The 60948-nt window shown below is 41.7% G+C and overlaps 3 protein-coding genes across 3 annotated transcripts; 2 read left to right on the top strand and 1 right to left on the bottom strand.

Moving 5' to 3' along the window:
- The first annotated feature begins 4334 nt into the window (after positions 1-4334).
- LOC106600515 (uncharacterized) lies at positions 4335-30191 on the top strand. Its single transcript, XM_014191935.1, has 3 exons — positions 4335-6888; positions 9192-10021; positions 29682-30191. The coding sequence occupies exons 1-2, from the start codon at positions 5236-5238 to the stop codon at positions 9870-9872; spliced, it is 2334 nt and encodes a 777-aa protein (XP_014047410.1). The 5' UTR covers positions 4335-5235; the 3' UTR covers positions 9873-10021; positions 29682-30191.
- LOC123741653 (piggyBac transposable element-derived protein 4-like) lies at positions 19708-20693 on the top strand. The gene is made up of 2 exons (XM_045714849.1): positions 19708-19834; positions 19980-20693. The coding sequence occupies exon 2, from the start codon at positions 20003-20005 to the stop codon at positions 20681-20683; it is 681 nt and encodes a 226-aa protein (XP_045570805.1). The 5' UTR covers positions 19708-19834; positions 19980-20002; the 3' UTR covers positions 20684-20693.
- Positions 30192-42380: 12189 nt separating the features above from the next.
- On the bottom strand, positions 42381-50245 carry LOC106600516 (protein-lysine 6-oxidase). Its single transcript, XM_014191937.2, has 7 exons — positions 48983-50245; positions 48772-48880; positions 48304-48435; positions 45451-45607; positions 45183-45278; positions 44856-44971; positions 42381-43020 (listed from the first exon to the last, which is right to left on the bottom strand). Exons 1-7 carry the CDS (start codon positions 49962-49964, stop codon positions 43014-43016), a joined length of 1599 nt encoding a protein of 532 aa, XP_014047412.1. The 5' UTR covers positions 49965-50245; the 3' UTR covers positions 42381-43013.
- Positions 50246-60948: the final 10703 nt, after the last annotated feature.

Raw genomic sequence — 60948 nt, 5'->3', positions numbered from 1 at the left:
GATGTTGTCTTTTTCCAGTTCCGTACAACTCACAGAGAGAGAGAGAAAAGCTATTGTTGAGAGAATTGTGTGCATACTGTAGCTGAAAGCAATTGGGGTTTAGCTCAGCCCCACAGACTGCAGTTCACCATAGATGTTGGCAATAGATTGTAATGCCCTGGCCATAGAGAGGGGTTTTTGTTATTTATTTTGGTTAGGCCAGGGTGTTCTATGTTCATTTTTCTATGTTTTTGTATTTCTTTGTTTTGGGCCGTGTGGCTCCCAAACAGGCACAGCTGTAGTTCGTTGTTGCTGATTGGGAGTCACACATAAGGAGCCTGTTTTTCCTTTGGGTTTTGTGGGGGATTGTTTCTGTTTAGTGTCTTGCACCTGACAGTACTGTTTGGCTGTCGGTTTTCTTGTTTTGTGTGTATAGTGTTCATTCGTAAATTAAAATTCAAAGATGAACACTAACTCCGCTGCACCTTGGTCTACTTCCACAGACAGCCGTTACAGAATCCCCCACCAAAAACGGACCAAGCAGCGGAGGAAGGAGAAGCACCAGGAGAGGGGAGATATGGACTCATGGACTTTGGAGGAGATGGAGAGGTGCGTTCAGGATTCCTGGAGATGGGAGGAATTGCTCGACGGAGGTGGACCGTGGGCTCAGGCTGGGGAGTATCGCCCCCCGCAGTGGGAGATCGAGGCGGCGATAGCTGAGAGGCGCTGGTACGAAGCGAGGGAGCGCAACAGGCACGAGAGGCAGCCCCCAAAACCTTTTGGGGGGGGCACACGGGGAGTGTGGCGGAGCCAGGAAGGAATTCTGGGCCAACTCCCCGTGCTTACAGGAGGCAGCGCAGTACCGATCAGGCACCGTGTTATGCGGTAAAGCGCACGGTGTCCCCAGTACGCGTTGATAGCCCGGAGCGCTACATGCCAGCCCCCCGCAAGTGCCATGCGAGAGCAGGCATCGAGCCAGGACAGATTGTGCCAGCTCAGCGTGTCTGGTCTCCAGTGCGCCGTTTCGGTCCAGGCTATCCTGCGCCGACTCTGCGCACTGTGTCTCCAGGGCACTGGGAGGGCTCAGTTCGCCCAATGCCTGTGCTCCGCCCGTGCCGGGCAAAAGTGGGCATTCAGCCTGGAGTTTGGGTGGCAAGCCTACGCACCAGAACTCCAGTGCTCCCCCACAGCCCGGTTTATCCTGTGCCTCCTCCTCGGACCAGGCCTCCAGTGGGTTGCTCCAGCCTGGTTTATCCTGTGCCTCCTCCCAGGACCAGGCCTCCTGTGGGTCTCTCCAGCCTGGTCTATCCTGTGCCTCCTCCCAGGACCAGGCCTCCTGTGGGTCTCCCCAGCCTGGTGAGTCCAGTGCCTGCGCCCAGAGCCAGGCCTCCTTCATGTCTCCCCAGCCTGGTGAGTCCTGGGCCAGAGCCGCCCGCCAGTCTGGAGCCGCCAGAGCTGCCCGCCAGTCCGGAGCCGCCAGAGCCGCCCGCCTGTCCGGAGCCGCCAGAGCCGCCCACCTGTCCGGAGCCTCCAGAGCCGCCCGCCTGTCCGGAGCCGGCAGAGCCGCCCGCCAGCCTGGTGAGTTCTGTGCCTGCGCCCAGGGCCAGGCCTCCTTCATGTCTCCCCAGCCTGGTGAGTCCTGTGCCTGCGCCCAGGGCCAGGTCTCCTTCATGTCTCCCCAGCCTGGTGAATCCTAGGCCAGAGCCGCCAGAGCCGCCCGCCAGCCCGGAGCCACCGGAGCCGCCAGAGCCGCCCGCCAGCCTGGTGAGTCCTGTGCCTGCGCCCAGGGCCAGGCCTCCTTCATGTCTCCCCAGCCTGGTGAATCCTGGGCCAGAACCGCCGGAGCCGCCGGAGCCGGGCGCAGTCAGTCCTCCGGCGTGGCCAGGGGCGCCATCTAAGTGGGCGACGCCGAGAGTGGAGAGGAGGCCATGTCCCACACCTGAGCTGCCGCCGTAAGGAGGCCCACCCGGACCCTCCCCTTCAGAGTCAGGTTTTGCGGCCGGAGTCCACACCTTTGGGGGGGGGGTACTGTAACGCCCTGGCCATAGAGAGGGGTTTTTGTTCTTTATTTTGGTTAGGCCAGGGTGTTACATTGGGTGGGTGTTCTATGTTCATTTTTCTATGCTTTTGTATTTCTTTGTTTTGGGCCGTGTGTGGCTCCCAATCAGGCACAGCTGTAGTTCGTTGTTGCTGATTGGGAGTCACACATAAGGAGCCTGTTTTTCCTTTGGGTTTTGTGGGGGATTGTTTCTGTTTAGTGTCTTGCACCTGACAGTACTGTTTGGCTGTCGGTTTTCTTGTTTTGTGTGTATAGTGTTCGTTCGTAAATTAAAATTCAAAGATGAACACTAACTCCGCTGCACCTTGGTCTACTTCCACAGACAGCCGTTAAATAGATGTAAGGCCTATGGTATGTAAGTGAAGTTAAGGTAGGGCTGTGGCGGTCATAACATTTTGTCAGCCGGTGAATGTCAAGCAAATAACTGCAAGGAAGTAGGCTACAAGTGAAGACAGACACAATGGGGACGCAACTGCGTATGTCCCTTTTATCAAAATCCGAGGCGCATATTGAAGATGTTAGAGGAACTGTCCATATTTAGCCTACTTTGTCAGCCAACAAGATGCGTAGGCCTAACGAACAGCAAAAGCACTAGAATACGTCAATCTACTATCCCCCATAGTACAAAAGTTGACCTATTCTATTGGAATGCAGGCTTCCTGTCTCTCTCCCTCACTTGGCTTCAAATTATGAACTATTAGGCCATTTCTTCACATTATAAGCGCAGCAATGCGCACACGGCTATAGGCTATAAACACGAATGTTCTAATATGCAATTAGCAGCACTGTTGTCACAAACTTCGTCGTCTGATGATAAGGGGAAATCACTGTCAGACCAATACGCAGCGGGTTGCGTGTTCCACATAATTTTATTAAGTTTGATGCACACGGAAAAACAATAAACTAGAACGACAGGAGACAGTTTCACAGGCTATAACTATACGTAGCAGTGCGAAATAAAACAACCCACAAAAACCAGGTGACAAACACACTCCTAATATATGACTCCCAATCAGGAACAACGATAACCAGCTGTCCCTGATCGGGAGCCACACAGACCAACATAGAAACAGAAATACCAGAAAAACACATACAACACAGTACTTCTGCCACGTCCTGACCAAAAATACTAAACAACTACTCCCTCTGCTGGTCAGGACATAACAACTGTTCTCAAAAGTGACCGCAAATGCGATTATTGTTGTAATGCTTTATTATAAAGGTGCATTTTTATGGTGAAAATTATATTCCCCAAACTTGAAACTCACGCACCGCCTATGTATGCCAGTTTGGCTCTACACCCATTGTAAAGCAGATTAATGTGCTTAATTTTAAGAAGTTATTTGGCCACTTTAGTTGCAATACAAACCTTATCAAAACATATAGGCCTATGGGCTAGGCTACATGAGATGTGCGACTGATTTGAAAAAGTCACAAAAAAGGCATGTGCTGTTTCTTGCCTGACTGCAACCTCTGGGCAAGTGATAGGCTAATATGGTCACCCATCTGAATATTCTTCATTTAATGTTGTCTTTACATATTCTAAAATGAATGGACCATTATCAGTCACCTGTCTCAGAACAGGGGCATAAAAAAATACATGTCTTCTACGCACTTAAATAGCGAATGGAGGACGCTTTTTCAGTGGTTCATTTTAATGCCAGCCAGGTAGGCTATACTCCTGTTGTAAAGCAAAGCAATGCTATAGAAAACTGATGAGATCCTCCTCTTTTTAATAGAGGCCATCAAAACTCTGTTTTCTCATGCAATTGTTTTACGCAACATGAGCTCATGGGCTCTCATGAAGTGTTTGATTTGATTTTCGAAAACATTTGCATTTATATCAGAGTGATTAGAGGGACAATTGAGTGCTAAGTACCAGGCTGTTAGCAAGTTTGGTAGGCTACTAATAACCATCAGCAGCATCAGAGCTTGGAAAAGCCTAGTTACTTAACGGTCACATGGAATTTGAATGCAGTCATAACTCGTGAACGCCGGTATGGCGGTAATATGGTCACCGTAACAGCCCTAAGTCAAGGTAAATATACTGTCTACACCATATGTTTCGAAAAGAGTTTAATTTAGTTTAACTGTGAAGATGTACAACCTTATTGCTTTATTGTAAACTCAGACCAGAGAGAGAAAGCGAGAGAGAAAGTGAGAGAAAGAGAAAAACAGAGAGAGAAAGAAAGAAATAAAGAGAGAGAGAAGAAGAAAAAGGAGCGAGAGGTAGAGTCTGAGAGTTGAAACCCTCCCTCTACAGGGCAGTGCTTCAGTCTCTCTAGTCAGAGGCGTCCGTCGGTTCTGTTCAGCCATGCAGTCTGTGGCTTCTGAAACCCCTCTTCTCTCATCAGTCTCTTCCTCCTCTCTCACTGGCTGAGGATTCCCTGACTGGCTCTATCCAAGCTGCGTTTAATTGAAGGGTGCCAGGTTGTAACCACCTAGCAAGCAGGGCTAATTAGCTCAGAAAGCTGTACTGGAGCAGGAGACTCACACAGCTACACCGCTGTCTGACGGACTGACTGGAAAATAGAAACACAGAACTAGATCTCCGGTGGAGGAGAGAGAGAGGGTGAGAGAGGGAGATGAGACATTTACAGGCGACTGTGTGTGAGAGAATGAGAGAGAAGAGAGAGAGTTAGAAACAGCAGCAAGACTCAGAGTGTGAGAGGTGGAGAAATAGGAGGAGGGGAGAGGTGGGGAGGGGAAGGGAGGAAACGGGAAATGCAAAGCCAAGTGAGGGAGAGCGACGGGAAGCCTGCAGCAGCAAATAAGACTGAGGAACGAAACAGGAGAGGTAAAGAGAGAGAAGGAGAGAGAGAGAAGGGATAGGGGGAGGGAGGGAAGTGGAAAAGAGGGGCCACGAGCAGGAGAGAGGGCTGCAGGGTGAAGGAGTGAGAGAAAAGTTAAGAAAGTGAGAGAGGGGGTCAGGGGAAAGAAAGAAAAGAACATAGAGAAAAAACAAGTATAGGAGAGAAAGGGAAACAAGAGGCAGGAAGAAAGGGGGGAGGGAAGTCTTAGGTAAGAAAAAAAGAGCAGCACTGAAAAAAAGTTTTGTTTTGCGGTGGAGTCAGTCATAGATGAGGAAAACAGCTTGAGTGAATGGCTAGTTTGGAGTTGGAGAGCAGCGTGGAGGAGGGGAGGAGAAGGAAACCAGTTGTTGTTTAAGGCGTTTTCCACAGCAGCCTCTACTCTAGATGGACTGTTTTCATTCTGACATGTACTCAGACAGCACACGGACGGGACACTATAGATTCATTCATCAAAACACAGACGACTACTGCTACTGCCTTCACTGTGTCCAATACGGACCCACGCTGTACCAGGGAGGACCAGGGGGGTACAGACCACCACCCACACACCCAGACCACCCAGAGTTGGACCTCAGAGGAGACATCAGCATTCCTCCTTTCCCTGTGGAGCCAGAGGATATAAAACCTGGACTAGAGAAGTGTGAGAGAGGAGGTGAAGGAAGAGGAGATGGTGGAGGGGGAGAAGGTGGAGAAGGAGAAGGTGAAGGAAGTGGTGCTAAAGCTGGAGCTGGATGGGGTGTAAGTGGTCACAGTGCCCCACAGAGGAGGCCAGTGTTCACCGGGCCGGGTCAGTACGGTCAACCTCAGCCAGGCCAGTTTAGCCCCAGCCACCCCTGGAACTACAACCCTGCCCAGTGGAGCTGCCCAGCGGAGCCTGGCCTGGGTCTGAGATTCTACTCCCCTGTGAAAGAACAGTGTGGCTATGTGGGACAGGGTGGAGGTGGCGCTGCTGGGACAGGGACCGGGACACACCCCTTCAACAGCAACAGAAACGCGTCAGCCTCATCACTCCCTCTGGACCCGGCACACACACAGTTCAGGGGTCAGCGGTCCAAACACAGGCAGTCTAGCTACAGCTACGATCCTGAGAAACAGATCTGGGATCAGTCAAAATACAGGCCAGAAAGACAGGCTAGCTATAGTACACAGGAGAAACACAGACAGGCTAGTCTCGGTTCAGAAAAGCAGGTCTGGGGTCAGTCGAACCACAGGCTAGAAAGACAGAATAGCTTCAGTTCAGAAGACAAGCTGACACACCGACAGACTAGCTACGGTCCAGAACAACAGGTCTGGGGTCAGTTGAAACACAGACAGACTAGCTACAGCTACAGTCCAGAGGAACAGGTCTGGGGATGTGCTGGAGATGAACACGATCATTTGGACAGGTGTGTACCGCTTGAACAAGGAGATTTACACCCTCACATGCCAAATGGACATAGTGGTGGTGGTGGTCCCAGCCCCAGGCATGTGTACTCTCAGGGCGTGGGAGATAGAACTAACTACCAGGAGAGAACTGCTAGATTAAAGGCTGGGGGAGCTGTAGGTGGGGCAGGAGTGGACAGCTGTAATGGACGACATGTCCCTGCTGGCTCTGGGTCTGTTCAGAAGACTTTCTTTTCCACTGAAGTCCCCCAGAAACAGTTGGTCAGCCAGCCCAGGCAGAGGAGTCATTGTGGGCCTGGCCTTGGCCATAGAACCCCAAGTCATGGAGCTACTGGCCCAGTGCATGGAGCCACTATAGGCAGGGAAGAGAGATTCAACCAAAGGGCAAAACAGCCAGCAAGCCAGGGGGTTTACCAGAACCAGGGAGGAGACCCAGACTCAGACCCCCAGAGACAGAGGGGGAAGCAGAAGGAAGGTCAGGGTTCAGTCCGGGAAAACCAGGGTTTGGTCTGGGAGAACCAGTGTCATGTCCGGGAAAACAAGGGTTCTGTCCGGCAGAAGGAGGGCTCGGTTCGGGAGCAGATCAGACAGGTGGTGTCAGACCTGGAGGGGGTCCTGGGTGGTCTCAAACAGGTCCACGTGGAGATGAAGGAGGTAAATCAAATCAAATCAAATTTATTTATATAGCCCTTCTTACATCAGCTGATATCTCAAAGTGCTGTACAGAAACCCAGCCTAAAACCCCAAACAGCAAGCAATGCAGGTGTAGAAGCACGGTAAGAACCCTTTACTGTAGATAGCCTGGTTAATCCAGAAAAAATGAAATTGAAAGCATCCCAGTGTTGTCTATTATTTCATACCTTAGCTTGTCCATTGAGCTTTTGTCAATACTGTATGTTTACCTAGCAGTTAGTCTGGTCCCAGATCTGTGTGGGGCCATACTTGGGAACTTTTGCTTAGACCATGGTTTAATAAACCATTGGTATAAAATGGCTTGCTGCTAGCTTTTCTCATAGGCCAACCTGGCCAAATTAGCCCCGACGCTAAGGACGGCCAGCTGATTAGATAATTATATCCGTTAACAAATTCCATCTCAGCCAATTAAAACTACTCCAGGAATCTGAGGTGAGGCCTAGCATCCTCCTGGCTTCACAATTTCTGAAACTGATGCAGTAAAAGACATAAAATCTGATTGTGCTTTCCTGTCAATTCTGTTACCCATGCTATTGTTTGACTGGCTTAGCCTTTATAGACATTCAGATCAACAATAGAGCTATCATCATTGTCATGGATGTGTTATTAGCTGGGTTAACATATATCAACATCATTTTTCTCCAATGTTGATATAGGCAAGCCTAGCCCACTATAGGCGAACGCTGCACGCATTCACACCAGATAGCACCCTCTTTGCTATAACCTATTGCATTTGGGACTTTGGTGTAGCCTACACTTCAAATATTTATAGGCCTATGCTTATTGTGGTTGTATTGTGAATCAAAGAACAGGCAACACGTAATAAATTAATGATATGAATTGAGCTTCTTGGAGTCACTCAGACCAAAACACAGGCTATAGTATAGGCCTAATACAGAAATATGAATCACTACAATGAATATAGGTGAAGTTCCATAAACGTATACACTTAATTGTACAAGGTTTTATATGCATTTTGATAATCGGTTACTTCGTCACATTTGCACTATTTTACTTGAGGACAAGCAGTGGAAGGTTTCTCCTTAAAAATAAGCTTGCCCCAAATAGGATTCGAACTCACAGCCACCATATGTCGACACCGTGGAGTAGATCACTACAATGATCACACCACCACTTTAGCAGTATTGGGTAAATTACTGCTATTTGACAACACCACAAGAGTCATTGCCTTTGACTTTTATAATGTCTGAATATAAAGTTACATGTTATATAATCCTCCTACTTTTTTCAGTCAAAGTACATGGATGTTTGTTAAAGGCATGAGAAAAAACTTTGGTCATATACAGTATCAGTCAAAGGTTTGGAGGGGTTTGCACCGGTTTGTGTCAGGAGCTGTAACGCTGCTGGGTTTTTCATGCTCAACAGTTTCCCGTGTGTATCAAGAATGGTCTACCAACCAAAGGATATCAACTCATTATTAGGAAGGTGTTACTAATGTTTGGTATATTCAGTGTATGTGAAATGAATGTGATCACTTGTGAAGTGTTCCAAAAACATGTTGTTTTCACATGATTCCACATGTGAAATCATGTGATTCATCGGTGAGTGAGGACCCAGCAATCATTTTGATGGATATGTTTTTAATGTGTTTATTATGAATTGTAATGAATGAATGGTATGAGTAAAATAGACATAGCATGACAACAATAGTGAGAGGAGTTGACTGAAATGTACTCAGAGATCAGAGGACGAGGCTATGTAAACCTTAAGTCCATGTATACAGCATCTGAGATAAAGCAGACACAGATCAATAGATATCCTCTCTTTCTGTTTATGTAATGGTACATGACATTTAAATTACATTTGCATTCAGCTTTGTAGAAAAAAATACATTACAGGCTGATATGGAACAAGATAGCATTGTTTGTGTTTCACATCATTTCTTGTAGTTGCATTGATTGAAAGCTATTCACATGAACCTTTTGGCTAAAACCTGCTGCTGGAATTGGCAGAGACACAAGCAGCACTTTAAAGAGCCTGTCTTGAGACAGGTTCTGAATTATGCTTTGCTTTTATGGTGTCCATATGCAATAGGGCTGTAATATACTGTACCTTGTACAAATATTTTGAAAGTCTTTCGTTGTAAAACAAAATCTACATCTCATAACTCTTAGCTCTTAAGCAGCAATCAACTGACATGTCATATCATAATGTAGTATAATGTAGTGTTAATTAATGTAGTATAATGTATTAATATACAGTATTTTAGTAATGTAGTATATTGACTATGTATTGTCATTTAGGTGGTCCAACAGATTGATCTGCTGACAGCTAACATTGACCTGGAAGAGGAAGAGGGATCATGTAACAGTTCCCCTCATGGTGGTGACGCCCTCCCCAACCCCAGAGACTGCAGAGGAGTCCTGATGTATAATAAGAAGACTAGTACTGGAGAGCAGATGTATTCCCACAAGATTAGGACTGTTGACCTGAAGACTAATGGAGACCAGGGATTACTGTACAGAGACCCTGACCATACTGTCACCATACAAACTACCTCTACGTCCCATGTCCTCACCGCATCAGTCATCAAAACCAACCGGGTTGGGGTCACAGCCCTGAGCCCGAGCCCTTCCAAAGACTCCAAACAGGAAAGACTTAACAAAGACCCTCCTATACCTGGCCCTTCCAGAGACATAAACCATGTGACCCAGACCCCTGGGCTAGAACAGATCCTCTCCCTACCCCTACCCTTATGGACTCACATCCCTATCCCCACAGCCATGGTTGGATACAGTGTCCCGTCTTGTAGGAGTCAGAAACCACCACTGTACCCCCACCCCAACGGACGGGTGGAGAGGCTTAATAAGGGTCTGGCTCCACCACCCTACCCGGTCCAGTCAGCCCTGCCGGTCCTGCCCCACTGGCCCAGCCACCCGACCCTACCCACCCTAACCACCCTGCCCTGTCTCCCAGTGCCCTGAAGACACCCTCATACCTGGAGAAAAGCAGACCAAGCTCAAGCATAGTGTGAGGGGACAGCATCACTGCCGTGGGGGCCGGGAACATATAGGACAAGGACAGACCTACACTGAGAGGCAGTCTGAGAGGGACTGACCAGGGACAGCTCGTGGTAAGTGTGTTTGTGTGTGTGTCTGCTTATGTTGTCACTTGGGTTCTGGTGATGGGGGAAAAACTCTATACAGTTATATATTGGGATATTATTTTTTATTTATTTGTATTTTTTTTACCCCTTTTTCTCCCCAATTTTGTGGTATCCCATTGATAGATACAGTCTTGTCCCATAGCTGCAACTCTAGTACGGACTCGGGAGAGGCGAAGGTCGAGAGCCGTGCGTCCTCCAAAACACAATCCAGCAAAGCCAAACTGCTTCTTGACACAATGCCCGCTTAACCCGGAAGCCAGCCGCACCAATGTGTTGGAGGAAACACTGTACACTTGGCGACCGAGTCAGCGTGCATTGTGCCCAGCCCGCCACAGGAGTCGCTAGAGCGCGATGGGACAAGAACATCCCTGCCGGCCAAACCCTCCCCTAATCCGGACGACGCTGGGCCAATTGTGCGCCGCCCCATTGGTCTCCCGGTCGCGGCCGGCTGCGACAGAGCCTGGACTCAAACCAGGTTCTCTAGCGGCACAGCTAGCACTGTGATGCAGTGCCTTAAACCTCTGCGCCATTTGGGAGGCCTCTGGGATATTGTTTTTGATGATAGATCGTATTGTTTTGACTATATCGCAATATAATTTTTGTGCTAGATTGCTGTACCTGCACTAAAACTCTAGTATTTTTTCTTCATAGCTTGTTCTCCATGTTCTTTTTAATAAAGGAGCCAATTAGTTTTCAGCACTTTTATTTCCATGAATGATCAAAACTCGTTTTATCATGGCTCTCTGTTCTCCCTCTGCAGCAGACGTAGGTGAGCAATAAAATCACAGTATTGAATTGAAATACATATAGAATCGTGAGAATTGCAATAGATGTATCTACAAAAATGTATCTACAATATCTACAATAGATGTATCTACATCTACAAAAATGTAAATGTATTATAATCCACATAACACATAACTGGCTCAAATTAAGATCCTTCATCGATCCGATATATGTACGTGATGCATGTACGTCATGATGGTAGTATAACAATTTGATTATACAAAATAATATTTGAGCAGCTATATTTGTGAAAATGCAAGATGATTGCTTGTATGTGTGTGTGTGTGTATGTGTGTGTGCCTCTGTGTTTGTGTATCTGTGTGTCTGCTAATGTTGATGTCACATGAGTTCCCACTTCTCATTATATCTTAGTCATCATGACTTCAGAGAAGTGGAGAGTAGGCTGGAGTTGAATCATTTCTTGTAACGAGACACTGCCATCTGAGATTGATATTGGAAACAAATGTCACTAAGTATTTATAGGATAACAGTCATGACTCAATATATATCTGAGCATTGCGGGACTACAAAATAACTCCCTGACACATTTATCTTACTATCATTCACAGAGATAATATTTATAAAGATTGTGTTACACATGAAAGATCTAATTGACCACCATCAAACATCACAAATTAAGAATTCCAGAACACGTGCATTGTCTAAATGACTGCAGAGATTTACACCACCATTTACAAATATTTGAGTAGATAAGGCCCAAAAAATACAATATTGTTAGATTTGGTAAAGAAGCGTGAAAATTGGCACACTTTTATCATTTTTAACACTTAACAACACCTGATATAATGCCATTCATCAAAGCCCTGGGTGGGCCAATTGTGAAAATGCATGTAGGGTACTAGGGGGTAACTAGCCCCCTCTAAGAACAATGTCTAATTGCTGACACAAAAAGCGACATTTGGAAAAAAAATTGGTATATGGATGAAAGTCATGCTTAGTCAAATAAACTATAAAGGGAAATAAATGGCTACAGTTTAGACTTTTTTTTGTTATTTCATGAAAAGTAGATTTCTTTTTTTAAGTACCGGGGTAACTGCCCCCCTCCCCCCGGGGGTGCCAGTTTCCCCGGTAGAAGATTATGGCATTTAATCCATTTCATTCTTTAGTAAGTAATACTTAAAAGCTAAGTGCAGTTATCTTATTTTAACTATTTAAATAAAATATGGGGGGGAAGTGGTGTTGCACATGTCACCATTAATATCCGCACTATGAGGAGATTTGATTTAAAGTCCCTCTTTTTAACTCACCTGCACATTAATTTTCTTTGTTCTTTGTTGTTAATTTTTGATACAATCCATGTACAAATGCACTAAATATTATTTGAATAATGCAAGATTTTAAATCCCAGCAGTCTTTAAAATGATATTCAGGAGCAAAAGGTTTTCAATAGTTGGAATATAATATTGGAATGGAATAGAACCAAAACCATTAAATAACATTGGAATATTACATTTCATACAATAATTTAACTAATTAACTCAGTGTAACATTGACGTGGCAACTCTCTTATGCTCTGCTATTGCACAATTCTAAATTGTACATAGGTCCCAAATAAAGCTATCCCTAGTAAAATTGGAGCACACCTCATGAGCCCACCAATCCAGTCCCCACCTGCGACTGAAAACAGGGGGAGAGATGCCAATTGAAAAGCTCTTTGCACGTCTGGATAAAAAAATTTACCCGATTTAATCTGGTTACTAATCCTATCCAGTAACTAGAATATGCATATACTTATTATATATGGATAGAAAACACTCTAAAGTTTCTAAAACTGTTTGAATGGTGTCTGTGAGTATAACAGAACTCATTTGGCAGGCAAAACCCTGAGACATTTTCTGACAGGAAGTGGATACCTGATGTGTTGTATTACCTTTAAACCTATCCCATTGAAAAACACAGGGGCTGAGGAATATTTTGGCACTTCCTATTGCTTCCACTAGATGTCACCAGCCTTTACAAAGTGTTTTGAGTCTTCTGGAGGGAGATCTGACCGAACAAGAGCCATGGAACGATGATGTCCCATTAGACACCTGGCGCGCGAGTTCATGTTGGGTACCCTCGTTCCAATACGTTATAAAAGAGTATGCATTCGTCCACCTTGAATATTATTCATGTTCTGGTTAAAAAAGGCCCTAATGATTTATGCTATACAACGTTTGACATGTTTGAACGAACGTAAATATATTTTTTCCCCTCGTTCATGACGAGAAGTCCGGCTGGCTTAGATCATGTGCTAACAAGACGGAGATTTTTGGACATAAATGATGAGCTTTTTTGAACAAAACTACATTCGTTATGGACCTGTGATACCTGGAAGTGACATCTGATGAAGAGAATCAAAGGTAATGGATTATTTACATAGTATTTTAGATCTCCCCAACATGACGTCTAGTCTGTATCGCAACGCGTATTTTTCTGGGCGCAGTGCTCAGATTATTGCAAAGTGTGATTTTCCCAGTAAGGTTATTTTTAAATCTGGCAAGTTGATTGCGTTCAAGAGATGTAAATCTATAATTCTTTAAATGACAATATAATATTTTACCAATGTTTTCTAATTTTAATTATTTAATTTGTGACGCTGACTTGACTGCCGGTTATTGGAGGGAAACGATTTCCTCAACATCAATGCCATAGTAAAACGCTGTTTTTGGATATAAATATGAACTTGATAGAACTAAAAATGCATGCATTGTCTAACATAATGTCCTAGGAGTGTCATCTGATGGAGATTGTAAAAGGTTAGTGCATCATTTTAGCTGGTTTTATGGTTTTGGTGACCCTGTCTTTGAATTGACAAAACATTACACACAACTCTTGTAAATGTACTGTCCTAACTTACTCTAAATTTATGCTTTCGCCGTAAAACCTTTTTGAAATCGTAAAACGTGGTTAGATTAAGGAGATGTTTATCTTTCAAAGGGTGTAAAATAGTTGTATGTTTGAAAAATTTGAATTTTGACATTTATTTGGATTCAAATTTGCCGTTCTTGAAATGCACCTGCTGTTGATGGAGTGCACCACGGGTGGCACGCTAGCGTCCCACCTAGCCCATAGAGGTTAAAAACGTAGCTGGCTATCTACCTACATGACATAAAATGCTGTGTAAAATAGCTAAACGGTTATAAATTAACATTAACTGTGAAGCTATCAGTCACTAGTGGAAACATTTACAACTGCAATTTAGTTATGTTGTCTTTTGAATGTACTTTACTTCAGACGATCTGATAGTAAGGTTGCTAGCTAGCACTCCTAGCAGCTTATGCTAACTAGCTAGCTGGCTAGCATTTTCTGGTAGTGAAGTTGCTAGCTAGCAAGTTAGCATAAACTAGCACTAACTGGCCTAGTCATTTTCTAAAAGAGGTAGAAACACATTTGTAACGTTCATAACACACTGGTCACAACGTGGCCCTTTGGGGGTGTATATTGTGGCTCCCCCCTCTCTCACTCTCCCCACCACAAGTTGTATGACTTTAAGACAGGTCATAAATACCTGGTAGAAACTGCCATGCAGTATTGAGGGAGAGAGTCTACCACAGGGCTGCCCAACACTCTTCCTGGATATCTACCGTCCTGTGGGTTTTCAGTTAACCTCACTAGGGTAGGGGGCACTATTTTCACCTCCGAATGAAAAGCGTGCCCAAAGTAAACTGCCTGTTTCTCAGGCCCAGAAGCTAGGATATGTATATAATTGGTAGATTTGGATAGAAAACACTCTAACATTTCCAAAACTGTTACAATAATGTCTGTGAGTATAACAGAACTGATATGGCAGGTGAAAACCTGAGAAGAATCCATCCAGGAAGTGAGATTTTTCTATGTTTGTAGTTTTCCATTGACTGCCTATACAGATTCCATTGACTTAGGACTCAAATTGCACTTCCTATGGCTTACACTAGATGTCAACAGTCTTTAGAAATTGTTTCAGGCTTGTATTCTGAAAAATTAGGGAGTAAGACCACTCTGAATGAATGGACACTGCAGTGTCCCAGAGGTTTTTTATGCACGCGACCGAGAGCGCACCTTCCTTCTTTTCCTTTTATATTGACGAAGCTTTTGTCTGGTTGAAATATTATTGATTATTATCACTAAAAACAACCTGAGGATTGATTCTAAACATCGTTTGACATGTTTCTACGAACTTTACTGATACTTTTCGGATTTTTCGTCTGCCTGTTGTGACTGCCTTTGAGCTTATGGATTACTGAACAAAACGCGCGAACAAAACTGAGATTTTTGGATATAAAGAGTGACTTTATCGAACAAAACAAACATTTATTGAGTTAATGGGAGTCTTGTGAGTGCAACCATATGAAGATCATCAAAGGTAAGTGATTAATTTTATCGCTATATCTGACTTGTGTAACACCTCTACCTGGCTGGTAACTGTTTGTAATGATTTGTCTGCTGGGCGCTGTTCTCAGATAATCGCATTTTATGCTTTCGCTGTAAAGCCTTTTTGAAATCTGACACCGTGGTTGGATTAACAAGAAGTTAATCTTTAAACCGATGTATAACACTTGTATGTTTTATGAATTGTTATGATGAGTATTTTTGTTTTTGAATTTGGCGCTCTGCAATTTCACTGGATGTTGGCCAGGTGGGACGCTACCGTCCCACACCCCCTAGAGAGGTTAAACCCTAATTTAACACACCTGATTCCACAAATGTTCTGCTCAACAAGACCTTAACTAGCTGAATCAGATATGCTAAATTAGGGTTGGACTGAACCTACAGGACAGTAGATCTCCAGGAAGAGGGTTGGGCAGCCCTGGCATACCAGAACAAAGGCCTTCTCTTAGTTCAAAACTCCTAATCCCCAAAATGGGAGAATGAAACAATATTTCTACTATTGAGAATGTGGGAATGGTCCGTGGACACTTAAGGGACAGTTATGATGAGTGTGTTTCATTTGGTGATCTCACGAAGGACAGGAAACACACATAACTGTATCTTTTAAAGTGTACATGACCCAGCTGTCAGGTTTACATCTAAATATTGTAAAACATATGTGATTAAACATGAAACTATTTGTGAAAAGATGTAATGTTAACCTTTATATGGATTTTCATATAAAGATGAACTAGTCAGTGGCCACACCCCGTGAGCCCAGAAATCACATTACACCCTTCTTCCACAGAGTATAAAACACCATCCTACAAAATATGCATTAAGTCAGAGAACGCCGGGACAGAGTTCCCACGTTGGAACGGCTACAATTTTAAAGACCATCGGAGACCATACAGCTGTAGTTTTGGCTACACGTATGGAAATGGTTCAACTCTGAGACTATCAATCACAACAGAATAAGAGCAAATCTTAGACCTATAATTACTGGTCTGCAGCTAGAAATTACGTAAGTCTAGAACGAGAATACCGACAACCGCCGAAGCATCTATACTATAAGAACATTTACGAATGGTACTCTGAAGTATCCATTCTAACCACTTACAACTACGAAAGATATTGTGTCTTCTGGGAAAGTTAACCAGAGACTCTGATGAACTCTACAGGACAATTGACTGTTTTCTACGGAGAGACAACAACGACATATATACATTGAAATTATTGTCGAATAAGCGGCCGTTCATGTGCAAAGGATTAGCATTTCAATGATTATAATTATCCACTTGGTGTAGTGAATCTGTTTTGTCTCGCTCTCTCAGTCCCCACCCTTTTCCTTCGTCTATCAAGCCGTCATATCGGCTTCGTCCGCTGGGACTTTTTCTTTGTATCATGTAGTAACCAAAATATCTACTGTTTGTAAGTTATGTAATTCTGTGTGATTATTTAGTTAGCTAGTAAATAAATAATTAAGCCAATATGTATATTGCTGATTCATTATGGAAACTAGGGTTTGTGCAGATATCCAAAGGTTTGCGACATTCAGTAATGAGACCTGATGAGGTAATAATAATAATTCATTAATAAGCGACTGTTTTGATAAGATATGAAAATATCTGAAGAGTCAATTCGGGAAATAGAGACTCTATAAAAAAAAAGATCTGTGGTGCCCGACTTCCTAGTTAATTAAAGTTTACATGATTAGTTTAATCACGTAATAATAATTACATATAGAGGATTGATTTGATAAAATAACAGTCTTCACATTTAACCCTTGTGTTGTCGTAAGGGTAAAAAATGACCTGCCACTATGTTTAACAGTAGAGAAAACCACCTAAATTATATTTTTTCTACTTGAAATTTGAGGACTTTTCCTAGAGTGACCCCAACATTAGAAAAAGTGAAACATCACCTTTGTTCATATTTCCATGAAAGCTGTACACGACCAGGGTACAAAGATTGTCTTAGGGTAATTTTTTTATCATCATTTGATCATCAAAATCATTTACACACACACACACACACACACACACACACACACACACACACACACACACACACACACACACACACACACACACACACACACACACACACACACAATGAGAAATGTAGATTGTGTGCTACTGATTGAACAAAACTAAAACTTTCTTGTGCATGTGCAGCATCTCCCCTCCATGACCCCACACATAACTCAAGTTCACATACAAAATAAAAACAATTTCAGACAAAATAAAAACAATTTCAGACTAAATAAACATTTCTTGAAAGCATTGTTTACTAATGGGGAATACAGTCAGAGGCTATAAAGGTGCTGCAGATGACACTCCTCCAGTTCTCGCTTTGCTAAAGCCATGAGTGCACGTTTCAGTGCCCAACAGGTCGTAGATCAGATTTTTTCAGATGTCCAGGAGGAACAAGAGAACAATGATTTGGAAGAGGAGGAGGTATCTGAAGAAGAAGATGGGGAAGAATACAACCCAGAGCACGATGCGTCATCTTCAGATGAAGAAGAAATCCCCCAAGCTGAAAGAGAAACATTTTTGTCAAAGAACAGCAAAATAACATGGACCTTGTTACCATATGACAACCAGGGCAGGATGGCAGCACAGATGCCATAAGGATGACCCCAGGGACCACAAGACATGCAGTTGCCCATGCCCAGGACATTGCCTCAACATTCTACATGTTCATCACACCAGCCATTGAAAAAAATCATCCTGGAGATGACACATTTGGAGGGTTTCCATAAACATGGAGACAACTGGAAAAGGATGGATGAGATTGACCTGCATGCCTACATAGGGCTGCTAATCTTAGCGAGTGTGTGTATAGGTCCCGAGGCGAGGCTACATATAGTCTCTGGGATGCAGAGAGTGGAATGGCAATTTTCTGTGCCACGATGCCGCCGATAGTCTTTCACACTTTCTCAAGAATGCAACGATTTAATAACTGTGAGTCAAGACCTGCAAGACGTGTGAGACAGGGGCGAAAATCTGATATCAACTTTGGAGGGGACAATTACATTACATTTTCTCAAGAGCAATTCCTGAGGGGGACACCAAAAGTAGTGCTGTAACACATTGCCTACGTTTAATATGGTAAATGTATATTGAGGAACCAAAGAAATAAGGTGTTTGCCGTACTCCTAACTACAGGTACCCAAAACTACACAACTAATCACAACAGCAATACCATTGCCTTTAACAAATCTTAGTTCAGTCACCAGTTTAAGTTGAGCGTGGGGGTATCCATGGCATTTTCCAATTATGTTCCTATTTTTTTTTAATTGAGAACCTTTCATAATGTTTCCAAACAAAGACTCAACAAACTTACCTGAGACTCCCTGTCTCTGCCAGTCTGTCCCTGCATATCTGTCCCCAACTCTGCTGTCTGTGTGCCATCTGTTGCCTGCTCTGCCTAATGACATCATTGTGAAACATTTCCATTAGAATTTCATTTCTTTCTTATGAACATTTTATCGACTAGTCTTTGAGATATTAGGCTACTAGGGTTCTTACTTTGCGTTTTGGTGTACTGAAAAATACTCTGATGTCCGTCTTTTTTCTGCCATTTTTCTGCCATTTTTCTACCTGGTTGGCTACACACACACAGTATGTAGGTTATTTACAGTAGGAGATGGGCTTCTATCATCTTATCTTCTATCATTCTATTTGGGCTTCGATCTAAAAGGTAGCTAGCAAATGTGAAACGGATTGCAGTGACAAGCGTTGACAGCTGTATGAGTTCACCATTTACACAACATATGCTGCAACCTTTTGTAATTTTAATCGTTTGTTTCATATTGGCTGGCTTCTAACAATAGCTGAATTTGCAAAGCTAGCCGAGCACCAATTCAGTGGTGTTTGCTATAATCTTTGCTACCCGGGTTAAATAAAGGTGAAATAAAATATATAAATAAAAGTTCCCTTGCGACAATTTAGCTTTTGCAACGAGACCATTAAATATATTTAAAACAATGGTAGAAGAGAGTGTAGTTCTGTTCAGTTTATCGCTAACCTTATCACAGGGACTTTGAAGCACTAACTTACATGCATGCTGATCTTGGAATAAATTGACGATAGCAAAAGATTCCATCTTTGACAACGCCACATACATGGAATAGGTACTAGCTAGCTTAATAGTTAATATTTGCGCGCTAGCTCTGCATATTCAGCTAGTGTGTGTGCGCGATTGACTGGATTAACCTCACGTCAGTTACATGCATTGAGTGCCTTTCAGACAGTAGATACGACCTCTACGTTACCTCACAAGCTAAGGAACTGGCAGTGGATCAAACCATTGTGAGGCAAAGGGTGGGGGGGTCGCAATCTTTTGAAACTTAAAAACGAGCTATTAAGTGTCTATAATCAGCACAATTGCTTTCATTGCGTATTATTAATATTATTTAAATTACATAGTTATGTTTCAGTGATATATTGGGGGGGACAAATCATATTTTTCCCAGGATGGGGGGGTCGTGTCCCCCCCGTCCCCCCCGGGATTTCCGCCCCTGGTGTGAGAGACAAACTGGCAGCCATAAGAGGTCTGGGAGAAGTGGGTGGAGTGTCTGCCATGCCTCTACAACCCTGGGCCTGAAGAAACAGGAACAGCAACTGGTTCCATTCACAGGTACATTTTTATTTTCATATCTGTAGTGTAAGTGATTTTCACTGTTCATTTTATTATGTATTGTATTATGTAATATCATTGATTTATGTGACTGTTTTCTGTGACACTGATACGAATTACTGATAGTAATCTCTTTTGTCAAAAGGTCGCTGTCTTTTCCGGCAGTATATGCCCAGCAAGCCAGCAAAGTATGGCATCAAGATATGGGTGGCCTGTGACGCACAATCCAGCTACGCTTGGAAGATGCAAGTCTACACAGGGATACCGTTCAGTGGAGGCCCGGAGAAGAACCAGGGGATGCGGGTTGTGCTTGATGTGACAGATGGACTGATGGGGCACAATGTCACGTGTGACAATTTCTTCACCTCTTATGAACTCAGCCAGCAGCTCCTGAAGAGGAAGATCACCATGGTTGGCACAGTTAGAAAGAACAAGCCTGAGCTCCCCCCTGCACTCCTTGCAACAAGGGGGAGAGATGCCTTCTCATCAAAGTTTGCCTTCACCCCCACCACCACTCAAGTTTCTTACCTCCCAAAGAGGAACAAGAATGTGGTCCTCCTGAGCACACTGCACAAAATGGCTGAGATCAATGATCGTGAGGGCAGGAAGCCAGCCATCATCCTGGACTACAACCACAACAAAGGAGGAGTGGACAACCTGGACAAGGTGATTGGAATTTACAGCTTCAGGAGGATGACTGCCCGCTGGCCCCTGGTTATCTTCCATAACATCATTGATGTGTCCTCATACAATGCCTTCGTGAATGGAACAAGATCAACCCTACCTGGATGCCTGATAAGCGGAACAAGAGGAGGGTGTTCCTGGAGCAGCTGGGAAAGGCACTTATAACCCCACACATTCAAAGAAGGGAGCGCCTCCCCCGCACAGCAGCCTCTGCAGCGCTTGTGAAAGCTGTTCAGGGGACTGAATCCTGTCCTGATCCACCTGAGGCTGCAGCTGGGGCAGGCTAGAGGAGGAGTTGTCAATTCTGCCCCCAAAGAATGTGCTGTAAAACAAATACTATGTGCCACACATGTGAGAAATACATCTGCAAAGTTCATGCACACACACTTGCATACTGTCCTACATGTGCTAATTAGAGTTGACTGATATATGTTCTTCACGTTTTTGTTTTGCATCTATTACCTTATTTTATTCTATTTAATGTTGTTGTTTATACACCTTGTGGGTAGGGGCAATGGTTAAAAAAATGGGATAAGACTTTTATTTTGTAGTTGAATTCCTCATTGTACAGTATATAACAACATATCACTATGTTGCCAAAAAAGTTCAAGACTGTTATTGTTTCCCTTCAATAAAATGCATTCAAAACTACTTTCTGCACATTTCTGCTACTTTCTTAGGCTAGTGCTATCTCTTGCTAAAAAATTTGTGTTTACACCTATGCAGTACCTTTAGCAATAATAATAATTGTAAACCTCTACTTTAGTAAAGAAAACAATTATGACAGGTGTGTTGTAATAAAAATGAGTGGTGTCCACTGACTAAATGCAGTCTTTCTGCATTGTGAAGAGGGAAAACCCAGATATTCACAAAGTTTGTGATGAATGACAGGTTGTTTCTTCATGCAAAATAGATTTGTGATTTAAAATTCAATTAAGCTGCTTTATTTTAGGGGTTGAGCGAAGGCGGGTCATGTTTTACCCTTCGGACAAGGGGAGTGTACAGAATGTTAAGACTACACTTAATGATAGTCACAGACATGACAAACTCATCCAACATTTTACTAATTTACAAGAAAAGTATCAACATTTTTTCAATCTAAACAAGTGGATTATTTATTTTAAAACATTCCTACTTGTATATTTAAAAAAACAATTATAGATCTTACTTCATTGGAATATATCGACAACTTTTTCAAAATGTAATTTTTTTTTGATAAACTTATCACAAAATAATTTTGTTGAAATATCTCCAAAAGTTGTGATGACACAGAGGACATTTTTTGTTGAGCAAGAGCAGTGGCAGCCAGGGAAAGTGATCTTAATGTGAATTACAGGGGTGGGGGCAGTTACCCCAGGGGGCTTGTTACCCCCTAGTACCCTAACTTTATTGACGTTTTGGGTCAACACTTCCCCTGTGTTGGGTCTACATGGCCCCAAAATAGCTTGAAAGTGTTGTATTGGTTTGGGGAACACATTCCATAAACCAACACCATATGGCATTTTTATTTAATTTTTACTTATGATCGCAACTGATGAAAAACCATCAAAAATTGTAGTAACATTTTTATATTTTCACTCTCACGTGTGCTCCCTCTCCGGCCTCTAGGTTACCAGGCTGCTCGTTATGGCGCACACCTGTCACCATCGTTACGCGAATCAGCGCATAATGACACTCACCTGGACTCCATATACCTGCCCTATATATGTCACTCCCTTTGGTCCCTTCCCCAGGCATCATTGTTTCTGTTCTTGGGTCATGTCTGTGCGTTGTTTGTGTTACGTGTTTGTTTCATTTATTTATAAAAAAACTCACTCCCTGAATATGCTTCCCGACTCTCAGCGCACATTGTTTACATTCACTTTCAAAGTTGTGTATTAAATACAAAGTCACCTTTTACACTTTTACACCCATGAAGCTGGTTTGCCATTTTGTAAAACTGTTATCCTACAGAGTAATAGGTTAAATCTGTAATGACACTATAGCTGGATATATTTATTTGAACATATCCTGGCTTTTTGTAAACGTTTTGTGGTCTTAACATAAAGGGATGTTGTTAAAATAGGTTACCTCTCTCCCTGCTGGACACCAGATTTCATGTCACATTTCTTAAAAGTGACATAGTATATATAATATATGATTGTAAGCAGTATGAAACTTTGTATTTAATACACCACATTAAAAGGGAAAATATCAACATTATACTGAGTTTTCTGATGGTTTTTCATAATTGTTACGATCATGAAGGAAAAAACAAAGGTCATATGCTGTTGGTTGATTGAATGTGTTCCCCAAACCAATACAAACATTTAAAGCTATTGTTGGGGCCATGTAGACCCAAAATGTCAATACAGGTAAATGAATATTCACAAATGGTGCTACAGGCCAACCTGAGGTTTGGCTAAAATGGCACTATATGAGTTTTTTTCAGCACGAAAAATTATTTGTCAGTTTTCATGCTTCTATACCAAATTGAATAATTTTCTAGCTTATCAACTGGACTAAAAAGAAAAGAATGAGAGAGAAAGAGAGAGTGAGAGTTCCCTTTTGTGAAGATACTGTACTTCCCTCTTGTGCAGAATATGTGTAACTGAAATCTATTTTTTTTTTCTGGCCTGTGCCTTGTGTCTGTGAGTTGGGCAAGCACAATCTGGTTTTAATCATAAAGCCTTTGGACAGATGTCAGAGCAGAATGAGGCAAACCAAACGCTAGCTTGTTATATTTGAGATGGTCACATAAACATGAGCAGTTCTAGACATTGTTCAACATGGCGAGAGTCAAAGACTGTGGGGATATAAAGAACAGCTTCCAGGGAGAAAAGGCCTGTGACTTCTGGTTAAAGCTTTGAAAATAGGCTTTGAAATAATAGAGAAGTAGATCGATTTTTTTGTAGAAATTGTTTCTTGTAAATCGCTTATAAGTACACAACATTTACATTTATGTAATTTAGCAGACGCTCTTATCCAGAGCGACTTACAAATTGGTGCATTCACCTTATGATATCCAGTGGAACAACCACTTTACAATAGTACATCTATATCATTTTTTTTTTGTTATTTTCTACGCAATACATATTGCAGTGTTAAACTAACACTTACAGTAAAGAGTGAATTTTAACACCATCTCAGGCTACATATGGTGTTAGTCTACAGTGTAAAAAGTATTCTGATTATACTGTTAATGTTGAGTGTTAACGTAACACTCTGCAATGTAAAAAATTAACACTGCAGTACACTTTCCCGTGTTACTGAAATGTAACACTATGGGGTAAGTAACACACACAATGTTATTTATGTTCAACACTAGTGTTGACCTAAAGTTAACTCCTATTAGTGTTAAACAAAACACTGTTGCAGCAAGTCATTTTGGATGTTGTTTTAACACTGTATGGTGTAAATCCTAAATAGCATATTTCATATGGTGCCTTTTCTTTTTGAGTGAATTGTAAAGTTACCACCCATGACTGTATTTGTTAGTGACAGAGACATGGTTGTTTAATTCATTATTTTTAAAGGCCTGTGGCTTTCACCAAATAAGTATCTAGATGAATGTTATCTTTAAAATGTAACTTTATGACAATTCATTACATACAGTTGAAGTCGGAAGTTTACATACACCTTAGCCAAATACATTTAAACTCAGTTTTTCACAATTCCTGACATTTAATCCTAGTAAAAAATGCTCTGTCTTAGGTTAGTTGGGATCCACACTTTATTTTAAGAATATGAAATGTCAGAATAATAGTAGAGAGAATTATTTATTTCAGCTTTTAATTTCTTTCATCACAAGTTTACATACACTCAATTAGTATTTGGTAGCATTGCCTTTAAATTGTTTAACTTGGGTCAAACGATTTGGGTACCCTTCCACAAGCTTCCCACGCTAAGTTGGGTGAATTTTGGCCCATTCCTCCTGTCAGAGCTGGTGTAACTGAGTCAGGTTTGTAGTCCTCCTTGCTCGCACACGCTTTTTCAGTTTTGCCCACACATTTTCTATAGGATTGAGGTCAAGGCTTTGTGATGGCCACTCCAATACCTTGACTTTGTTGTCCTTAAGTCATTTTGCCACAACTTTGGAAGTATGTTTGGGGTCATTGTCCATTTGGAAGACCAAGCTTTAACTTCCTGACTAATGTCTTGAGATGATGCTTAAATATATCCACATAATTTTACTTCCTCATGATGCCATCTATTTTGTGAAGTGCACCAGTCCCTCCTGCAGCAAAGCACCCCTACAACATGATGCTGCCACCCACGTGCTTCACGGTTGGGATGGTGTTCTTCGGCTTGCAACCCTCCCCCTTTTTCCTCCAAACATAACGATAGTCATTATGGCCAAACAGTTCTATTTTTATTTCAACAGACCAGAGGACATTTCTCCCAAAAGTACGATCTTTGTCCCCATGTGCAGTTGCCAACCGTAGTCTAGCTTTTTTATGGCGGTTTTGGAGCAGTGGCTTCATCCTTGCTGAGCGGTTTTTCAGGTTATATCGATATATGACTCGTTTTTTCTGTGGATATAGATACTTTTGTACCTGTTTCCTCCAACATCTTCACAAGGTCCTTTGCTGTTGTTCTGGGATTGATTTGCACTTTTCGCTCGAAAGTATGTTCTTCTCTAGGAGACAGAACGCGTTTCCTTCCTGAGCGGTATGACGGCTGTGTGGTCCCATGGTGTTTATACTTGCGTACTATTGTTTGTACAGATGAACGTGGAACCTTCAGGCGTTTGGAAATTGCTCCCAAGGATGAACCAGACTTGGGGAGGTCTACAATTCTTTTTCTGCGGTCTTGGCTGATTTCTTTTGATTTTCCCATGACGTCAAGCAAAGAGGCACTGAGTTGAAGGTCGGCCTTGAAATACATCCACAGGTACACCTCCAATTGACTCAAATGTATGTCTGTGTATCAGAAGCTTCTAAAGCCATGACATCATTTTCTGGAATTTTCCAAGCTGTTTAAAGGCACAGTCAACTTAGTGTATGTAAACGTCTGACCCACTGGAATTGTGATACAGTGAATTATAAGGGAAATAGTCTGTCTGTAAACAATTGTTGGAAAAATGACTTGTATCATGCACAAAGTAGATGTCCTAACCGACTTGCCAAAACTATAGCTTGTTATCAATACATTTGTGGAGTGGTTGAAAAACAAGTTTTAATGACTCCAACCTAAGTGTATGTAAACTTCCGACTTCAACTGTATATCATAATGCCTTACTTGGATGTTCTAGTTTTACCCTAGTTTTAACAGTGTTAGGAATTTGCTGGTTTACAGGCCACATCAAGCCTATGAGTCACATTATGCTGGCTTGCAAAGTGATCCTATTGGAATCCAAACAGAGTTATAATATGCAACAGTTTGAGTTTTAAACTGGAACAACCATTTCACTAACGGGTCCAATAAATCTAATTGACTAATTTGATTCGTTTAGAAGAATTCAAGTTATTTATCTTTGGTAGCATATGATTAATTAATCAATGTACTGTTTGTGCAAAAACACAGATATGAAAAACAATCCCCCAAAAATGTACTTGCAGTAAAGCATGCTGGGAAATATGATAATGATGAGTCTGGTTTTGACAGGACTGTTTTACTTTCCACAGTGTAAAACAATACCGCTGGTTATTAACAACAACACTGGGGGTTATTTTTCACAACTGAGTGTTACTTTCACTCTTACAAAGTTAAATTAACTCCTGAATCAACACTATACATTTTACACTGAAAATCAACACATGCCAATTTTATGTGTATGATTCAGTATTTTGTGTAGTCTAATAACACAGCCTGGTTTGAGTATTATCAGATGAAGAACAGTGAGACTAATGTATAATTCCTTGAATTATTTTTGATCTATTACCGCTCCTCTTCTCTGCTGTCTTCAAAAGCACATATTGTATTGGTATGGTTAGCCTTGGATGAAAGAAATAACAGGCAGCGATTTATAGATTTAATTGGACTCATATTGAACTTATACATTGGAGGCATGACATTTTAGCTTATATTCCTACTCCTCCAGCTACAGTAGCAAGGCTGAACAACAAGGACACATACCTAACCTATGAGTTCATCCTCCTTGACACCATCTAGGTTTCCATCACTACTTAAAGACTGTACGATACAGAAATGCCTTTATAGAAGGAGAAATACATTCTTAAAAGTCTAAGGCATTGGGAGGCTAAACCGTTTGAATGCTACAGACGTTTTCATGAGAAGACCAATTTTTAGGATCTCCTAGTCTGATGAACAGAGCTGTAAGCTCTGCCACTTTCTACCACAGATGCAGAAGGGCGACATAGGTGGATGCTGTGGATTGAGAAGCAGCTCATGCAAAAACATGACATCTCTAGCTTAAACTGATGGATTTTGATGTGAATTTATTTTATTATGTTACATAGATTTATGCACTGGTGTGTCAATAGACTCTAGGGGGTTAAATGTATATCCATTTATTGGCTTCACTGGGGAACAGCATCAATTCAATTCAGCAGGTTAACTGAAATTGTAAGAATTTAAATGGAATTGACCCCAACCCTTCTGGGGAGATGCTCTTGATGCAGAATGTAAAGCCACAATTGGTAATTTGTTATGTATTTAACCAAAACAGTGCCTTCAGAAAGTATTAACACCCCTTGACTTTTTCCACATTTTATTGTTACAGCCTGGATTTAAACTGGATTAAATTGAGATTTTGTGTCACTGGCCTACACACAATACCCCATAATGTCAAAGTGGAATTATGTTTAATAATTTTTACTAATTCATAAATAATGAAAGGCTGAAATGTCTTGAGTCATTAAGTATTCAATCCCTTTCTTATGGCAAGCCTAAATAAGTTCAGGGAGTAAAAGTTTGCTTAACAAGTCACATAATAAGTTGCATTAAAACCTCTTGAGGATACCCTAGGATAGGGGGCGCCACAGCGCATTTTGAAAAGAATTTGTTCCCATTTTCAACGGCCTACTAATCAAACTCAGAAGCTAGGACATGCATATACTTATTATATATGGATAGAAAACACCCTAAAGTTTGTAAAACTGTTTGAATGGTGTCTGTGAGTATAACAGAACTCATATGGCAGTCAAAACCCCGAGACCGATTGAACCAGAAAGTGGAATTCTGAATTGTGGACTCGACTTCTCATCTTTCCCTATTAATCACACCGTTAACAATGGTTCAGTGAGCACTTCCTATTGCTTCCACTAGATGTCGCCAGTCTTTTCACAGTGGTTTGAGCCTTATACAGTCGAAACTCAGTGAATGAGACGCATTGGAAATTGGTCACAGGGGATGGGCCATCACCATTATGACGCCGGCGGCCCTGTCTACCCCCACCTTTGGAAACGTTTCAAAACACTCTACAACCGTCCCCGTCGAATCTGATTGGCTCTCTTGGTGTTACAGGCCCTGAAGATTAATGTTTTACAACGTTTGACATGTTTGAACGAACCTAAAGGCGGGAAAATCTCATTTTATCCGAAACTGCAGCCCTGCGCACGTCGGAGAATTTGGAGAGAGCCCTAGGACGCGCTACCAACAGCAGGCTAATGGAAATGAAGGATGGACTTTTTTGACCGAAAATACATCTGTTGTGGACCTGGGATTCCTGGAAGTGCTTTCTGATGAAGACAACTAAAGGTAGGCGATTATTGACAATATTATACAAGATGAGATGTGACATGCGATTGTTCCAAGATGGTGCTGAGCTCGGTATATTAGCTCATTTTCTGAGTATCGCATCTCCTTTTATCGCAAAGTGTGATTACCCAGTAAAGTTAATTTAAAATCTGGTATGACAGGTGTTCTCAAGAGATATTCATCTATAAATGTTAGATTGACAATATAAATTTAAAAAATCGTTTTCGAATAGTAATTTAGGGAATTGTAGCACTGTTTCCCGGGACGCATTTGAGGGGAAAATAGTTAGTCAACGTCAGACGCCGATGTAAAATGCTGTTTTTATATATAAATATGACCTTTATTGAACAAAAGAATGCATGCATTGTGTAACATGATGTCCTAGGTGTGTCATCTGATGAAGTTTGTAAAAGGTTAGTGCTGCATTTAGCTGTTTTTTGGTTATTTATGATGCAAGTGGTTGGTCGGAAAATGGCTATGTTGCTGCTTTTTACGATGGACTCATCTAACATAATCTAATGATTTGTTTTTCCTGTAAAACCTTTTTGAAATCGGACGACGTGGGTCGATTCAGGAGAGGTGTCTCTATAAAACAAAACAAAAAAGTTATTAATTTTTTTTTATTTTAAATTATTAATTTTTTTAATGCTAATTGGCGATATGATTTTTCGCTGGATTTTGATCCCGCTGACGGGATGAGACGCTGAAGATAGTGTTTAACTTGATTTGTTGAATGACTACCTCATCTCTGTACCCCCACACATACAATTGTCCCTTAGTCGAGCAGTGAATTTCAAACACAGATTCAACCACAAAGACCAGGAAGGTTTTCCAATCCCTCACAAAGAAGGGCACCTATTGGTAGATGGGTAAAAAAAGAAGAAGCAGACATTGAATATCCGTTTGAGCATGGTGAAGTGGTTAATTACACTTTGGATAGTGTAACAATACACCCAGTCACCACAAAGATTACAGGCATCCTTCCTAACTCAGTTGTTGGATAGGAAGAAAATGTTTCAGGGATTTCCTCATGAGGCCAATGGTGACTTTAAAACATTTACAGAGTTTAATGGCTGTGATAGGAGAAACCTTGTTGTTACTCTACAATACTAACCTAAATGGCAGAGTGAAAAGAAGGAAGCCTGTCCAGAATATTCCAAAACATGCATTCTGTTTGCAATAAGGCACTAAAGTAAAACTGCAAGAAGGTGGCAACAAAATTAACTTTATGTACTGAATACAAAGCATTATGTTTTGGGAAAATCCAATGCAACACATCACTGGGTACCATTCTTCATATTTTCAAGCATTGTGGTGGTTGCATCATGTTATGGGTATGCTTGTCATCGGCAAGGACTAGGGGGTTGTCTAGGATAAAAAATAAACTTAATAAAGTTAAGCACAGGCAAAATTCTAGAGCAAAACCTGGTTTAGGCACTGTATATCATTAATTTAAATTACCATTGACCATTAGTTGTATTGTAGATCGCAATTTTAAATCCTGTGTTGTTGTCTTCCTCAGGAGCCCTGACGTGGTGAAGAGATGACTTCAGTCAGTGGTGGACACAAAGACAGAGCTTGGCCTGAAGATGGGGGTATTTCCAAGGGTGAACGCTCTAGACAGACAGGAGGGGAAGGGGATTCCACATTACAGAATGAGATGCACAGACCTGAGACACACAGTAAGCAGCAAGCACTTCAACCTAACATATATAACTTAAAACAGCAAAAAGACACAATTTTGATACAAGTTGGACAATAAAGTATTATATTCATAACTCAACCCTACTTGAATTATACACCGGAGGTTATCAACCAAAGAATCTGTAGAAAAATGAGAATGGATGTTGGAAGTTATATGATTATACTATCTATATTCATGTTTATAAAGCTTGTTTTAAAATGTTCAGAGATATTAGAAAATTGTACTGTCTGAAACATCCAAATCGAAATACTTCATATTGACAACTGAATGTCTTACATTTGTTACATTTGTGTATGGATTAAAAGACAACAATGACCTAATAATGGACATTGACTTTGATTTGAAATGTTTTATGTTCTGTTATGGCACCAATGGAAGACAGTAGTCTGTCTCAGTATGTTTCCTCTCCACTTGACTCTCTGTATTTCATGGCACTAGGGTCTAAACTGCCTTTGCCTACATCCCAAATGACACACTATTCCCTATATAGTGCACTACTTTTGATCATAGCCCTATGATGGGAGTCATTTGGAACGCAACCTGTATGTCTCTTGCTGTCTTTATGCCATGGCACAGACTACTGTGTGTTGGAGCCATCTGCACGTAGGCCTGCTAACCTCTCTGTCTCTCTGTTTATTTAAGTCTTGTCTGAGAGTTTCACCAATTCTGTCCCAGATACTCCGCCCCTACTTTTAGGTTGCTACAGTACATCCCTCTGTCTGTGTCTCTCTGTATCAATATCAGACCTGGGTTCAAATGCTACTTGCAATCTTTCAAATACTTCTTTAGCCATTTGCTCTAGCCTGGCTAAAGTTCCAGATGGACGGGTTTTACAGTTTTGAAACTATTCTATTGGGCCCAGTAAGCCAGGCAAGCTCAATCAAGCACAGATAAAGTGTTTGAAATGATTTAGAATAGTATTTGAATCCATGTCTGCTCAGTGTCCAGCTCTCTCTGTGGCTTACAAACCCTGTTTCCTCCTATCACTCCAGTCTCCTCCACCCTCACCACAGAACAGCTCTCTTTCTCCTCTGTTGACGTCAAGCCCTGTTGACCGATGACGAATGTACTGAGTGTGTACCGCTACAAACTGTTAGTCACACCCGCAGGAATTCCACACGGCACAGTCGTTACGTGTCTCTGGCCATGTCTCAGACTCTGTGTCCAAAATGGCACCCTATTTATTCCATATGTATTGCACTACTTTTGACCAGGGACGCAGGCTCAGACTGTCCTGGAAAGAGTGATTGTGTGGTGATGGGGCGAGAGGGGTGAGGTTGTGAGTAGATGCTAAGACACTGAGGATTAGGGAGAGCCACAAGGTCAAAGACCCACACACATCTGTTCTAAGGTACCGTAGCAGAGGTAGCGGGAAAACCTTTTGGATGTTCAAATTAGTTTGAAACTAATGTGCACAGTTCAACCACATTCTATATGGTTTTCTTATCATTCTAGCACTTATGCAAAAACAGAATTATGATGTAGAAATCTTCCAAATAATGAGAAACCACCTCTCATCCTATTCAATAGCTAAGCATGTTTGAGCATTAAGTTGCTCTCATACTTCAAAATTGTGAGACTTTCTAGTTCTCCTCATCTTTTGCAATGTTTTACACAAATACATGATTTGATTTGTAAAGACAGGCCATGGAGGCCCAGTTCAGTGTAAAACATTTAAATCTCCTCTTCAAAGCCAAGTTGACTGACTTCTCTCCAGTGCTGGTACAGGATCTTGATGTGCTTGATCTAGATAATACCACAGACACATAAAGCCCCCGGAAGCTTTGAACAAATCACTCTACTTTGACCGCTCAGCCAAGGCTGTCTGCATACAGTATAACTCTATTCATCTCCTCAGACACATGGCACTAGCCGGGACATTGTTGACTGTTGGCTGTGCCTCCTCTGTAAACAGTGAAATGACTCTGGTATGTCTGACAGTGGCTGGAACCAAGAACAACACTACTAGACTGTGTCCTACTCCCAAATGGCGCCCTATTCCCTATAGTGCACTACTTTTCACCAGAGCCCAAAAAGCAGTGCACTACATAGGGAATAGGAATAGGGTGACATTTGGGACGCACACCTAGACTCTCTTCTGTAACAACTACTGACACCTACTGTTGGACTGTTGGCTGCTTCCACCCAGAACTAATACAGGAGTAGGATGGATAGGCATACCAGCATACCCTATAAGCTATTAATACTGCAGGTGTGAATAACCAGGAAGGTATTCTTACTTCTTACTGTTGGCTGTGTCTGGTGAGGTTCCAGTCAGGGGGAAAAGTACAGACTTCCTGGGTAGTTCTGTGTGTCTGCCGGCTGGCCAGTCGGTCCGTCGGTTCGTCCGTCCGCCTGCCTTATAGGGTCAGTCCGGCCATCCGACTGCCTGTCTTATAGGATATGTATGTCTGTCTGTCTGTCTGTCCTGAACAGCAGCTGGGTGCTAAACCACAAGGTTTGACTATGGTATAGACTCTTCCACATGTTGTTGTTTGTTTCACCTTGCATCTGGCCATTTAGTTCTGGAAACTAAGGCCATACTATTTCAAAAATGTTTTTAACAGATTCTTTTTTTTTTTAAAGGGAGGGAGCAAGCGAATAAAAAAATGTAAATGAAAGTGGACCCCTTATTTAAAATCCAATTACATTTAAATGTTAGTCATTTAGCAGACACTCTTATCCAGAGCAACTTTCATTAGTGCACTCATCTTAAGATAGCTAGGTGAGACAACAACATGTTAAAACCGTAAAAAGTACATTTCCTTCAACAAAGTAATTATCAACATAGCGACCTTTGTTCAAAATCTAGCGATCAAATCAAGAGATTTTAGCTTCAGCGGAGGCTAAAAGAGGCACCGTTCAGACATAATCCGGGAATAGGCTGTGTATCTCTTTCCTGAAAGTTTGAGGACATTATTTTTGCTATAATCTTACAATTTTTCACTACTACTTTTCTAATTCTTATATAATAAAAAATGTGTATGTGCTAACTCCATTATTTAGTTTATTATAGGTCAAATTCAGTCGTTTGTATCTCAATATCAAAAGATCTCTGGGTAACAATTAAAGGGGAATTTCACCCTGGCTTTGCCATGGCATACAATCATTACTATATTAACAACATTAAGTTTTTGCCATAAACATCAACATTATCCAAACCACAAGCTAGAACGAGCGCATTTTCATTTCACTGGTAGAATCGTGAAGTAGTTTCAACTTTAAATCAAATTTTATTTGTCACATGCTCTGAATACAACAGGTGTAGACCTTACGGTGAAATGCTTACTAACAAGCCCTTAACCAACAATGCAGTTTTAAGAGAAATAAGTGTTAAGTAAAAATAGATAAGTAAAAAATAACAAATAATTAAAGAGCAGCAGTAAAATAACAGTAGCGAGGCTATATACATGGGTTACTGGTACAGAGTCAATGTGCGGGTGCACAGGTTAGTCGAGGTAATTGAGGCAATATGTACATGTAGGTAGAGTTAAAGTGACAATGCATAGATATTAAACAGAGAGTAGCAGCAGCGTAAAGAGTTGGTGGGGTGAGGGGGGTGGGGGGACAAGGCAAATAGTCTGGGTAGCCCTTTTATTAGCTGTTCAGGAGTCTTATGGCTTGGTGGTAGAAGCTGTTAAGAAGCCCTTTGGACCTAGACTTGGCGCTCCGGTACCACTTGCCGTGCAGTAGCAGAGAGAACAGTTTATGACTAGGGTGGCTGGAGTCTTTGACAATTTTTAGGGCCTTCCTTTGACACCGCCTGGTATAGAGGTCCTGGATAGCAGGAAGCTTGTCCCCTGTGATGTACTGGGCAGTACGCACTACACTCTGTAGTCGGAGGCCGAGCAGTTGCCTTACCAGGTAGTGATGCAACCAGTCAGGATGCTCTTGATGGTGAAGCTGTAGAACTTTTTGAGGATCTGAGGACTCATACCCAATCTCTTCAGTCTCCTGAGAGGGAATAGGCATTCAGTCTGGCTGTGCTAATTACAAAAAAGCTTGTGTTAACTAAGGCCAGTGTGCGTCCTTGTTGATACACCACACACACACACACCTTGGTTGAGGCAACTTGCCATACATAGCACTAAGTGCCCTAGCCCATCAATACTACATACACTGTGCTGTGCTGTTCCATGCTTGTGCATCTTCCACTTTATTAAACCACCTCAACTGGAATCCTACCTGTTTGTCGTCTTTGCCCATACCAGCATACAAGAGCGAACACATAAAGTAAAACCTAACCTAAAGAATATACAGTCCACCAAGTCCTCACTTACAAACACTGGCAATCTATTTAGCCTATGCCATGGTTGTCACTGCTAGACTGTTGGGGCGGCAGGTAGCCTGGAGGTTAGAGTGTTGGACTAGTAGCCGAAAGGTTGCCAGATCAAATCCCTGAGCTGACAGGGAATCAATTGTTCTGACCAAGGCAGTTCACTGTTCCTAGGTCGTCATTGAAAATAAGAATTTGTTCCTAACTGACTTGCCTAGTAAAATAAAAAATCAGCTGATAGCTACTGTACCTTTAGCAGAGTAAACATAAGCTAGCTAACATTAGCAAATAAGAGTAACTCAATCTGGTAGCCATCTATTCCACCATTGTCTGGAAAACTCTCTGTTACTAAAAATTGAATTGTCGATATAGCTAACTCACTCTAGGTGTGTTGGTAGTAATGATGAATGTGTATAAATAGTCTACAGTTGGTTCACAGCTGGTAAGCAATCTTGCTGCCAATTTAGTGTTGCTAACTAGCTAACAGCAAGCTGACAGTATCGCAATGTCCATGTTAGGTTTGCAAAGCTAGCCAAAAATCAATATAATTAGAGGGGTGGTTAAATTCCCAGCTAGCAATGAGGAATCGGCCCAGAATCGGGTGTTGGACTCGGAACCAAAATAAATGATTGAATCGGCCCGGAATCAAAATGAATGTCTGCCCATAATCGGCCCAAGTGCATCAGGCCGTTTCCGTCTACCGGAATTCAGCCGACTTTGCCGGCATCTTACCAGAATCCCCCCAGAAGTGGCCCGGTGCAAATTTCAATAAATGTATACAAAATTACCCAATTTTGTAATTTTAAATATTACTATTATACATTTTATGCATACAAATTATACCCATCCACCCCCCAAAAAAACGTGCCGTGTCAGTGTGCATGCGCCTGGCCCGCTACAGCACGATGGAACAAGGACATCCCAGCCGGCCAAACCTTCTCCTAACTCGGACGATGCTGGGACAATTGTGCGTCGCCTCACGGGTCTTTCGGTCGTTGCCGGCACAGGTATCAAACTAGCATCTGTAGCAATGCAGTTTGCACTGCAATGCAGTGTCTTAGACCGCTGCGCCACTCGGGAGGCTCCAGCTACAAAGTTTTTAATGCTTATCAATTGCTTTGCTCAAAGAATCAAAATACTAAAATACTACTTAAACAGGACTCTTAACGAACTTAATTTACATGTTAATTGTATTTTTTGATCACAGAAGCAATGAGAAAATATGGATAAATAAATAATGAAAGGATATATAAAGCAGCCCGTGTAATCATCTGCCAGAGAGTAGCCCCAATCGGCCCGAGCCCCAAGTAATACATTTGGGCCAGATAACTCTCAACGGAATCGGCCCGAGCTCAATCCCCGCATCCTAGCCATAAGTAATACTACCTAAGGCGGCCCAGACTCGGGCCACATGACGTCGGCCGAGTCTGACTCTCAGCCGAGTGCCCGGACTCTCAGCCGCAATCGGCCCAGATCCACTGTGCTAGCTGGGTTGTATATTGTTGTGTGTTTTGTGCTAGGTGGTACATAATCTGATTCCATCAGCATGTTTCCAACCCCAAGCTCTGCACAAGGTGAAGGTAAGTTGGCAAAAATATTCACAAGCTGAAGGATAAGATAGCTCAATTTACAGTACGCATAGTATGAATTGGGTAGTGTTTGTATGGGTTTGTTTTAGTGTTATGGGGTTACAGGTGGTAGCCTGATGTCCACAGAGTACCTTCCAGACCATGTCATCAATTTAGTGTACCCCTTTTCTCTTTTTACCTTTTCTCTTTCTAAAACTATCTGGTGTCCTTGCTGAAAAATAGTCCCTGCTGGAGTCCCTGTTGAAAAATACCCCAATGTGGCGGCATTTTGGGTACACAAGCATGACGGAGGGGACACACCTTGCAATTATGGAGCACAACAAGTGGGACAAAAACGAGCAAGGGACACTGAATGACACAACCACCTCATTCTTATCTCTGCATATTCTCAAATTACAATACAAAGACAAAAATCCCCTGCTACTATTGATAAGAATTATCTGTCAAAGTTAATGGGCTGGGGGAGTTTTACAGGTAGGACTGAGATTAGGAAGGGGTTTTTGGTTGTAATTAGAGACAGTAAATGTATTGTTGTTTATTAGAACGATTCACAGCTGAGCTCTCTTAGTTTAGATGAACGCTGATTGGCTATTATTTTATTTAGGGAGGCCAAATGCTCACTGGCTTCCCTTTCATTCAATGATACGGGCGGCAACAATGTCATACTCTTTCTGTGTAATGCGTCTGTGTGTAGCTGGTGTAGATGAGTCAGGCGCAGGACAGCAGATATGAGTAAAGTATGCAATTTTACTCAACAATAATCCCAATACACATCAAATAAATCCAAGGCCACAATAACAGACCGCAATACAATAAACAATCACTCACAAACAAACATGGGGGAACAGAGGGTTAAATAATGAACAAGTAATTGGGGGATTGAAACCAGGTGTGTAAGACAAGGACAAAACAAATGGAAAATGAAAAGTGGATCGGCGATGGCTAGAAGGCCGGTGATGTCGACCGCCGAACACCGCCCGAACAAGGAGAGGGACCGACTTCGGCGAAAGTCGTGACATTCTGACCATCAGATAGATCAGATAGATACACTATACATACTGAGACAGAAGGACAATGTTTCATTCAGCCTCTTGTTAATTGAAGGACATTTATGAAACAGAGAGATGGGGATCAATAAATACATGCCACTGCACAACAATACATACTGTGTAAGAACTGCCTTCCCAGCCAATTCACTTTGTTGACTGATCTTTTGTCTAAAAAGTAGCTCCCAATGTCCCTAAACAATACACTCCTCTGTCTCTATACACTTAGGTCCCACAGTTCGACACCTTTACCAAAAAAAGCATGTTTCCCTACATCCGTTCCACTAAAAGTGTAAAATGGTAACTCCACAACCATATTCTGCAAGAGCTCAGACAGGTGGTGGTTAAGGTCTGTGAGCCCTACACCACTTCTGGCAGTCTTATTCAGCTTATCCAGCAGAGAGTACAAGACCATTCGTCAGAAGCACTCTGCTTCCACAAACATATGTCTGACATTCAGATATGTCCAAAGAATGTTTATCAAAGTCTAAAATACAGGGGAGTGTACAATATTTAATACTAACTCAAAAAGAGAACTGGGTATACAACAACAACGTTATATGGTAAAAGTAACAAACAAAAAAATACAGTATTGACAGTGTAGTAAAGTTCAGTGTGTCACAGGTGTAGTAAAGGGCAGAGAACTGTAGCTACAGATTGCTACAACAGATAACGTGATTTAATAAAATATTTTTGGTATCCATTACTGGGAGTAACAGGACAGGTACTGTTTGGTGTAGCACTGACAATTTCCGACCAACCTTAGCTTTGCGATGCTGTCTTCATCCTCGATTTGTGGAAACAGGAGTCTCAAAATGTCCGTGTCCAGTTACAGGAGGTCTGTTTGAATTTAGAAAATGCTCCATTATTAAAATAAACACTTTTTTGTTTCAATCAATAAATCATCTTATCTATTTCAAGTCTTCTCTCACTGATTGAGACAGGTGAGTGTCCATCCCAAAGTGCCGTATGTCATTATGACAGATGATTACTTGAAATAGACAAGATGGCGGCATACCCATTGTTGATTACTTCATGGACCAAAATAAGTATTTATTTTAATAACTGAGCATTTTTCTAAATTCAAACTAGTTGAACATACATGCATGTGCATAGGCATAGAGATTACTTTTAGAAAAATATCTAGCCTAATAGAAATAAATATGGCATAATCCTCAACTTTTGCACAGTGACCAGTTTGTTCAAATGTACAGTTGAAGTTGGAAGTTTACATACACCTTAGCCAAATACATTTAAACTCAGTTTTTCACAATTCCTGATATTTAATCATAGTAAAAATTCCCTGTCTTAGGTCAGTTAAGATCACCACTTTATTTTAAGAATGTGAAATGTCAGAATAATAGCAGAAGTTTACATACACTCAATTAGTATTTGGTAGCATTTCCTTTAAATTGTTTAACTTGGGTCAAACATTTTGGGTAGCCTTCCACGAGCTTCCCACATTAAGTTGGGTGAATTTTGGCCCATTCCTCCTGACAGAGCTGGTGTAACTGAGTCAGGTTTGTTGGCCTCCTTGCTTGCACACGCTTTTTCAGTTCTGCCCACACATTTTCTATAGGATTGAGGTCAGGGCTTTGTGATGGCCACTCCAATACCTTGACTTTGTTGTCCTTAAGCCATTTTGCCACAACTTTGGAAGTATGCTTGGGGTCATTGTCCATTTGGAAGACCCATTTGTGACCAAGCTTTAACTTCCTGACTGATGTCTTGAGATGTTGCTTCAATATATCCACATAATTTTACTTCCTCATGATGCCATCTATTTTGGGAAGTGCACCAGTCCCTCCTGCAGCAAAGCACCCCCACAACATGATGCTGCCACCCCCGTGCTTCAAGGTTGGGATGGTGTTCTTCGGCTTGCAAGCCTCCCCCTTTTTCCTCCAAACCTAACGATGGTCATTATGGCCAAACAGTTCTATTTTTGTTTCATCAGATCAGAGAACATTTCTCCAAAAAGTACGATCTTTGTCCCCATGTGCAGTTGCAAACCGTAGTCTGGCTTTTTTATGGCGGTTTTGGAGCAGTGGCTTCTTCCTTGCTGAGCGGCCTTTCAGGTTATGTTGGTATAGTACTCGTTTTGCTGTGGATATAGATACTTTTGTGCCTGTTTCCTCCAGCATCTTCACAAGGTCCTTTGCTGTTGTTCTGGGATTGATTTGCACTTTTCGCACCAAAGTACATTCATCTCTAGGGGACAGAACGCGTCTCCTTCCTGAGCGGTATGAAGGCTGTGTGCTCCCATGGTGTTTATATTTGCGTACTATTGTTTGTACAGATGAACGTGGTACCTTCAGGCATTTGGAAATTGCTCCCAAGGATGAACCAGACTTGGGGAGGTCTACAATTTGTTTTCTAATGTCTTGGCTGATTTCTTTTGATTTTACCATGATGTCAAGCAAAGAGGCGCTGAGTTTGAAGGTAGGCCTTGATATACATCCACAGGTACACCACCAATTGACTCAAATTATGTCAATTAGACTATCAGAAGCTTCTAAAGCCATGACATAATTTTCTGGAATTTTCCAAGCTGTTTAAAGGCACAGTCAACTTAATGTATGTAAACTTCTGACCCACTGGAATTGTGATACAGTAATTTATAAGTGAAATAATCTGTCTGTAAACAATTGTTGGAAAAATGACTTGTGTTATGCACAAAGTAGATGTCCTATCTGACTTGCCAAACTATAGTTTGTTAACAAGAAATTTGTGGAGTGGTTGAATAACGAGTTTTAATGACTGCAACCTAAGTGTATGTAAACTTCTGACTTCAACTGTACATATAAAACACAGGAAAATATATATTTTTTGACTTCACTGGGCCTGTAAGATACTGTGTAATAATGGTTGGTTCCCAAGCAAGTCACAGCATAGAATGTGTGCAACATACAAATTATGGTTTAGTGATTTTGTTAAATTAAGGGAGGGTAAAGAATAGAAGTGTTAAGTATTGTTTCTCTCCCCACTTTAAATGCAAAGACTGGTGGGTGTCAATGAGTTTTGGTTTTTTTGAGCCACCAAACTTCAAACACAGACAGAATTCATCACCAGTCCTCCTCACACATTACTTTACTCAGAGGTGGATGAGGCGTGCGAGTGTGTGTGTGTCATGTAGTCTCCCGATTTAGTAAGTCTTCTGAGCTAGTGTTTATTTTATTCTGTATGTTCGTGGGGATGTCTGCATGTCCCTGCCTGTCTGCCAGTTGTACGACATCGCTGTAGGATACCGGCCCATAGCCTTGCTGTATATTATGGCTGAACTGGACCCTCTCTCTGTCTGAGCTGTAGGATACCGGCCCATAGCCCTGCTGTATATTATGGCTGAACTCGGCTCTATTCCTCATATCAATGAGATGACAGAGTAGTTGTGGAATTTCTCTGCTCAGTGCCTAAACCAACCTGCCTCGGGAGGCCAGCCCTGGACCCGGCCCCAGGCATGCATAGCTCATTGCAGGACATCGCAGACCAGGAGCACTCTGTGTCTATACAACTGCACCCTACCCCTGCCCCTTGCTCACGTTGCCCATTTTTTGTCAAATCTGACCTGCAAATATCCAGCTAACCCTTAACACCGATTCCACACAGACGCAGTGAAGAGAACGTCTGTGTTTGCCAGAGCATTTTTTGTGGATCAGCAGCATGGCTCATAGAGTAGCTCGCAAATTAATCTGAAATATGTAGCTGCCAGTTAGTTAAGTAATGGGCTGTTCTTCATTGGAATTTGTTAAGCAACAGCAACAGTTACTAACTACACTACAGAAGAACAAGCAGAAAGCTCAGGGGCCTGTGTTAGCTTCTTTGAGCTTGTCAATGTTCTACTCTCTGTCTATTCCACATGTATGTTGGCCCCATATGGTGTCATGTCTCCCAATATGGAGTCTGTGTCACAACTTGCTTCCTATGCACTATATAGTGCATTACTTTTGACCAGACCCTCATGGGCCCTCATCAAAAATAGTGCACTAGGCCTGTATAGGGAATTGGGTACCATTTAGGATACACACAAAATGATTTTTTCTTCCTGCAAGTTGCGCCAACAATAGCCGGGTTGATGTGATTGTCTGAGGGATGTTAAGCAGAGGCTGCCAACCATCTCCATGTACTTTAGTTCCCCTTGAAAACCCTAGCCAGGAGAACCACTCAGATGTCTGAGCTGGGTGCTAGCATTCTTCTTCATGCTGCATGGCTCACAGCTGAGCAAACAGACATTGTCTTCTCTTCAACATGGCATGTTTGAAATGACAGGCCCATCCAAAAAGGCACAGGCCCTCTCTAGAAGACCGGGCTGCCAGTAGATGTGTAAGAAACCAAGCACTGAGCATCTAATGTTCTTGTTCAAACAGTTTAAATGTTCAATGTTTGATGCTCTATTGTGTCTAGTCTACTGGCTTTTACTCAGATTGTCACCGACTGTCTGTAAATATTGGGCTGGAATTCCTAGACAGACGGGATGGAATGTAGTTGACTAAAGAGGAGGGGGATTTTCCAGGCAGACAATTTCAATAACATAGACAATCTATTCTGGCACAGACACATCTTAGAGGCGTCCAGTGTAAAACAGCTCATTTGCTGTTCATTTTATATGTTCACTGTTCTTTCACAACAGAGTCTATGTCTGCTATGGTGACTTAGTATATGTGCATATGCATGTTTTGTTCCCAAAATGGGTTATTTTTTCAATGTTAAATTTCTTTCAGTTACGAAATGTGTTATAACAAGTTTGGTACATGGTGAAATAACCACGTCTTTCATTTCAGAATACACTTCATCTAAAAGGCTTGTAAAAAGAGCCTTTCTGTCAAAATGTGTCAGGAATAATGTACAAAAACCTTAATAACATTAAGAGATGTGACCTCTACTCCTTAACCCTACCCTACCCTTTACCTCTTAACCTGATATAGGCCATGAGACTGCTACTAGAAGTCAAGGTGTGCTTGGTATTTACAAGCAGAGAGAGAGAAAAGGGCCTCATTCATCCCTCTGCATTGCGCGGTGCTTTAGTAGCTATGGCAGGGCCGTTTAACATCCTCTGGCCTCTGTCTTCACAGAGCCCTGTCAGAAAACACACCGCTACAGAGCACACTGCCACAGTAGAGCAGCTTGCACTGTTTGGTTCACTGTGTGTTTGGTTCTCTCTAAGCCTCAGGGCTTAGTATTTCAGCCAAGCCAAAATCTGCATACACTCATCTCCACTCAGTACCAAGGTTGGGGTAAATTCCATTTCCATTCCAGTTAATTCAGAAACTTTGCCAAATTTCAATTGCAAATTTTACTTATTGAAATGCTTTGTAGAAAGTTGGAATTTCAGCGTACTTCCTAATTGGCTGGAATTGAAATGGAATTGACCCCCAACCCTTCTCAGTACCAAAGTTTCCCGTCTCAATTCAACAGGTAAAAGGAGACAATTTCAGTCTATACATACTGCAGTATTTACAAAGCAGCATAAAAACATACCTCATATCCCTCCAACACACTTTTTGTAACATATAGTTGGTATATTTATGAGCAATTCCTTCCACAAAAATCTAATGGACACAAAGGTGCCCAATGTTTTATGCGACAAAAAGAATAGCCAGGTGTGAACGTATTTTTTATATTCTCACTCTTCACCATGTTTATTGTATCAACATTAACAAAAACAACAACAATTGGAATATTAACAGGTTTAATGTCTTCATTCGCTCACACATGCATACACACTTACAAAGTGAATGGAAATATATTATTTCATTAATACTTAGCACATACAGGTCAGGCATTTGCAACGTATTAATTATGGCCACCAAGTGGTTACTCAACTGCATCTAACTATACAACCGCAGATCAAATATCAAAAATCGAAACAATATCATTCAAGCATAGTCTAATTCAAGCACAGTACTTTTTCCATTCCATTTTCAAGATCATGCTAAATAATACAAAAATATTCCTCTTCTTCAACAGATAATGTCATATCGATATAAATACATTGTCATGTAATAATGCTCAGTAAATGCCTATGTTACAAAAGTTTTGGGTAAAAGAAATCCTCTTTTACAACTGATTTCCAAACATATAACACCCTAAATAACCCAAGGAACACATTAAGTTTCGAAGGGAATGCTGCATAATTTTATAAAACGACTCTATCTACAACACCTACAACCGCAACAACTGGTTGAGATTGTTGTAGTTTACAGTACTTCAAGAGACAAGAGAATCTTATATTCCAAGGAATGATTTAACCCCTGTGGAGATAGGAAGAGAGAGATGAACATTAAGAAATATTTAGTGTCTCAAATACTATTTACAGTGCATTTGGAAAGTATTCAGACCCCTTCCCTTTTTCCACATTATGTTAAGTTACAGCCTTATTCTAAAATTTATTAAATAAAAAATGTTCATCATCAATCTACACACAATACCCCATAATGACAAAGAAAAAACAGATTTTTAGAAATGTATTTATTTATTTAAATGTATTTTAAAAAAAACATATACCTTATTTAAATTAGTATTCAGACCCTTTGCTATGAGACTCGAAATTAAGCTCAGGTGCATCCTGTTTCCATTGATCAATCTTGAGATGTTTCTACAACTTGATTCGAGTCCACCTGTGGTAAATTCAATTGATTGGACATGATTTGGAAAGCCACACACCTGCTATAGAAGGTCCCACAGTTGACAGTGCATGTCAGAGCAAAAACCAAGCCGTGAGGTCGAAGGAATATTCCGTAGAGCTCCGAGACAGGATTGTGTCGAGGCACAGATCTGGGGAAGGGGTAGCAAAAAATCTCTGCAACATTGAAGGTCACCAAGAACACAATGGTCTCCATCATTCTTAAATAGAAGTTTGGGAAACTGGTCAGGGAGGTGACCAAGAACCTGATGGTCACTCTGACAGAGCTTCAGAGTTCCTCTGTGGAGATGGGAAAACCTTTCATCTCTGCTGCAGCACTCCACCAATCAGGCCTTTATGGTAGAGTGGCCAGACGGAAGCCACTCCTCAGTAAAAGGCACATGACAGCCCACTTTGAGTTTTCCAAAAGGCACCTAAAGGACTCTCAGACCATGAGAAACAAGATTCTCTGGTCTGATAAAACCAAGATTGAACTCTTTGGCCTGAATGCCTGTGAAGCATGGTGGTGGCAGCATCATGATGTGGGGATGCTTCTCAGCGGCAGGGACTGAGAGACTAGTCTGGACCTAGGGAAAGATGAATGGAGCAAAATACAGAGAGATCCTTGATGAAAACCTGCTCCAGAGCACTCAGGACCTCAGACTGGGAGGAAGATTCACCTTCCAACAGGACAACGACCCTAAGCAGACAGCCAAGACAACACAGTAGTCGCTTCAGGACAAGTCTCTGAATGTCCTTGAGTGGCCCAGCCAGAGGCTGGACTTGAACCCGATTGACATTTCTGGAGAGACCTGAAAATAGCTGTGCAGTGACACTCCCAATCCAACCTGACAGAGCTTGAGAGGATCTGCAGAGAAGAATGGGAGAAACTCCCCAAGTACAGGTGTGTCAAGCTTGTAGCATCATACCCAAGAAGACTTGAGGCTGTCATTGCTGCCAAAGGTGCTTCAACAACGTACAAACAAAGAGTAAAGGGTCTGAATACTTAGGTGAATGTGATATTTCAGTTGTTTCTATATAATACATTTTCAAGAATGTTTAAAAACCTGTTTTTGCTTTGTCATTATGGGGTATTGTGTGTAGATTGATGAGGAATTTTAAAAACAACTATTTAATCCATTTTAGAATAAGGCTGTAACGTAACAAAATGTGGAGAAAGTCAAGGGGTCTGAATACTTTCCGGATGCACTGTATGCTATTATACTAATTTTAATGCTATTACAATTACGAAAAACATCTATATTTGCCATCCAGACTCTATTTTCTGCACTTACATGCCCTTTGGGATGGTAAAAACTATGCAGGGCTGAGACCTTGATATTTGTGACATCATGGCCAATCCCAGAGAATATATAATTATATTGGCCAATCACAGAAAATATATGATATATTGGCCAATCACAGAGAATGTATGATATATTGGCCAAACACTGAGAATCTTACCTGGTTAGCCGACAGTTCCGTGTTTGAACCTGAGTACCTGTGTATGTGACATCACATCTCACCACATTGTTGGAATAGTCTGACTCTTGCACATGATAACTGGGGTTGACTGTGACCTAAGAAAATAAAGATTTGTGTGAACAACACTGCTTAGGTGAGATGGCCAAAGCACATACAGATCGGACTAGGCAACAACAAAAAAAAAAAAGCTATTTAAAGTGAATCATTACCAAACAGAGAGTTCCTGTTATAAGCTTAAGACAAATCAAATCAAATGTTTTATTTGTCACATGCGATCCAGAGACAATAATCATATAATGTAGTTACCCTCAGGACGTAGTTTCCTGTAGGAACATCAGTAATGTCGATCCACTGACAGTCAATATTCGCAGCATATGTATCATGACATCCTGGACTCAGCCCCTGTTCAACACAAAACACAGTTATAGCAAAATGTGGATCATATTCACCTTTTGTTACATCAGTAGGGGCCGTAAGCACTTTGTGCAGTACCTGTGCCATACGTACCTGTGTATGGGCTATAATTGTTGATTCACAAAATGGTATGATGTTGTGTTTGTAGTGCAGTACTCACCTGTGTATGTGCTGTGCATGCGTAGCGGCGTCTGAATCCAGCATCACAGCCCGTGTCCTCCAGACAAAAACTGGCCTTGTGTCCCTCTGCCACCTTCCTTCCTGTTGTGACCTCCAGCAGATCATAGTTACTGAAGGCATCCATACTGTGGTAGTGTCTGGGGCAGGAGAAAGGAGGGAGTTTTTACATATATACCATCGTTGTGCAGTAAAACCATGAAAAGTAGTGCACCTAAGCTGAAATCTGGTGTTTAGAGGGTGTTTGAATGTAAACCCAATGTAACTGTACACCTGAAACCCCACCTCTTTAAGGAATACCTAGGATAGGATAAAGTAATCCTTCTAACCCCCCCCCCCCTTAAAAGATTTAGATGCACTATTGTAAAGTGGTTGTTCCACTGGATATCATAAGGTGAATGCACCAATTTGTAAGTCGCTCTGGATAAGAGCGTCTGCTAAATGACTTAAATGTAATGTAATGTAATGTAATGTAACTGTTATGATACACAGAATGTATTTCAAAACAGAATGGATGTACTCTGAAACACCTAAAGTGGTTCTTCTTATTTTTAAGAAAGTGTTGTGAAAACACTATTTGGTGTTTCAGTTCATGTAAAAGGCAGGATCAAAACACAAACAGAATATTTTGGCAGACTGTGTCTCTGATTCAATCATTTATGCTATTGGTTTATAGCATACATATTGATTGATGATTTTCATGAAATATTTTGATTAACATTTTAAAGAAGACACTGGGTCTCCTGCTTGTCAAAACACCTCCCAAGTCCAATAAGCCAGTCTTCAGGACAAAATGGTTGTGCTTAACCACCCTTGTTACACTGAGCACATGGGGCCCGTTTCAAACTTGAGATAAGTAGACTTAACATGGACTCAATGAAATATGGATTTAAGCCCATGTTAGATCAACTTATCTTAAGCCTGAATAGGGCCTATAGAGAATTTTTGGGGGGTGAATTCCACCTTAATTTTTTCTGTGCTTTGTTTAGACATATTAAAAACAGGAGGAGAAAGAAAGGGAGTGAAAGTTGGACAGGCGGAAGTGGGAAATTAACCCTGACTGCTGGGGGAGTAAGACAACAGATTTCTTTGGAATTTGACCCACTCAATCCGCATTGCCATGTACTCTGTGAGGAACTTAGGACCCAATATCAGAACCAAAATGTGAACTTCAAACATTGTGCTGCCGTACTATTCAGAATTCACCCAGTCTGATGCATGGAGGTGGAGAGAGGGCATGCACGGCAGGTGTGACCTCTAGCAAACTCTATGGTCAAGTATAAGACGGCCTTCAAAAACTCAGACAGGTGAGAGCACACCAAACACGCAGATGAAACTCTCCAAAACAATCTAAGAAAGTAAATAAATGAAAACGTGTCTACAAAATGTTAGCACTAGTGATTGGGAAACTGAGGCTTTCTGAAGGCTTCTGCACTTTCACCAAATTGTGACGAAAAAAATGGTCATTACTCTGAACTTCATTATCTGTTCACAATGCACATTAGTGACATCTGCTGGTTGCAATAAATAGCAGCATGTGATTATCAGAGACACTTTTTTCTCCTCTGTTTTCATGAAAACTTCTTCACTTAGGGCCCCCAAAAGGCGAGGACTGGCTCTGATTGCATGTGTGGGTATGGATTTGGGTACGTAGACCCGTGAGCCACTGTGACACCACATGATAAGTTCGGATTTTGTGGCCCCCACCCCCATCAAACTTGCCCATCCCGGCATTAGCATAATGGATGACTGGTAGATCATATTGAGCCATGGGCTGGTTTGTATATGTGCTAACAAGTTTTGTATAAGTGCTACTGCAAACATTAGCAGTCATTAGGCAGGTTTCCATTGACCCAGGTTTATTCGACAAAATAAATAAATAAATAATGATTGCTGAATAATATTGAAGGTACGGAGGGGCATGTGATGTCATCACATTACTATAAAGCTCCACTCCACATTTAATTTGAAATGCATACTGCTTTCTAAATCTATTTTTCCACTATAAAAATGTTTCTTTGCAGGATAAGGATTATCAAGACTTCAAGAATGCCTGAATTGCTTCACCTTGCTTTTCTGGCTGGCTGTATGCAAGTTTCACCATCCAACTATTTCAGATTTACAGTTGTGTAAGTTTCACCATTGCACGGGCCCTGGCGATACGTTGGCACGTGAGAATGATTAGAATATAGCAAATATTTGTCAAATCTTATATTCTTTCCATGCTGGCTTTTTCAGGTTATCTGAGACATGAAACAGATAGTTGGGAGGGCATACAGGATCTCGGGAATGTATTAATTAATGTGCAAATAGTCTAAGTGGATAATGGAAACACTCCAACCACTTTGTTTTTATTCAATACACTTTTTTGGGGGTGTGACACCATTATGCCCAACAGTTTTTATCGACACAAGACAGTTCAATGGAAACGCACCGTAGCAGGCAATTGTCGCATCTGTTTGTCAACTTTCTAAATGTCGATAAAAAATCTTTGTAAAAGTTAATGGAAACATAGCTACTGCCTGTATTTCTTTTCCATGAATGTTAAATATAATGTCATATTTCCAGTGATTTTGAAGAATATTGAAGAAGACATGTTTACACCTACAGTTTAGGCACAATTATTAAGAAACTACACAAGACAAATAAAACGATCACAGATAACACAAAAAATACAGCAGCAGATTGTTACATTTACACATAGGTTATTCCCCTAACAGCACAAGAACTTGCATTGCCTGTCAGGAGTGACTAACCCTATGGAATGAGGGAGACCTGAGACAAATGGAGCTAGTTCTTTCTACTTCCTATATGCAATTTACTTGGATTTACTTACTGGTGACAGCTGTGCCATTCCCACTGGTGTCTTGGTTTGACCGGAAGGAAGTCAGTGGTGCCTTGGTTCTTGACCTTCTGGGGGAAGCGGAGCAGTACTCTGTAGTCTATGTCCCTGGCTGTGCTCGCTGACCTGGGAGAGACCACATATGGAATGATACATTAACTGTCATCCTATCAGATCATGTAAACATTTGCAATGGTCAAAAGTAGTACATTTTACGTGTATTGGCTGTAGAAAAACAACAGTAGCTAAGTGAGATCCTCTTTGTTGCTTATTGAGTCACAAATTACCAATTGAAGGCATTATTTACATTAACCACATATAACTGTGGGAATTTAAGAGATAATGGGATAATGTAGATTTTTTTCTGGAAGTGTATGTATTGTGGATTAAGAGATAAACAGAACATATAATATATATACAAAAATGCACAGAAAGCCAGTTGCATAGGCACTTATAACTTACCTCGCCAAACAGTTCTCCTCAGCTGCACAGCGCAGCGAGTACATCTGCATCCGCTGGATGTAGGCACCAGCCTGGATGGAATACGGGTCTGGGACGAGGTCTGGGAGCCCTTGGAAATGATTTAATGCATTAAATATGGCTTTATAATCGCTTATAACGATTGCACCAGGAACATTTAAAATTCTACACATGCGACAATTAGCATACTCACCATTCTGGAAATATCTGGTTCCATATCCAGTGCCAGGAGCTGGCGCCGGGGGACGCCGCGTGCGCACTACCGGCGTTCTGCCTCTGGAGGGGTACATGTTGTAGAAAACGGAATTCCGGTGGTTTTTAAAAGGGTTCCTAGGGTCGTCCGAGACCATGTCCTCGCCGTTACTCGCTGCCTCGATCGACGTCTCAGCACTGTTATCGGGTCTGGGTACTGGAGGAGCATCCCTGTCGTTGGGGACGACATAACCTGAGTTGGAATGTTCCGTTTGTGCGGTTTGCCTGGAGATGGATGCTCCCGGCTCAGCGCGTATCTGTTGGTATTCTCCGCCCGGCACAAGCACTGCCTCGATTCCCCGGGGTGGAGAGGCATGAACCCCCGAGCGAGCATCCCCGGTAGCATCCTGGGTGACTGGCGTTCCTCTCCTCGGTATCCCGCTACCGGAGAACTCGGGGAGCAGCGCGGGGACTGATGCGTTGACTCGGTATGTGTACTCTGGAGAGTAGCGCCTTGCGCCAGGGGACCCCGCCACTCCCGTTCTGTATGGAACCTCAGGTTGCTGTCTGGCGCCTGAGTGCCGCCGAGCATTGGGCACCACGTACTGCCCATTGGCATGTCCCCGAGCTACAGATCCAGGATCTAGAACATTGTTGGTTTGGTCCCGTAAATGTTCCGTGCCTAAATTCGATTCCACTCGTCCAGATCTTATGTGAGCCACTCTGCCTTCCCGCGTTCCAGGCTGCGTCTGGCCGGTGCCATCCCTCCTAGTGCTCACGTATACCGTGGACTGGCTCCTCGGGCGCGCCAGTGGTTGATACTCTGACCCGGTGCTCATTAGACTGTACACCTGACCGTTATTCTCCCACTGAATCCTCTGCCGCCAAGGCCCCACTCGCTCACGCGGTGGCTGCTGCTGTCCAGTAATAAGATGAGCCAGTCCTTGGAGGAGGTAAAAGAGTAAAACCGACCATTTCGCCATAACTGTTAATTTAAACGTACTAAACCCTCTCTAAAATCCACTACGACATTAAACAATAGGCCTGCTCTATGACATGTAGGCCTATTTTGCAGAGAATAGGTTAAGGTGGGTCTGTGGAGTAGATCAAAGTTCTGAGGAGGAGCGCGCGCACTATCCGTTTTAATGAGTAGGCCTACGCAGCATAGCCTGGCAGTTTTCTCTGCGTGCGGCGCTATTGACAGTTGGAGAGAACAGGAACATTGGAATTCTCAGACATTTTATGAAAATGGGCTAGTTTATTTACGCATGCACAGAAAGCCTGAGGTTCGAGAGAAACGCTTTAACTCTTTCCTCACTGTGAAGTTCAGTTAGACAAGGCGTATACTGTACTGTAGCTTACACAAGCATTGAGTTTACTCAGAGAACTTTACGCAGTGGTGTCGTTTGGGGTCATCTGAATAGTAACGTCAATTTTTTGTGTTTCTCATGATCAATTTGGACAATATTTCAATACAATTGATACAAATACAAGGAAGTGTTTTATGTGTCACTGATTTCCGCATTTTAATACATTTGGCAAATGTTTCTCGTAAAAATGATCAAATAGCTTGCTACCCATTATAAGAAATAAGAATTGCAATCAACAACATAAACGTTTGTAATTACTGTCCCTCTCTTCTAAAGTAAGAAATATAAATTGTTCAATCTCATTACCAGATGCTAAATAATGAAAATTGCTTGAGGAGAGACTAGGCCTATCTATTAAATTACAACTTCCTTGCTTTTATACACTATACCTTTCTTCACTGAATATTGGTTGTTCAATCATAAAATAGGCCTAACCAACTTGTCTACATATATTTCATTGTGAACAACACAGTGGGCTAATATACATATCCAAGTGCTGACATTTCTAAACCCTCTCTCATCCCTCGGTCTGTCTGTACACACGAACAAGCCCTGGTATGGGAGAGCAGGTCATGGGGTGGCAGTGTAAATCTGTGTTTGAGACACTTGTCAGGACATGCTGTCACAGAGTTTCTGTTAGGCTACAATGTCCAGTTGCATTGAAACATTGTCACAATTCGACCTTGGACTCTCCATATTGCTATTCATAATACAGCGTCTAATGACACATTAAGTTAATATTGAAATAGAATCAAATCAATCACACATATTCTGAGCAATTTTGCTTGAGGCAGACATTTTCACTACAATGATACAGTTGATACTGGGGTCTGTGGACACATTCTTATGCCGAAAATATTTTGATATGGTAGGCTACATCAGATCAATTGAATCGACTATCTCCTACAAAATGTGATTATTGGTCAGTTGGCACCTTGGAGAGACCAGGAGAAGTCAGTGCGTGAACACATGCGTAAGGGCATTGTATAGGCTGCTGGCCCAATAAGCATGCTTTCAGGCAAAATAAATATTTAGCAAAATGTGCAGCTGAGGAGAACAGTTTGGCGAGGTAAGCTGTAGGTGTCCATGCAACTGGCTTTGTGTGCTATTTTTTCACAGTATATGTTCTTTATATATCTTCATCCACAATACATACATTTTCAGAAATAATTTCTGCATTATCCCATTGTCTCGTAGATTCAGAGTGTTTAATCGTCACATGTACAGGGTTGCAGGTGTGATTGCAGGGTACAGTGAAAATCTTAGGATCGGAACTTCAACATGCAGGACTTAAGTTAAATAAAATAATGAAAATATCAATTTAAAAAATGGCACTATATACATCATAACAACTGCAGCAGTGATTCATAAATAAATGCCCATTTGGGTGGATGCAGAATAAAGCCTGTTGAGGGGTGGGGGGGAGGGATGACCATAAGGGAAGCAGCATGACCAGTGAGGGAGTGTGGTGACCAAGTCAAATAAAAATGATGTTGTTGGGGTGGGGGCAGAGTAAAAGTCCAGTGGGAGGGATATCCATATGGAGAGCAGCAGGTAAGGTAAGTGACCGTTGAGGGGGGGGGTTGGTGTCCAAAGGCGAGTAGCAGGGGTGGACAGGTAGCTGACTAGTGGTGGCTAATCAGCTGCCTGATGGTCTGAAAATAGAAGCTGTTGGCCAGTCTTCTAGTTTTTGCCATGATGCTTCTGTACTGCCCGTGTCTGAGTGATTGAAGCTGGGAGAACAGGACATGGTTTAAATGGGGACAGGACGAATTGCATTATCCTGATTTTCAAGAATCGCTGTCATGCCTTCTTCACCACTGTGTCCGTGTGGTTAGACCATTTCAACTTCTCTGAGATGTGTATGCGAATTTGAAGTTACTGACCATCTCTTCGGCCAACACAATATCACACTCAATTCGTGCAAATATGTACAAAAAGTATTTCAGCAGATTTCGTGCATTTTCGTGTGGCTTAATTCATGTGAAAAGACACACATTTCTGTGTGACTTCATTCATGGGAAAATACATTTTTGTGAGGCAAACTTCAGAACAGTCTCTTGAAAGTTATTATAGCAATGCATGATGGGCAATGGTGTTCAACACTGCCTTTTTTAACATAGTTTTTGTATTTATTAATGCAAATACAGTTTTCTATGCTTGTTTTCGCTTAATACTTTGGGATACTGGTGCACTTGTAGTCAGAAAGGCCATTTTTTTCGTGTAGGTAACAGTAGGCCTAGACGATTTTCTTCATAACACATTTCATATTTTGTTGTGCCTAGATTACACCATTTTCTTCATAATGCATTTAACACAAGGCTCCACTTTTTCATGTACATTACACCATTTCTTTCATAATGAATTTTATACAAGGCTATGTCGAATTTTATGAGGGTTGCCAGATTGGAGAAAAATACATTTTTTTATAAAAAAAAATTGTGGTTATTGTTGAAAGTTGGGGAATGGGGACACATTTTTATGATGGGAAATTATAATACACACCATAATACACACACACACACACATACATACAAACACTTACACACACTCACTTTGTTTGTAATGTATTCATTTTATAGGTCTCGTGTGGCTCAGTTGGTAGAGCGTGGTGTTTGCAATACCAGGGTTGTGGGTTCGATTCCCACAGAGGACCAGTACGGGGAAAAAAATGTATGAAATGTATGCATTCACTACTGTAAGTCCCTCTGGATAAGAGCGTAAATGTATAGTCAACTTTTGTACGAATAGTTTTTTTTATAAAATATTTGTATCTAGTTGTCACATATTCATTATCTTTGTAGTTTGCATGCTTCAATAATGACTAACAGGATTAAGTAGTTGTAAATCTCTGCTTGATTTAGCTTTTGGTATATTTGGCATTTTAATACATATTCTGTATTTCCACTGAAGAAAGCAGTAATTAATCAACACACTAATTCAATAAGTTTTCTTTATTTTTTACTATTTTCTACATTGTAGAATAACAGTGAAGACATCAAAACTATGAAATAACACATGGAATCATGTAGTAACCAAAAAAGTGTTCAACAAATCAAAATATATTTTAGATTTTAGATTCTTCAAAGTAGCCTTGATGACAGCTTTGCACACTTTTGGCATTCTCTCAATCAGCTACACCTGGAATGCTTTTCCAACAGTCTTGAAGGAGGTCTCAATATATGTGACCCGTTTCAGGAAACTAGGCATATGTCGCAAGTCACGACATCACAGGAGAGCCGTTTGAACATAAAACAGTTTTTTTTTCAATAACAAACTTTTATTCCATCTGTAAATATGAATTAAGTTCTTAAATTACGAGCCTAGTTGGTTTAGCCAAAGAAAAAGCCAGGAACCTTCCCGCTAGCCATGATTGGCTGAGATAATGAGTGGGCTAGACGTGCCGATAGATGAGTTTCAAATTGATCTGCGGTGTAGTATGTTGTGTCTGTAAAATGAGCTGCTCGTTATGCATATATAATCCTTTCTACTGCAGTTTTTTCGAAATATATAACGTTAGCCATGGAGAACTACAAATATGTTGCTCCTCCTCTCAATAACATTGCTGCCTTGAATTTATCAGGCACTATCGACAAAGGTCAGTTGGAAAAAGTTGTGATGGACTACTTTCTGGAGGACGATCGTGCCATGCGGACTCTCTCTGACTCTGAAAATAAATCAGATGATGAGGAAATCCTTTATTTAGGTAAAACATTTTCATTGAAGAAGACATTGTAGAGTTTTCTGATGACAGTGATAGGGAAGAAACAGCGATCAACAGTTTTGTCACGGAAGAAGTTGACCGGGTTTTTAAATCAGTGGAATGTCTGGTAGAAGCAGAGTATGATAAGGAGATTAGTAGAATTCTGCCGTTTGATTGCAAATGCATAGGGCGTCGAACAGAGGCTGTTGTATAAAACATGTCTCCGGATTACATCTTCAAACTAAGGACAACCATGGCATCCATGACAGAGAGGGAGAAAGATCTGATGATTCTTATGGGTCAGTGTGAACCAGAGTGACTTGACGCAACGGGCCAAGCAAGCTGTGCAAACTAAATGGACGTCTTATTTAATGAAAGGGGTTGCAGTCTGCCGTGAAGCCTTCATCCATGTATATGGGTAAGAGCCTAGCTACAGTTTCAGATATTATACATTTCTAATTTTGTCAGAAAGTTGTTTTCATGGCAAGTTAAAGCTTGCTGTCTTGCTAGCTAACATTGAACCTATTTGGATAACTTTAGTTAGTTTAGTGACAATCGGTTTGTATTGCTAGTACTCTATGGATTGGGATTATTGTTAATTGTTTAGCTAGCTAGCTAACGTTAATGTTACATGTCTAAACAAAAGACCCCAAGTTAAAGCTTGCTGTTAGCTAGCTAATGTTAGCTGAGGTTAGATGGCTGGCTTGCAAGCTAACATTACGTGTATGAACTGTGTGTAGTGATGTTTTATCAGAATTCCATTTTGCATCTATTGTATAATAATACTAGCAAATATTTGTATCTGGAATTTGTCTTTCAGCATCAGCAGAACACTGCTGAAATACTTTTTGTACATATTTGCACAAATTGAGTGTGAGATTGTATGTGTATGTTGGGTACTGTAAATAATGCCTTTAATTGGTCATTTGTGACTCACTAGGCAACATAAACAGGATTTCCCTTAGCTACTACTGTTTTGTACTGCTAAATAAACGCAAAACTTACTCAATTTGACGATTGCTAAATTTGAGCATCCCCCTCTTGATAGCGGAGAGAAAAATTTACATTTTAGAGTTAATTTCCTGCAATTCTACACAATTTGCTGTGGGGCATAGCCAAAATGTTGCGTTTTAAATCAAGTTGTCTGCAATTCTACTCATTTGTCCAAGGGGTGGAGAGACAAACATGCTATTTTTAAATGATATCTGAGTGAGAGTAATTAACAAAATCAATTGGGGCCCCGGTCAGTAATTCGACCATGATTATTACAAGTTTGATAGTTGGCTAGACTAATTTACCAATCTAAAAAATGTTAGCTGACATGGACTTAATTGAATGATTGTCAGTGACTGACATACAGTGAGCTCCAAAAAAGTATTGGGACAGTGACACTTGTGTTGTTGTTTTGGCTCTGTACTCCAGCACTTTGGATTTGAAACGATACAATGAGTATGAGGTTAAAGTGTAGACAGTCAGCTTCAATTTGAGGGTATTTTCATCCATAAACATTTTAGCAAATTTATTGAAAATTAAATACAGATATATCTTTACATAAGTAGTCACACCCCTGAGTCAATACTTTGTAAAAGCACCTTTGGCACCGATTACAGATGTGAGTCTTTCTGGGTAAGTCTCTATGTGCATTCCACTACCGAGATTGTGCAACATTTGCCAATTTTTCTATTCAAAATTCCTGAAGCTCTATCAAATTTGTTGTTAATCATTTCTAGACAACCATTGTCAGGTCTTGCCATAGATTTTCAAGTAGATTTTAAGTTAAAACTGTAACTCGGTCACTCAGGAACATTCACTGTCTTCTTGGTAAGCAACTCCCGTGTAGATTTGGCCTTGTGTTTTAGGTTATCTTCCTGCTGAAAGGTGTATTAACCTCCCAGTGTCTGGAGAAAAGCTGACTGAACCAGGTTTTCCTCTGGAATTTTTCTTCACCCCCCCGTTCCGTTTCTCTTTCATCCTGAAAAACTCCCCAGTCTTTAACGATTACAAGCATACCCATAACATAATGCTGCCACCACCATGCTTGAAAATATGGAGAGTAGTACTCAGTAATGTGCTGTGTTGGATTTGCCCCAACATAACACTTTGTATTCAGGACAAAAAGTGAATTGCTTTGCCAATTTTTTTGCTGTATTACTTTAGTGCCATGTTGCAAACAAGATGCATGTTTTTGATTTTTTTTATTCTGTACATTTCTCCTTCTTTTCACTCTGTCTATTAGGTTAATATTGTGGAGTAAGTACAATGTTGTTGATCCATCATCAGTTTTCCCTTATCACAGCCATTAAACTCACAGCCATTAACTGTTTTAAAGTCACCATGGTGACTTGGTCTCCATGGTCTCATGGTGAAATCCCTGAGTGGTTTCCTTCCACTCTGGCAAATTAGTTAGGAAGGACGCCTGTATCTTTGTAGTGACTGAGGGGATTTGATACACCATCCAAAGTGTCATTAATAACTTCACCATGCTGAAAGGGATATTCAATGTCTGGCTTTTTTTTTATACCCATCTACCAATAGGTCCCCTTCTTTGCGAAGCATTGGAAAACCTCCCTGGTATTTGTGGTTGAATCTGTGTTTGAAATTCACTGCGCAACTGAGGGACAGTGGTGGAAAAAGTACGCAAAATCATACTTGAGTAAAAGTAAAGATACTTGAGTCATTTTCTATTAAGGTAAAAGTGAAAGTATTTGGTTATAAATATACTTAAGTATCAAAAGTAAAAGTATAAATCATTTCAAAGTCCTTACATTACGCAAACTAGATGGCTCCAAACCATTTTCTTTTTTAAAATGTATTTTACGGATAGCCACGGGCACACTCCAACACTTAGACATCGATTAGAAACAAAGCATTTGTGTTTAGTGAGTCCACCAGATCAGATGCAGTAGGGATGAGATGGGATGTTCTCTAAGTGCGTGAATTAGACCATGTCACGTCCTGACCAGTAAAGGGGTCATTTTGTTATTGTAGTATGGTCAGGACGTGGCAGGGGTGTGTTTGTTTTGTGTTGTTGGGATTTTTGGGTACTGTTCTATGTCATGTATTTCTATGTTTGTATTTCTAGTTCTATTTCTATGTTCAGGGTTTTGGTTTGGCCTTCAATTGGAGGCAGCTGTTCTTCGTTGCCTCTAATTGGAGGCCATATTTAAGTAGGGGTTTTCAGCTTGTGTTTTGTGGGTGGTTGTTTCCATGTATTGTCTGTGTACCTTACAGGACTGTTTTTGTTGTGCTTTTGTTCAGTGTTCATTTCTTTAAAAACCGGAAGATGAGCATTCACGTACCCGCTGCATTTTGGTCTACCTTTAACGACGCTTGTTACAGACCATTCTCCTGTCAAGCTAAGCATTCAAAATGTAATGAGTACTTTTGGGTGTCAGGAAAAATGTATGGAGTAGAAAGTACATTATTTTCTTGAGGAATGAAGTGAAGTAAAAGTTGTCAAAAATATAAATAGTAAAATACAGATACCCCCCAAAACTACTTAAGTAGTACTATAAATTATTTTTACTTAAGTACTTTACACCACTGCTGAGGGACCTTACAGACAATTGTATGTTTGGGGTACAGAGATGAAGTAGTCATTAAAAAATTATGTTAAACCCTATTATTGCACATAAGGGAAAGGGGGATACCTAATCAGTTGTACAACTGATTGCCTTAAACTGAAATGTCTTCCGCATTTAACCCAACCCTTCTGAATCAGAGAGGCGCGGGGGGCTGCCATAATCAACATCCATGAGAGTGAGTCCATGCACCTTATGTGACGTAAGCACATTTTTACTCCTGAACTTATTTAGGCTTGCCAAAACAAAGGGGTTGAATACTTATTCACTCAAGATATTGCAGCTTCTAATTTTGTATTAATTTGAAACAAAGCAGAAAAACATAGGCCAATGACAACAAATCTCAATTTAATACATTTTAAATTCAGGCTGTAACACAACAGACTGTGGAAAAAGTCAAGGGGTGTGAGAAATAGGTTTAATCCTAGACACATGAAAAGTGTGATGTATACGGAGGGTACGGGGCAACAGAAGACGAACAGCAGGGGCTAATGATTTTGGAGATGGGGAAAGTGCCGATAAAACGAGGGGAAAGTTTGCAGGACTCCACCCGGATGGGCATATCTCGAGTGGGCAGCCTTACCCTCTGCCCTAGACGGTACCTGGGAGCCGGGGTCCGGTGGCGTTCTGCTTGTCGTCGATACCTGGAGGTGGTCTGTAGAAGAGCCAACTGGGCTCTCTTCCAGGTACGGCGACAGTGGCAGACAAATGTCTGGGCCGAGGGTATGCCGACCTTTTCCTCTTGCTCCGGGAAGAGCGTGTGCTGATAATCCAGGGAACGCTCGAAAGGTGAGAGCCCGGTGGCAGAGCAGGGGAGGGTGTTGCGGGCATATTCTACCCAAGTTACTGGCTCCAGGTGGTGGGGTTGGCGGAGACAAGGCAGTGAAGAGTCATCTACAGGTCTGGATTTGCTCGCTCTGACTGGCCATTGGACCGAAGGTGGACCCCGGAGGACAGGCTCGCCAACAACCCAATGAGTGTGCAGAACGCTTTCCAGAACCGGAACGAGAACTGAGGACCCTGGAGCTTGGAGCTTGGGGAGAGGAATGAAATGGGCGGCTTTGGAAAACCGGTCCACCACAGTCAGGATGGCGGTGTTGCCATCTTACGGGGGAAGACCAGTGACAAAATCCAGGGATATGTGAGACCAGGGACAGTGAGGGACAGGCAGTGGTTGAAGGAGACCAGCCGGAGCTTGCCGAGGAGTCTTGTTCTGCGCACAGATCGTCCAGGCGGTGACGAACGCTGAGACATCCGGAACCATGTTAGGCCACCAAAAGCGTTGCCGCACAAAGGCCGGGGTTCGACCGGGACCCCAGGTAAGCCTGGAGGAGTGGGCCCACTCCAGGACCGAGGAGTGGACAGCGTGAGGAACAAACATTCGGTTATCTGGGCATGACCAGGTATTTGTAGTGACCGCAGACCGTGTTGAAGGCAGTCTTCTACTTGTCCCCTTCCCGTATCCACACCAAATTATAGGCATTACGCAAGTCCAACTTCAAGAAAATGGAGGGCCCCTGGAGCGGCTCGAAGGCCGAGGCGATGAGTGGTAGCAGGTAGCGGTTCTTCACCGTAATGTCATTGAGGCCCCAGTAGTCGATGCACGGGCACAGGGTTTTGTCCTTCTTCTCTACAAAGAAGAACCCTGTCCTGGCGGGAGGAGGCAGAAGCATGGCTACACCCTGCAGCTCGGGAGTCCTTGATGTAGGTCTCCATAGCATTGGTCTCCGGACCCGACAGAGAGTACAGTCGCCCCCGGGGCGGTGTGGTGCCTGGGAGATGGTTGATCCCGCTGTCATAGGGTCGGTGCAGAGGAAGTGAAGTGGCCCGAGAGGTCCTGGTACTCCACAGGAATGGCAGAGAAGTCCGGGGCAACATCCAAGCCCACAGGAAGACGTCCCGGGGAAGGCTGCGCTGACTTTGGACAATGGGCATGGCAAAACGAGCCAATAACTGAATGGTGTTTCCTCAGACAGTGGTGCAGCTGGCTTCCGGGTTAAGCGGAAGTGTTAAGAAGCGCGGTTTGGCGGGTTATGTTTTGGAGGACGCATAACTCAATCTTAGCCTCTATCGAGCCAGTTGGGGAGTTGCATCGATGAGACAAGATTGTAATCATGAAAAAGGGGGTAAAAAAAGTATGGCTGGTTTGAATTTGGCTTCACACTAATCAAATCACATCCTAAGCAACACATCATTATTGACAGAAAAATGTGTCTGGTCTGCTTGTGTTAATGTCCTGCAGTAGTTAGCTTGCTAAATCAATCCTTTCCTATGCCATGGGTAGAGTTGGGAATTTGGACTTGTGGTTTTGACTTAATTCTCTGTACAGGCCAATGATTATGACGGTAAATCTAATCTAACCATGGATTCATATATTGTGCCACTGGCCTGAGACGATTGAAGTTATATGTAGCCTAAATATAGCCTAGTAGGCTCACGTTAACTAGCTAGCTAACTTAGCTGGTTTGTTGTTGCTCGTGCAAAGAAGTTAGGGTAGCAAGCATTTTAGCTAGGTAGTCTATGACAACAAAAACTAAAAGCGTACTGTATGACAGAGCCATAGACCATTTTGCCAACATGAAAGAGAGGATGGCATTGGCGTTTAACTAGTCTACAAGTAGGATGAGTCAGCGTATTATTATTTTTACTTGCGCGTACACACACACACACACACACACAGACACAGAAATCAGTACCATGGAAAGCCACATGATATTGAGTAACATTGATTTGACTAAATTGTTTTTGGTATCTTTAAGTTTGTTTTCAGTGTATTAAACAAAGCATATACTGTATAGCCTTGTTGATTTGATGATGTTTAAAGGTTTAGGTTGTAATGGTGCTGGATTAGCAGAGTCAGTGCTCCTGTTATCTTTGTGCTGAGTTGTGGTAACTCTGTGGTTAAAAATCAGTAGTTGTTTAGTAAACTGTCTAACATTAACTTGCTTGACCATGCTGAAGGTCATGTTTGTTTGTTACATGCAATATTTGCGTTGTGGATTTCACCGAACAGATGTTGCTCTCCGGTTTTAGGATGAAACAAACGAGTAGTTTAATTTATTCCGCCACTGTGTGACTATTGTCTTTTTGTTGTCTCGGCCTTACTGTATATCACAGTTGAGTATGAACTAATGGGTTATAGAGAAAACAACGCAAATATCACAACATAGGTAGTAACATAGCTTTTTTACTGGTTTGGCTTCGTCAGGGAGCTGGAGCTGGGGTTCGTCGATGTGATGTTCCAAGTCTGTTACAGGCTTGATAAAGCCCAGTTTGATGACCCACTGTCCAGGGTGGGACCTCGCATTGTAAG

The sequence above is a fragment of the Salmo salar genome, chromosome ssa03 (assembly GCF_905237065.1).
Source record: "Salmo salar chromosome ssa03, Ssal_v3.1, whole genome shotgun sequence".
Taxonomy (NCBI): Eukaryota; Metazoa; Chordata; class Actinopteri; order Salmoniformes; family Salmonidae; genus Salmo; species Salmo salar.
This window is presented reverse-complemented; position numbering and strand designations above follow the sequence as displayed.

Excerpts from the sequence above, each read along its gene's own strand:
- LOC106600515 (XM_014191935.1), top strand. The coding sequence starts at position 5,236 with ATGGACTGTTTTCATTCTGACATGTACTCAGACAGCACACGGACGGGA. Across the intron at positions 6,889-9,191 it reads TCCACGTGGAGATGAAGGAG|GTGGTCCAACAGATTGATCT; the intron begins GTAAATCAAATC and ends ATTGTCATTTAG.
- LOC123741653 (XM_045714849.1), top strand. The coding sequence starts at position 20,003 with ATGCCCAGCAAGCCAGCAAAGTATGGCATCAAGATATGGGTGGCCTGT.
- LOC106600516 (XM_014191937.2), bottom strand. The coding sequence starts at position 49,964 with ATGGCGAAATGGTCGGTTTTACTCTTTTACCTCCTCCAAGGACTGGCT. Across the intron at positions 48,881-48,982 it reads AACCAGATATTTCCAGAATG|GGCTCCCAGACCTCGTCCCA; the intron begins GTGAGTATGCTA and ends ATCATTTCCAAG. Across the intron at positions 45,279-45,450 it reads CATGCACAGCACATACACAG|GGGCTGAGTCCAGGATGTCA; the intron begins GTGAGTACTGCA and ends TGTGTTGAACAG.